The 72,089-nt window shown below is 45.1% G+C and overlaps 1 protein-coding gene across 2 annotated transcripts; it reads right to left on the reverse strand.

The window, feature by feature from the left end:
* Positions 1-9,056: 9,056 nt before the first annotated feature.
* LOC127574867 (glutamate-rich protein 1) lies at positions 9,057-39,479 on the reverse strand. 2 transcript variants are annotated; one of them, XM_052024324.1, is made up of 5 exons: positions 39,325-39,440; positions 37,952-38,051; positions 26,291-26,428; positions 12,198-12,329; positions 9,057-9,940 (listed from the first exon to the last, which is right to left on the reverse strand). In XM_052024324.1, exons 2-5 carry the CDS (start codon positions 38,007-38,009, stop codon positions 9,585-9,587), a joined length of 684 nt encoding a protein of 227 aa, XP_051880284.1. In that variant the 5' UTR covers positions 38,010-38,051; positions 39,325-39,440; the 3' UTR covers positions 9,057-9,584. The 2 variants fall into 2 exon arrangements, with proteins under 2 accessions (XP_051880284.1, XP_051880285.1); XM_052024325.1 differs by lacking the exon at positions 37,952-38,051 and having other exon boundaries at positions 39,325-39,479.
* Between the last annotated feature and the right edge of the window lie 32,610 nt (positions 39,480-72,089).

The raw sequence follows: 72,089 nt of genomic DNA on the forward strand, positions 1-72,089 counted from the left end.
CCTTGGAGGACAGGTACATGGTTCACTGAAAGTGGAGTCACAGGTAGACAGGGTGATGAAGAAGTCTTTTGGCATGCTGGCCTTCATAAGTCGGGGCATTGAGTATCAAAGTTGGGAGGTCACGGTGTGGTTGTACAGAACACAGGTGAGGCCGCATTTGGAGTATTGTGTTCAGTTTTGGTCGCCATGTTATAGGAAGGATGTTATTAAACTGGAAAGAGTGCAGAAAAGATTTATGCGGATGTTTTAAACTTTAAACTTTATTTATACAGCACGGTAACAGGCCCTTCTGGCCCAATGAGCCCGCGCTGCCCAATTACACCCATGTTAACCCGTACGTCTTTGGAGTGTGGGAGGAAACCGGAGCACCCAGAGGAAACCCACATGGACACGGGGAGATAAAGTCCTTACAGACAGCGGCGGGAATTGAACCCTAATCGTTGGCACTGTAATGGTGTTACGCTAACTGCTACGCTACTGTTGCCAAGACTCAAGGGACTGAGTTATGAGGAGAGGTTGGACAGGTTAAGACTTTATTCCTTGGAGCATAGGAGACTGAGAGGTGATCTTATAGAGGTGTATAAAATCATGAGCGGCATAGACAGGGTGAATGCACTTTGACCTTTTCCCAGGATTGGGGAAATCAAAAACTAGAGGGCATAGGTTTAAGGTGAGAGGGGAAAGATTTAATAGGAGCTTGAGGGGCAACCTTTTATACAAAGGCTTGTATGAATGTGGAATAAACTACCAGAGGAAGTAGTTGAGAAAAGTACAATAACAACTTTTAAAAGGCATTTGGACAGGTACATGGATAGGAAAGGTTTAGAAGGTTATAGACCAAATGCTGGCAAATGAGACTAACTTGGTCAGTGTGGACCAGTTCAGCTGAAGGGCCTGTTTCAGTGCTGTATAACTCTATGACTGTGACTCCTATTAGTGCACTGATACACTTCTTATTCACTTGTTTTCAGATGTTACACACTAGTACAATAAATTGTCCAGTGAACCCAGTGTGTTTAAAGAGAGCATGGGAGACAGGACTGTAGTGGGTTTAAAGAGAGCCCAGGACATAGGGCCCCTCTGAGACAGACGTTGAACCACTGGGATTTCTGAACAATTGAATAGTAGATTATTGGAATTTCACTCGGGATCAAGGGTCAAGGGTCATAGGGTAGGTCATCAGATGTCCTGGATATTATTATTGGTAGAGAAATTAGGGGCATGAAGGAAAAAATATGTAAACCTTAAAACCATTATATTCAACACAGTAATAACTAATGAAACAGATATCAATAAATTGCTGTTTACTAATGTCTCAATGTCTTGACTCTTTTGCAGGCCCTTGCACAGGAGGCCACTGCAGTCTTACTATTTCACCAATTGATCCTTAACAGCCACTTATAGAATAAAATGAACAAAGGATTATATTTGATTTTCTTACTAATGTTTTGAGAACTATGTTTCCTTTTAAATAATTCAAGAAAGACTAATTAATTCTCCAAGACACTGATTGCAAGAAGTGCTGTTAATATTGAGCTATTGCAAAAAAATTAACTTTTGGATTGTATGAATTTTTTTTTTTTGATTTTAACTTACAGCATGTCTGAACTTTACCAGATGCGCATATTTGTGAATTCTGGGTCCTGAAATCTTTATTTTCTCATTTGCAATTTATTTTAAATATATTAATTGTAATTTCTTTCAAATGCTAAGCGCATACAGCAAATATAATCTTTCTTACTGGGTGCATCTTCTGAGAAACTTTACGAAGCAGGCAGACACCTTCCAAACCCATGATCTCTACCAGCTGGAAGGACAAGGGTAGTAAAAGCATGGGAACACCACCATCGAGAAGTTGCCCTCCTATTCACACGCCATCCTGAGTGGGAAATATGTCACCCTTCCTTCACCATTGCTGGGTCAAAATCCAGGAGCTTTCTCCCTAATAGCATTGTGGGTACACATAGAACATAGAATTGTGTTCGTGCTCAACACAATGCCAAATTAAACTAAATCTCTTCTGGCTGTCATATCCCTCCATTCCCTGCCTATCATGTGCCTATCTAAAAGCCTCTTAAATGCCAAAATCATATCTGCTTCCACCACTACCCCTGGCAGCCCGTTCCAGGCACCTACTACACTCAGTGTAAATAAAAACTTGCCCAGACATCTCCTTTAAACTTTCACCCCCTCACCTTAAATGCATGTCCTCCACTATTTGACATTTCGACCCTGGGAGAAAGATTCTGACTGTCCACCATATTTATGCCTCTTATAATCTTATAAACTTCTCTTAGGTCTCCCCTCAGCCTCCACTGCTCCAGAGTTTGTCCAACCTCTCCTTACAGCACATGACTTCTAATTCAGGCAGCATCCTGGCAAACCGCTTCTGCACCGTATCCAAAGCCCCACATCCTTCATGTAATGGGGCAACCACAGTTGCACACAATACCCCAAGTGCAGCCTAACCAAAGTTTTATATAGCTGCAACATGACTTCCTGACTCTTATACTCACTGGACCAATGATGGCAAGCTTGCCAATATGCTTTCTTTACCACTGTATTTACTTGTGTGGACACTTTCAGAGAGCTATGGACTTGGACCATTGATCCCTCTGTACATCAATGCTGATAAAGGTCCTGCCATTAACTGCATACTTTCCCCTGACATTTGACCTCCCAAAGTGCAAAACTTCTCACTTGTCTGGATTAAACTCTATCTGCCATTTTTCTGTCCATATCTGTAACTGACCTATATCCTGCTGTAGCCTTTGACAACTTACTTCACTGTCCACAACTCCACCAATCTTTGTGTTGTCTGCAAACTTACTAACCCACCAGTCTACATTTTCATCCAAGTTATTTATATACATCATAAACAATAGAGGCCCCTGCACTGATCTCTGTAGAACACAATCACAGACCTCCAGCCAGAGTAACATCCTTCCACCATTACCCCCTATCTTCTTTGGGCAAGCCAATTCTGAATCCAAACTGTCAAGTCACTGTGGATCCCATGCATCTTAATCTTCTGGATCAGCCTACCATGAGGGACCTTGTCAAATGCCTCACTTGAGTCCATGTAGACAACATCCACTGTTCTATCTTCATCAATCACTTTTGTCACCTACTCAAAAAATTTAATCAAGTTTGTAAGACATGACCATCCCTGCACAAAGCCATGCTGACTGTCCCTAATCAGGCCATATTTTTCCACATGTGCACATATCCTATCCTCAATCCTCTCCAATAGTTTCCATACCACTGACGAGGGGCTCACTGGCCTATAATTTCCTGGATTATCCCTATTTCCCTTCTTGAACAATGGAACAATATTGGCTACTTGCTAGTGAGGATATAAAGATCTTTGTCAAGGCCCCAACAATCTCCTCTCTTGCCCTTTTCAATAGCCTGGGATGTATCCCATCAGGCCCTGAGGATTTATCCACCTTAATGCTCTTCAAGAGACCCAGTACTACTTCTTGATCTTAAAATGCCCTAGAAACTTAGCATACCCCACACTGATCTCACTATCCTCCATATCGTTCGCCTTGGTAAATACCTCGCCCACATTCTCTGACTCCAGGCATAAATTCTCTCCTTTATCCTTAAGTGGTCCTGCCCTCTCCCTAGTTATCCTCTTGTTTTCAATGTAAGTGTAAAATGCTTTGGGATTCTCTTTAATCCCATTTTCTAAGGACACTTCATGGCCGCCTTTGGCCCTCCTAATCTCCTGCTTGAGTTCTTTCCTGCTTTCTTTATATTCGTCAAGGACCCTGTCTGATTTTAGCTTCTTAACCCTTACATATGCTTCCTGTTTCTTTTTGACTAAATTCACCACCTCTCTCATCATCCAAGGTTGCCATCCAAGTCCTTTCTCCTTGCCAGAATATAATGACTTGAACTCTGCTGTGCTGGTCTCTAACCAACTCCCACACGTCAGGTGTGGACTTGCCCAATAACAGCTGCTGCCATATGACTCCTACTAACTCCCATCTAATAATGTCATAATCTGCCCTCCCTCAATTTCGTACTTACCCGCAAGGTCCCGATTTATCCTTATTCATACCCATTTTAAAACTTAAGAAGTTGTGATTACTTTTCCAACATGGTCTCCCACTGAAAGGCCAGTCACCTGAGATCTCAAGGACTACAGTGGTTCATGAAGGCAGTACCCCAACACCTTCTGAAGGACAATTAGGGATGGGCAATTAAACGCTGGCTCAGTCTGCGAAGCTCACGCCTCTTAAATGAATAAAAAGAAAATTCCAATTAGGCCTAAGGCAAGCTTGAGCAACAGTACCTTACCTTCCATTTGGGCACGTCACAGCCTTCTGGATTCAATAATCTATCTGAAGTCAGCCTGAAGTTGTACTTGATTTCTTTTTGCATGTGTCATCCATCTGTAACATTGGTTGAGCTGGTTTGTTTTTTTCCCCTTTTTTCTTTCTTGTCTGGAAGTGGAAGTACATTCCAAAGGCTATTCAGCTTCAGGCAAAACAAGAATCTAACTATATTCAGCAATAGCACATACACAGCAGTTCTATCGAGGAACTTCTTTTTCCTATTACAGCTTCAACAATGCACCCAGATTTACAGTTCTGTATAAATAAATCAAAGTGAGCATGAAATTGCAAAGAATCAAAACATTCTTGGATGATGAGGGATATTGAGGCTCCAGTCAGGGAAAAGGAGGCATGGGTCAAGAACAGTCAGCTGGCATCAAGTGAATCCCTGGAGGAGTATGGGGATGCAGGGGTATAAGAAAGAAATCAGAAGGGCCAGAAGCATAGCTGAGATAGCATTGGCAAAGAAGATTAAGGAGAAGCCAAAGAGATTTTATAAATACATTAAGGGAAAAGAGTAACTACAAGAAAGTGCACATCTTTGTGTGGAGCCACAGGAGATGGGTAAGGTCTTCAACGAAATTTCTCCTCTGTTTTTACCATGGAGAAGGACATTAAGACTTCAGGACTTGAGGATAGACTGCATTATAGCAGAGGATATACTGGATGTCTTAAAACCTATAAATATACAGGGCCTGATCAGGTATATCATGAACATGATGGGAAGCTAGAGAAGAAATTGCAGGAGCCCTGGCTGAGAGATATGCTTCATTGTCAGAGACAGGTGACCAGAAGACTAGAGGGTGGCTAATGTTGTGCCTTTATTTAAGCAGGGCTTATAAAGAAAAACCTGGGAACTATAGACAAGTAAGCCTAACACCTGCGGTAGGTAAGTATCTAGAGGGGATTCTGAGGGATGATATACAAGCATTTGGAAAGACAGGGGTTGATTAGGAATAGTCAGCATTGCTTTGTGCGTGGGAGATCATGTCTCACAAATTTGATCGAGTCTTTTTAAGAATAGTCTATATGGACAGCAGTAAGGCCTTTGATAAGATTCCACATGGTAGGTTGCTATGGAAAGTTAGATCGGGGAGAGGTAGCTAATTGGATACAGAATTGGCTTGATGGTAGGAAGCAGAGGGTGATAGTGGAAGGTTGTTTTTGGGCCCGGAGGCCTGTGACTCAGGTGTCAGTGCTGGGCCCATTGCTATTTGCCATCTACATTAGTGGTTTGGATGAGAATATACAAAGGCATGGTTAGTAAGTTTGCAAATGACACTATAAAGGTGGCATCATTGACAGTGAAAATGATTATCAGAATTTACAGAAGAATCTTGATCAGCTTAGTAAGTGGGCCAAGGAATGACAAATGGAGTTTAATTCGGATAAGTGCAAGGAGTTGCATTTTGGGAAGACAAATCAGAGTAGGGCATTCACAGTCAGCAGCAGGGCCCTGGGGAGTGTTGTAGAACAAAGGGACCTAGGAGTACCAGTACGTGGTTTTCTGAAAGTGGCTTCACAGGTAGACAGGGTGGTGAAAGAGGTTTTTAGCACACTGGCCTTCATTAATTAGGCCATCGAGTAGAGAAGTCTGGATGTTATGCTGCTGTTGTACAAAACATTGGCAAGGCCGCATTTGGAATATTGTGTTCAGTTTCAGTCACCCTGCTACAGGAAAAATGCCATTAAGCTGGAAAGAGTGCAGAGGAGATTTATGAGAATGTTGCTGGGGAGTGACTGAGTTATGGAGAGAGGTCAAGCAGGTTGGGACTTTTTCCATTGAAGCGTGGGACAAGAACAAAAAATAGGAGCAGGAGTAGGCTATCTGGCCCGTTGAGCCTGCTCTGCCATTCAGTAATATCATGGCTGATCTGGCCATGGACTCAGAGCCACCTACCTGCCTTTTCCCCCATAATCGTTAATTCCCCTACTATGCAAAAATCTGTCTAACTCTGTCTTAAATATATTTAATGAGGTAGCCTCTACTTCTTCCCTGGGCAGAGAATTCCAGAGATTCACAACACTCTGGGAAAAGCAGTTTCTCCTCATTGATATTGGTATTGGTTTTTTATTGTCACTTGTACCGAGGTACAGTGAAAAGGTTGTCTTACAAACCGATTGTACAGGTCAATTCATTACACAGTGCAGTTACATTGAGTTAGTACAGAGTGCATTGATGTAGTACAGGTAAAAACAATAACAGTACAGAGTAAAGTGTCACAGCTGCAGAGAAAGTGCAGTGCAATAAGGTGCAAGGTCACAACAAGGTAGATCGTGAGGTCATAGTCCATCTCATTGTATAAGGGAACCGTTCAATAGTCTTATCACAGTGGGGTAGAAGCTGTCCTTAAGTCTGGTGGTACGTGCCTTCAGGCTCCTGTATCTTCTACCCTATGGAAGAGAAGAGAGAATGTCCCGGGTGGGTGGGGTCTTTGATTATGCTGGCTGCTTCACCAAGGCAACGAGAGGTAAAGACAAGAGTCCAAGGAGGGGAGGCTGGTGTCCGTGATGCACTGGGCTGTGTCCACAACTCTCTGCAGTTTCTTGTGGTCCTGGGCAGAGCAGTTGCCGTACCAAGCTGTGATACATCCAGATAGATGCACCATAGAAAGCATCCTGTGTCCTAAATCTATTCCCTGGAATCTTGAGGCTATGTCCCCTAGTTCTAGTCTCACTTACCAGTGGAAACAACTTTCCTGCCTCTATCTTGTCTATTCCTTTCATAATTTTATATGTTTCTGTAAGATCCCCTCTCATTCTTCTGAATTCCAGCAAGTATAGTCCCAGGTGACTCAATCTCTCCTCATAGGCTAATCCCCTCATCTCTGGAATCAACCGGTTGAACCTCCTCTGCACTGCCTCCAAAGCTAGTACATCTTTTCTTAAGTATGGAGAAGAACTGCACGCAGTACTCCAGCTACGGCCTCACTAGTACCCTGTACAGTTGCAGCATAACCTCCCTCTCTTAAATTCAATCCCTCTAGCTATGAAGGCCAACATTCCATTTGGATAATGAGGGGTGATCTTATGGAGGTGTATAAAATCATGAGAGGCATTGATAGCGTGAATGCACTCAGTCTTTTTCCCAGGGTTGGGGAATCAAGAACTAGATAGGTTTAAGGTGAGAGATTTAATAGGAACCTGAGGGGCAACTTTTTAAACTCAGAGGGTGTTCAGGATATGGAATGAGTTGCCAGAGGAAGTGGTTGAGGCAGGTACATTAACAGCATTTAAAAAGGTACTTGGGCACATACATGGATTGGAAAAGTTTAGATGGCTGGCCTGGACCAGTTGGATCAAAGGGTCCATTTCCATGCTGTACAACTCCATAAAACAGCTCAACTGATGGTAAAGACACACATGTTTAAGTTAACAAGACTATTATATTTCAACATCGATTTAAGATTACTTTAAAATTTGGTGCACAATGTGACTTTTTGATCCCTCAACGTCAGCTGCGATCCAGTGAAAGTCATGCCTCAAGCCAGACACCACCTCACAGCGCCAAGGACCCAGGTTCAATGCTGCCCTCTGTTGTCTGTGTAGAGTTTACCATACTCTCTGCAACTATGTGAGTGGCCCCAGATTGCTCTGGTTTCCACCGCCATCCTGGGTTGGTTGGTTAATTGACCATTTTAAGTTGCCTCCAACTGCTGGGGGGCAGTTGAGTAGAATGTGCGAAGAAGCAAAGAATAAAAAAAATGGGATTGATGCAGGAGTAGTGTAAATAGATGGTCAATGCAGATTTGATGGACCATTTCCGGGCTACATCTTTTGATGACCCTGTAACTCAATCAAAGTGGCTCTAGCTGTTCTCTGATTTTGAATACTATTTCAGAAAAGTCCTGCTACTGGACAAGTGCTTCTTCCTACAGAGGCAAGGTAACAGATTTCCAAAAAAATTGTGCATTTTTGTTTGTAAGGATTGCATTGCTAGGAACAAAATTTGATATAAATCACAGAATAAAGCACAAATGTATTGGAATTAGTAGCACATGCTGAGAGCCAGAGCTTATGCTACTGATGCTATAACCCACTCCATAGGGAACAAATTATACTGTCAATTTTATACAAACCAATGTTCATTATATATTCTACAAGCATCATGCATGAACTATCAAAATTATATACACATCAGGAATAAGAGTATTTTCATTCAATTCCTTCAAAGTAAAGGATAATTTACTACATCCTGTAAAATACCTACAACCACTGAAGAATCATGAAATTTGAGGATGGCATTGTCTCCCTGTCAGGATCTATTGTGTAATTTCCAAGATGAAAGATATACCTGTATGATTTACAGTTTAAAAGATTTGGATTTTTGTTTTTAAATAGTATTATTTTGTTTATGAAATGTTCTTTTATTTTCCATTCAGCAAAGTAACATCATAAACAAATGTCCATAACTTTCTGGCTACTTAAAATCATTGCAGTAATTTTGGGTTTCAAAGCTTCAAAATAATGGCCATGAACCAATCTGAACTGATGTCACAGTTTCCTCACTGTGCATCCTTGAAAATTTGGAATCAACCAAGTTGCTCCAGCAGAGACAGCAGATGATTATCCAATGGCACTGGTAAAAGATGGGAAGAAAATCTGCCTTGCGTTATTCTATCACAAATTACCATTTAGCCAAATATCATTTCTGCAAGAAGTTCAAATCTAATTTTTTTTACATTGACAAAATAACTAATAGTCAGGTGAGACAGGAAAACAGTTTAATGTCATATTCAGCTTGCATCATAGAAATATTTTAACTGTAACATTAATTGTAAATCAATTCTCTACATATATATGTAGAAACAAGTTATATCTCAAAATAACTTAATTTTACACTAAGACAATTGCACAATGATGCAAAATAATGAAAAGTTTGATAAAAACGATCCTTTGTTTCAGCCTTTTGGTACAAATGTTCAAGAATGAAATAGACTTAATGGCAGTTGCATGGCAGGCAAATATTGAAAAATTGGCATCATCTTAAGCAAAAGGGTAGAAAGGCAAAATCATTTAAACTGTTCTCTACAAAATACTATAAATGTGCACATGGAAAAAACTGCATTCTCCCATAAAAATGCTGACAACAGTGATAACTGATTAAACCTTCCAATTCTAGGAACATTACATGCTCTGGGTTCTGAATATTGGAGTTTAGGGACTGGAAATCAATGCTGGGGAAGAAATTATCCAAGAATGTTAAAGATAGCAATGTAAAACAGCAAGGTACAATTCCTAGGTTGCATTTAAGTCAATGACCTCAACTGCTTTTTCAGCTTCAGCAACATCATCATTGCTGCCCTCCCCTGGTTGATAAATTAATTCCACAGCTGTGGCTTTCGATACCAGTCCAGCCGCCTTTAGCTTTTCTTTATGTCGTTTCTTTTTCAGTTTTCTTCTCCTGTTTTTAGTTAACATTTCTGTTTCAGACTTTGCAGAATATAATGTCAATGTTTGCAAGATGTCAGTCTGTAACATTGTTGGCTGTTGAAATTCTGTTCGTGTCTTTTCACTAAAGCTTTCAAGCACTGAGCTCTTGAACTTCCTTTTCCGCTTATGCTTTCTTTGGAATTCTTTTGCAGAATGTCTTTCTATAATTGAGCAAATACTTATGTAATAGATATTGCAACTCATTGGGTTTTCTATTATCATGGACTAATACAGCACGGATACAGGCCCTTCGGCCCAACCAGTCCACAGAGACCATGGTGCCCACCCAGCTTGTCCCAATTTTCTGTGTTTGGCCCATATCCTTCCAAGTCCTGCCCATGCATTAACCTATCCAAGTGCTTCTCAAATTATATTATTGTATCTGCCTCAACCATTTCATCCGGCAGCTCGTTCCATATACTCACCACGCTCTGCGTGAAAAAATTGCCCCTCAGGTCCCTTTTAAATCTTTCCCCTCTCACTCTAAACCTATGCCCCCTAGTTTTGGACTCCCCTACCCTGGGGAAAAGACTGTTACTATCCACCTTATTTATGCCTCTCATAATCTTAAACATATCTAAAAGGTCATCCCTCACTCTCCTACGTTCCATGGAATAAAGATCTAGCCTTGCTAACCTCTCCCTTTAACTCAGCCCTTCTGGTCCTGGCAACATCCTATCATTCTATCAAAAAATTACCAAGGATTGTAGCATGATATAAAAAGCTGTGTGCACTTAATCCACCCATTTGTGAACTACATTCTATGAACACTATAAGTAAATACTTTACAAATAATATTTTGGAAAATAAACTGGATTTACTGTTATACCAAAATACAGGAAAAACTACAGAAAATGGGCATTTTAAGAGCTCAATTTTATCCATTTGAAAACTGATCTCATTCTCAGAATATCAATGTCATTCCATTTCCATTACAACTTTATTACACGATGAGAGGGAAGTAGAGATTTTGAGTCCCAAAAGTGACAAGTCTGACAAGGAATCCTCAAATAAAGTTTGACTTTTACTTCTAGTAATGCAGGGTGAATATCATTTAGGTTGATGAAAATATCTCAAAATCAAATCAACATTTACAAAATGAGAGGGGAAAGATTTAATAGGAACTTGAGGGGCAACTTTTTGTTTTACACAAATAAGTGGTATGTGGAATGAGCTGCCAGAGGAAGTGATTGAAGCGGGGACAATAATAAGTTTTAAAAGACAGTTGGACAGGTACATGGATAGGAAAGGTTTAGAAGGTTATGGGCCAAATGCTGGCAAATGGGACTAGCTTGGATGGGGCAGCTTGGTCAGCATGGACCAGTTGGGCCGAAGGCCCCGTTTGTGCTGCTTAACTCTACGACTCTGGAAAGATGAACTTGGAATTTGCAGTTCCAACAACTGCAAAACTGCCATCAGTCACTTTCATTATTCTAAAAATATCAGTAAGCACATAGCTAGTCGAGTGCAGAAACTCCAAATTGCTGTCAGTGAGATTCTGATTCTTTACTCTTGCAGCCTTTACAGGTGCATTCAAATACTGACATGTCCATTAAAACGATTGAGATTTGCATCTAATCTTGTGGTTAAAAAAGACCAAAAATATCTGGCTTTATTAAATGACATACCAGACTTTTATCAAATTCAAGACATAATTACTATTCAACAAATTCTCAAATCCTAAAAGAATGAATTTTGGGGGTCCTACATTCACTCAAATCACATAAATGTTTTTAATTTTTAAACTAAATTTTAACTTTAAGTCAGTTCATCATTTTCATCTTCCCATAATATCCTGTAAATGTGCCAATCTCTTCTTTCTGTAAATCTTAAAATGAAGTAAAATTAATTTTACTTCAAGCATAACAACTTTTGGCCTTATACAACTTGTTTTCTCATACTGCCTGGGCTCCTGCCTTCAACTACTTTGCCTGACATTCTGTTCCAGCTATTGAATATTTTGTGTAAAGAAATTTTCCATGAGTGAGAATTACTTTCCAATGCAATTACTGAGCTTGCTTAATGATATTCAGTACAGCTCTTGCACAATTTGCACTGTTGTATGATACCACCAGTCGGCATCCTATCTAAAATGGTATCGGTAAAAGGAAAAGCTGTGTCATAAAACTCCGGTTCATCCTTGTGCACAGGTTTCTTTGAAGTTAGGCACCAATTGCCATCCCTTGATCTCAGACCAGAAAATCCAGGCTTACCTTGTAGTTGGATCCAAGAGCCAAACTAATCGAAGAAACAATAATATGCTGCAAAAGACTGGAAGTTATTGTGTTTGAAGCATGTAATCAATTATTGCAACCACTGTTCATTTCAACTCATCTAGAAATATAAATATGCCCAATATTGAATAGCTAATGTTTGACAAATCTTTTAAAATGCCCTAGGGGGAAAAAAGCTTTCTACCTTCTGATTCTTCTTCACTTGATTTTTGAGGTTCATGCCGCTCATTTGGTCTAGTTGCACACACTTCATATCCAGAAGGGGGTAGGCTCACTGTATAGACTTTCCTGCATTCAGGAACAATTTGTGAAGTACCTGTGGAAGATTTAAAAAAATTTTTGTACTTTCTCTACTTTTGTTACTCTAAGGCAGTGGTTTTCAACCTTTTTCCATGCTGCAGCCCCCCAGAACATGTCCTTGTTAGATGGTGAACTCCCACAGCCCGCAAAATCAAACAATTGATAATTCATGCATACAACATTTAAATTACTGCACATAGGCCCTATTGAAATAGTGACTATTTCAATCACTGATTATTACCAGAGGTGTCTTTCAGTGTTCAGTTCAAAGTGAAGGTTGTGCCTCTTTTGCATTGCAGAGTTTGTCCAAACGTGGTGGTATGTGCGACAAACATATGCATATGTCATCCTCAATATTCAGTGTTGATCTGTATTTGGGTTTCATGGCAGTGACTGCAGAAAATGCTATTTCGCACAAGTGAGTGGTTGCAAATGGTAACAGAACATTGACAGCTTTGCTGGACAGCAGTGGATACTCCTGGGAACATGCTATCCAGAACGACCATTATATTATAGAACGAATTATAGACCTGTGAGTCTTACCTCAGTGGTTGGTAAGCTGATGGAGAAGATCCTGAGAGGCAGGATTTATGAACATTTGGAGAGGTATAATATGATTAGGAATAGTCAGCATGGCTTTGTCAAGGGCAGATCCTGTCTTACGAGTCTGATTGAATTTCTTTGAGAATGTGACTAAGCAAATCGATGAAGGGAGAGCAGTAGATGTAGTGTATATGGATTTCAGCAAGGCATTTGATAAGGTACCCCATGCGAAGCTTATGGAGAAGGTGAGGAGACATGGGATCCAAGGGGACATTGCAGTGTGGATCCAGAACTGGCTGGCCCACAGAAGGCAAAGAGTGGTCGTTGAAGGGTCGTATTCTGAGTGGAGGTCGGTGACCAGTGGTGTACCTCAGGGATCTGTACTGGGACCCTTACTCTGTGATTTTTATAAGCGACCTGGATGAGGAAGTGGAGGGGTGGGTTAGTAAGTTTGTGGATGACATGAAGGTTGGGGGTGTTGTGGACAGTTTGGAGGGTTGTCAGAGGTTACAGAGGGACATAGATAGGATGCAGAGTTGGGCTGAGAAGTGGCAGGTGCGGTTCAACCCAGATAAGTGTGAAGTGGTTCATTTTGGTAGGTCAAATATGTTGGTGGAATATAGTATTAATGGTAGGACTCTAGGCAGTGTGGAGGATCAGAGGGATCTTGGGGTCTGAGTCCATAGGACGCTCAAAGTGGCTGCACAGGTTGCCTCACTTGGAGTATTGTGCTCAGTTCTGGTGGCCTCACTACAGGAAAGATGTGGAAGCCATAGAAAGGGTGCAGAGGAGATTTACAAGGATGCTGCCTGGAATGCGGACCATGCCTTATGAAAGCAGGTTGAGGGAACTCGGCGTTTTCTCCTTGGAGACGGAGGATGAGGGGGGGGGACCTGACAGAGGTGTATAAGATGATGAGAGGTATTGATAGGGGAGATAGTCAGAGGCTTTTCCCCAGGGCTGAATTGGTGGCCACAAGAGGACATAGGTTTAAGGTGCTGGGGAGTAGATATAGAGGAGATGTCAGGGGTAAGTATTTTTTTTTACTCAGAGTGGTGAGTGCATGGAATGGGCTGCCGGAAACAGTAGTGGAGGTGGATACGATAGCGTCTTTCAAGAGACTGTTAGATAGGTACATGGAGCTGAGTAAAATAGATGGCTATGGATAAGCCTAGTAATTTCTAGGGTAGGGACAGGTTCGGCACAGCTTTGTGGGCCGAAAGGCCTGAACTATGCTGTAGTTTTTCTATGTTTCTCTATGTTTCCATGACGAAAGTGACATCCGGTTGAACTGCAAGCGCAAAGTCCTGTCAGATGACAGTTCAGCCAATTCTTCTTGTTCACGTCCAGTTAAATCAGTAAGCATGCATTCAAATGGATTTCGAATCCAATCAAACATGCTCGTGTCATTGTCACCGAAATACTCATGGAAATAATGTGACAGCTGTTGAATATGGTTCAAAACGGTGCTTGCAATGGCCTCAGTCTCGTTCACTGTCAGAAGGTCAGACAGCAATGGAAACATATCATAAACGCCTTGCTCGCATCTTCCCTTCCAGATATGGAGTTTTTTCTGGAAGGCATTGATTTTGTCATGCGTCTTCAGAACATTTGAGCCAGGTCCTTGCAATGATAGATTTAAGCTGTTCAAAATGCTGAAAATATCTGCAAGATAAGCTAATCTGGCAACCCACGTCTCATCTGTCAAGAACTGTGCCAATGATCCATTATGCTCATTTAGAAAAATGAGCAGTTCATCTCGCAATTCATATACACGCTGCACAACGCAGCCTCGTGACAGCCATCTGACTTCTGTATGTAGCAACAATTGCTTATGCTCGGCTTCCATTTCATGGTATATGTTTTCAAACAAACGATGATTGAGCAGCCTGGCTTTGATAAAGTTAACGATTTTAATGCATATGGAAAACACATCTGCAAGATTTTCATCCATATCCTTTGCAGCCAAAGCCTCACGGTGAATCATGCAGTGGGTTGCTGCTACATGTGCAGCTACTTCTTTCACTTGTGCGACTAGACCCGACTTTCGTCCCATCATTGCGGCAGCACCATCCGTACATACTCCAATACACTGTGTCCACGCCAATGCCGATTGTACAAAAAAAAGTGTCAAGCACACGGAAAAGTTCTTCACCGGTGGTACGCCCTGGGAGCACCTTGCAAAACTAGAAGTCTTCCAAAGCCTCTCCTTCCCAGCAATATCGAACATAAACCAACAACCGCGCAGCACTGGCAACATCAGTACTTTCATTGAGCTGAATCGCAAATCTGACTCACTGAAGACATGCTATCAGCTGGCCCTGTATATCTTCCGCCATATCGCCAATTCTTCTGCTTACTGTGTTATCAGACAGTGGAATGGCTTTCAGTTTTTGACTGGATTCTTTTCCCAGTACAACTTTGCACATATCTACTTCTGCAGGCAGTATAAGCTCTTCTCCAATTGTGTGAGGCTTTCTGGAACGTGCTATTCATAATGCTACCAAATATGATGCACGAAGAGCCTTCTCATTTACAGTGGTGCAGGCTGTCATTTTGCCTTTCTGCTTGAGATACAGCTCCTTTTGCCACTCAAAATATTCCTTCGGCTTACTGGCAATATCTGGATGCACTGTTATTAAATGGCACTTTAATATCGCTGGTTTCATTACATCGTTGGAGTGTGTTTGCAAACACGCAACACAGAGAGGTTGGTCCGCAATTGTCCCCACTGCGATGAAGCCAAATGAAATGTATTCTGGGTCGTACTTGCATTGTTTTCTCTTTCCCTTATCCCCTTCGTCATCAGAATCTTCCGGTTTCTGGTCAGCTTTTCTCTTCAGAAATTTCTCCATACTCAGCAATACATGCTGGACAGTTTAATTACTACTACTGATAAACAAAATTATCAAAACTAATCTAAAATTTACACACTTGCACATTTTTTGTTTAACAGTGACATCACTGTGGCGTAAATGCACAGTAAGTAAGCAATATTATTAAGGCACACCAACGTCACTCAGTCTCACTAACACTACAGTGCACAACAGAATAGTAGTGAGTATTGAACACTACTGACTACTCAAATCGAATATTAAACGGCTGCTTACCAGAAGGGAACACCGTCAAAGTCTCTAAGATTGTTGCCTATAACAGATAGATCTGGCCGATTTTCTGAATAGTGGAAAACTGGAGCAAGCAAGTAAGCTACGTCTTTGTAACAGGTCGCTTTTCCATTTTTTTCTTGGCTTGATCGCGAACCCCCGGCAACCCGCTGCGGACTCCCAGGGGTCTGCGGACCACAGGTTAAAAACCTCTGCTCTAAGGAACTTAAAGTCATTGTGCAAGTTTACAACTACTATGAGTTGTCAATGTTTAAATGTAAAAGAAATGCATGGCTTTTTAAGGCTATAAGAAGGATTGTAGATTATCCAGCTTCTAAGGCATACCCCACCATTCAGTAGAATCAGTGTTGATGGAGCATTCCTCAAGTCCACATTTCTGTCCTTTCACCATAACCCTGAATTCCATTACCAACTAGAAATCTATCCACTTCAGAGGTAAATACACTGAAATACTCTGCCCATACAGCTCTCTGGCAGAGTTTCAAAGACACTCAATCATCAGAGAGAAGAAGAATGCTGGATATAGTTTGCCAACTTGCCCTGGATCACATGGGCCCTAACCCTTTGAACCATGTGGGCCCTTCTCAAAGGCTTTACTAAAATCCATGTAAATCATGTCTACTGCCCTGCTCTGATCCATACACTCTGTTACCTCTTCAAAGAATTCAAATTGGTCAGACAGGATCTTCCCTTGACAAAGCCATATTGGCCATCTCTCATTGCTCCCTGCCTTTTCAAGTAATCTTTAAGCCTTTACCTCACAATTTTTTCCAGCATCTTCCCTGCCATTGATGTTCAGCTCACAGGCTAAAAGACTTAACTATTAGGCTCTATAGTTAACAGGCTTTTACCTGATACCCTTCTTGAAAAGGGGGAAGCACATTTGCCATCCTCCAGTCACCTGGTACCTCAGTTGTGTCCAGAAAAGATTTAAAAATCTCATCCACAGTTCCAGCAATCTCTCCCCTTGCCAACTACAGCAACCTGGGATAAATCCCATCTGGTCCTGGGGACTTATCCACCTTTAAGTCTGCTGAGGCATAATGTACCTCCTCTCTATTTATGGAAACCTGCACTTGGCTTTCACCTACCCTTTTGCTGAATTTTCCAACTACAATGTCAGTTTTGTTTGCAAATACCGTTGGAAAGTATTCATTTAGGACCTCACCAATGCCTCCTTGCACAGATGGCCCCCCATTGTCCCTATTGGGCCCTACTTTTACCCTGGTTATTCTTTTGTCCTTAATATACATAGAATAATAAGCATCTACAGGAGGCGCTGCCTCAACAAGGCAACATCCATCAAAGATCCCCACCATTTGAGTCACGCCATCTTCTTGCAGCTACCATCGGGCAGGAGGTACAGAGGCCTGAAGTCCCACACCACCATGATCAAGAACAGCTATTTCCCTCAACCATTCAGTTCTTGAACCAACTGGCAAAACCCTAATCACTACAGTTTAGCAACACTATGACCACTTTGATCACACTGCACTAAAATGGAATTTGTTTTCTTTGTTCTAATTGAGCTCTTTCTTGTAAAATGTGTGTATAATTTATGTTTTTCTTATGAAGGCTGCTTATATGATGCTATGTGCCTGTGATGCTGCTGATAGTACAGTGGCATGCAAAAAGTTTGGGCACCCCTGGTCAAAATTACTGTTACTGTGAAAAGCTAAGCTAACCTGATTTACAAAAGGCATAAAGTTAAAGATGACACATTTCTTTAAGTTTTTTAAGCAAGATTACTTTTTGATTTCCATCTTTTACAGTTTCAAAATAACAAAAAAGGAAAAGGGCCCGAAGCAAAAGTTTGGGCACCCTGCATGGTCAGTACCTAGTAACACCCCCTTTGGCAAGTATCACAATTTGTAAATGCTTTCTGTAGCCAGCAAAGAGTCTTTCAATTCTTGTTTGGGGGATTTTTGCCAATTCTTCCTTGCAAAAGTCTTCTAGTTCTGTGAGATTCTTGGGCCGTCTCGCATGTACTGCTCTTTTGAGGTCTATCCACAGATTTTTGATGATGTTTAGGTCGGGGGATTGTGAGGGTCATGGCAAAACCTTCAGCTTGTGCCTCTTAAGGTAGTCCATTGTGGATTTTGAGGTGTGTTTAGGATAGTTATCCTGTTGTAGAAGCCATCCTCTTTTCACCTTCAGCTTTTTTTTTTAAAGACAGTGTGATGTTTGCTTCCAGAATTTGCTGGCATTTAATTGAATTCATTCTTCCCTCTACCAGTGAAATGTTCTCCGTGCCACTGGCTACGACACAAGCCCAAAGCATGATTGATCCACCCCAGTGCTTAACAGTTGGAGAGGTGTTCTTTTCATGAAATTCTGCACCCTTTTTTCTCCAAACTTTCCTGCGTCCTCACCACAAAATTCAGTGTCATAAGTTTGTAAAGGAACACCTAAACAAGCCTGATGCATTTTGGAAACAAGTCCTGTGGACTGATGAAGTTAAAATAGAACTTGTTAGCCACAATGAGCTAACAAGTTCTATTTTAACAATATTTGGAGAAAAAACGGTGCAGAATTTCATGAAAAGAACACCTCTCCAACTGTTAAGCACTGGGGTGGATCGATCATACTTTGGGCTTGTGTCGCAGCCAGTGGCACGGGGAACATTTCACTGGTAGAGGGAAGAATGAATTCAATTAAATACCAGCAAATTCTGGAAGCAAACATCACACCGTCTGTAAAAAAGCTGAAGATGAAAAGAGGATGGCTTCTACAACAGGATAACTATCCTAAACACACCTCAAAATCACAATGGACTACCTCAAGAGGCACAAGCTGAAGGTTTTGCCATGGCCCTCACAGTCCCCTGACCTAAACATCATCAAAAATCTGTGGATAGACCTCAAAAGTGCAGTGCATGCAAGACGGCCCAAGAATCTCACAGAACTAGAAGCCTTTTGCAAGGAAGAATGGGCAAAAATCCCCCAAACGAGAATTGAAAGACTCTGCTGGCTACAGAAAGCATTTACAAGCTGTGATACTTGCCAAAGGGGGTGCTACTACGTAGTGACCATGCAGGGTGCCCAAACTTTTGCTTCGGGCCCTTCTCCTTTTTTGTTATTTTGAAACTGTAAAAGATGGAAATCAAAAAGTAATCTTGCTTAAAAAATTAAAGAAATGTGTCATCCTTAACTTTATGCCTTTTGTAAATCAGGTTGTCCTTTACTCGCTTAGCTATTCAGAGTAACAGAAGTTTTGACCAGGGGTGCCCAAACTTTTGCATGCCACTCTAAGTTTTTCATTGCACACGCTCTTGTGCATATGACAATAAGCTTGACTTTGACCATCTTCAGTGACTTCTCAGAATACTTTTCAGGATCTGTGTTTTAGTCTTCTCTGTACTGCTGTTTTGGAAGAAACTGTCTGGAGTAATTTCTCTCCCTCTGAAAATTTCTGCACCCTCACAGTAGTACCTAAACTCATACTTAGGAGGTAACAGACTGTTCATTCTCACTCTTACAGTTTTTCTTAAATTAAAATGACAGGACAAAAGTAATCAGTATTTATATTAAGTTAGGTGCAATCTATAGCAAGGGGAGATGACCACTCAGGAGAAAGCAGCAGCAGCAGCCAGGACTGTGGCATCTGGACTGGCTCGGAAGCTCAGCAGGGAAGAGCGAGGGCAGAGAGGACTATATGTGATACAAGACTCGATAGTTAGGGGGGCACACAGGAGATTCTGTGGCCGCAAAATGGATTCCAGGATGATGTGTTGCCTCCCTGGTGCTAGGGTCGAGGATGTTTCAGAGCAGTTGCAGAACATTCTCAAGGGGGAGGGTGAGCATCCAGAATGGTGTACATTGGCACAAATGACATGGGTAGAAAAAGGGATGAGGTCCTGTGGAGTAATACGGGGGATTAGGAAAGAGGTGAAAAGGAAGACATTAAGGGTGGTAATCTCTGGATTGCTCCCACTGCCACGTGCTAGTGAGGGTAAGAATGGAGGATATGGCAGATGAATACATGGCTGAACAGTTAGTGCAGGGGGCAGGGATTCAAGACTTTTGGACCATTGGGATCTCTTCTGGGAGAAATGTGACCTGTACAAGGGGGATGGGTGGCACCCGAACTGCAGGGGTGCCAATATTCGAAGCTGCCAATATCCTGGCAGGCAGATTTGCTAGTGCTACTAGGGAGGGTTTAAACTAGATCAGCAGCTGGGTAGGATCCAAAGCAGAAGCAAGGCAGATGGGAGGCTGGAAGTTGAGAGAGAATTCAATGTGATCAAGTTCAGTAAACAAGACAGGCAGCAGCATGGCAGAGATCAAGGAAAGACTGTGACTAAAGTGTATTTATTTCAACGTGAGAGGCCTGACAAGTAAGATGGATAAACGCAGGGTATGGGTAGCTATGTTGGACTGAGATATTATAACTAATACAGAAACATGGCTAAGGGAGGGACAGGATTGGCAGCTAAAATGTTCCAGGGTACAGGTGCTATAGGCGGGATGAAAGAGAAGAGGGGAACTGCATTTCTGATTAAGGAGAACAGCACGGCAGTAGTCTTAGGTGAAATTACTCTGGGATCTCCCAATGATGCTTCACGGGTGGAGCTCAGAAATAAGAAGGGAATTGTTGGGATTGTACTAAAGGCTCCCTAATAAGTCAAAGGAAATTAGAACAAATATGCAGGGAGATTGCAGAAAGTTGCAAGAATTATAATTTTGCCATAGTAGGTGATTTTAACTAGGATTGCCATAGTGCTAAAGGCTTAGGTGGGGTGGAATTTGTTAAGTGTGTTCAGACAATATACAGAAGGTCATACTGGGGAGAGGGCAAAGCTTGACCTTCTCTTGGAAATCAGGTGGGACAAGTGACAGAGGTGTCAATGGGGAAGCACTTTGGGACCAGTGACCACAGCTCTACTATTTTTTAATTAGTTATGGAAAGGGACATAGTTGGTCCACAATTTAAAAGTTCTAAATTGGGGTAAGGCAAATTTTGACTGTATTAGACAGGAACGTGCAAAAGGTGATTGGACTAGGTTGTTTGCAGGTTAAGGCACATCTAGCAAGTGCGAGGCTTTTAAAAGTGAGATAGAGAATTCATGGTCTGCATGTTCCTATTAGAGAGTGAAGGACAAGGCTGGCAGGAGTAGGAAACCCTGGATGATGAGAGATATTGAGGCTCTGGTCAGGAAAAAGGAGGCATTGGTCAGGTACAGGCAGCTGGGACCAAGAGAATCCCTCGAGTATAGGGGTTGTTGGAGTATACTTAGGAAGGAAATCAGAAGGGCAAAAAGGGTCATGAGATAGCTTTGGCATACAAGTTTAAGGGGAATCCAAAGAGATTTCAAGTATATTAAGGGAAAAAGAGCAACCAGAGAGAGAATAGGGCACCTCAAAGACCAAAGTGGACATCTTTGGTGATGGGCGAGGTCCTCAATGAATAGTTCTCCTCCATGTCTTTCTGCATGATAAAAATGAAGATTTCAGAACTTGAGGTAGTTGATGGGGAAGTCTTGGGGATAGTTCGTTACAGTAGAAGAGGTGCTGGATGTCTTTAAACATACGAATATAGAACATATAGTACGGCACAGGAACAGGCCCTTCGGCCCACGATGTTGTGCTGAACTAATTAAATTAGAAATCAAATCCCCAACTAAACTAATCCCTACACAATATCCATATCCCTGCATTTCCTGCACATTTATGTGCCTCTCTAAGAACCTCTTGAACACCTCTTATATTTGCCTCCACCACCACCACCCCTGGCAGCACACCACTCTGTAAAAAAAAAACTTGCCTTGCACATCTCCTTTAAACTTGCCCCCTCTCACATTAAATGCATGCCCTTTGGTATTAGACATTTCAACCCTGGGAAAAAGATACCGGCTGTCTACTCTATCTATGCATCTCATAATCTTATAAACCTCTATCAGATCTCCCCTCAGCCTCTGCTGCTCCAGAGAAAACAACCCAAGTTTATCCAACCTCTCCTTATTGTACGTGCCCTCTAATCGAGGCAGCATCCTGATAAGCCTCTTCTGCACCCCCTCCAAAGCCTCCACATTCTTCCTGTAATGGGGTGACCACAATTAAGTGCAATACTCCAGATGCCACCTTCCTAGTTTTATAAAGCTGCAACATAACTTCCCAACTCTTGGAACTCAATTCCTCAACTAATAAAGGCAAGCATGCCATACAGCTTCTTTATCAAACTGTGTAGCCACTTTCAGGGAGCTATGGACTTGGACTCCAAGATCCCTCTGCCATTAACAATGTACCGTTCCCTTAACACTTCACATGTGGCCGGATTAAACTCCATCTGACATTTCTCCACCCATATCTGCAACTGATCTATATCCCCCTGTATCCTTTGGCAGTCTTCTATGCTATCTACAACACCAATCTTCGTATCATCTGCAAACCTACTAACCCACCTTCGTTTTCATCCAGTCATTTATATACATCAAAAACAACAGAGATCCCAGGACGGATCCCTGCAGGACACCACTAGGCACAGATCTCCAGCCAGAATAAGTCCCATCAACCACTACCCTCTGTCTTCTATGGGCAAGCCTATTCTGAATCCCAATGGCCAATTCACAGTGGATCCCAAGCATCTTAATCTTCTGGATGAGCCCTCCCATGAGGGATCTAGTCAAATGCCTTACTAAAATCTACGTAGGCAACAGATACAGCTCTACCTTCATCAATCACCTTCGTCACCTCCTTGAAAAACTCAATCAAGTTAGTAAGACGTGACTTGCCCCGTACAAAGCCATGCTGACTGTCCCTAATTAGGCCATAGTTTTCCAAATGCTAATAAATCCTATCCCTAAGAATCCTCTCCATTAACTTCCCTATCACTGCTGTGAGACTTACCAGTCTACAGCTTCCAGGATTATCTCTATTTCCCTTCTTGAATAATAGAACAACGTTAGCTACTCACCATTCCTCTGGGACCTCTCTGTGTCCTCTCTAGCCACAAGTGATATTGGTCAAGGCCCCATCAATCTCTCTTGCCTCTCTCAATAACCTGGGGTATATCCCATTATGCCCTGATGATTTATTCACCTTAATGTTCTTTAAGAGACCCAACACTACCTCCTTCTTTACTTTGAAATGCCCTTGGATATTAGCATGTTCTACACTGATCTCCTTATCCTCCTTGGTAAATACTGATGCAAAGTACTCATTTAGGACCTCTCCCAAATCCTTCACCTCCAAGTACATGTTCCCTCCTTTATCCTGGAGTAGCCATACCCACTCCCTAGTTATGCCCTTGATGTATGTATAGAATGCTTTGGGATTCTCTTTAATCCAAATTGCCAAGGACTTTTCATGGCCACTTCTGGCTATTGTAATTCCCTTCTTGATTTCTTTTGTAGCTTTATAGTCCTCAAGGGGTCTGTTTGATTTTAGCTTCCTAAACCTTGCAAACACTTCCTTTTCTTCTTGATGAAATTCACCACCTCTCTCATCATCCAAGGTGTCCTTACCTTGCCATCCTTGTCCTTCCTTCTTGCTGGAACATACTTGTCCTGTATTCTGTGCAGCTGGTCTTTAAACACTCTCCACATGTCAGATGTGGACTTGCCCAAAAAAGCTGTTCCTGCCTACGACTCTCATAATCTGCCCTGCTCCAATTTAATACTCTCCTTCTATGTCCATACTTATCCTCATCTACAATCTTAAAACTTAAGGAGTTGTGATCACTGTTCCCTAATGTTCTCCCGCTGAAAAGGTCAGTCACTTGACCAAGCTCATTACCGAACACCCAGGTCCAGTCCAACAAGAGGAAGGGATTGTACTATCTACATACTGATTTAAGAAACCTTCCTGCACTGAGAAGATCCCAGTGTATATAGGGGAAGTTGAAGCTACCCACAACAACAACACTGTTGTTTTTACACATTTCCCTAATCTGCCTGCATATCTGCTCCTCAATGTCCCGTTGGCTACTTGGGGGTCTGTAGTATAATCCCATCAGAGTGATTGCAGCTTTTTTATTTTTGAGTTCTGTCCAAATAGACTCAGTGGATTAGCCCTCCATTATGTCCCCGAGTGCAGTTGTGATATTGTCTGTCATTAATAGTGCAACTCCACCCCCTCCTCTTTACCTCCCTCTCTATCTTTTCTAAAACATTGAAACCCTGGAACATTAAGCATCCAGTCCTTACCTCTCTCAGCCAAGTCTCTGTAATGCCACAACATCATAGTTCCATGTACTGATCTATGCTCTAAGTTCATCACCCTTATCCATAATACTCCCAGCATTAACATACACACACTTCAACCCATCTGTCCCATTGTATCTATTACCTTGCTGCTGCCTGTTCTTACTGGTCACATGACATCCACCTTCCTCTTGATCCCTCCACTTTCTGATCCCCTGCCAGACTAGTTTAAACCCTCCCAAGTAGCACTAGTGAACCTCCCGGCCAGGATATTGGTTCCCCTCCAGTTAAGGTGCAACCCATCCCTCTTGTACAAGTTGCCCCTGCCACAGAAGAGATTCCAACGATCCAAGAACCTGAAACCCTGCCCCCTGCACCAGTTCCTTGGCCACACATTCATCTGAGCTATCTTTCTATTCCTGCCCTGACTAGCATATGCCACCAGGAATAATCCAGAGATTTAATCGGAACCAGGAGAGGTTTAATATGCACCCGAAGGGCAACCTTTTCACCCAGAAGCTGGTCAGTGTATAAAAGAAAATAAATTTCCAGGATTTGATCAGATATATCCAAGAATACTGTGGGAAGCTAGAAAAGAAATTCCAGTAGCCCTTGCTGAGATATATGTATCATCATTAGCGACGGATGGAGTGCGGAAGACTGGAGGGTGGCTAATATGCTGCCTTTATTTAAGAAGGCTGCAAAGAAAAACCTGGGATCTATAGACCAGCAAGTCTAACACTTGTGGTAGGTAAGTTATTAGAGGGTATTCTGAGGGATGATATACAAGGGTTGATTAGGGATAGTGCGTGGGAGATCAAAAAGCTGAATCAAATTCAAGAGATGTGAAGAACTAACTAATAAGGTTGATGAGTGCAGGGCAGTAGATGTAGTCTATATGGACTTCAGTAAGTCCTTTTATAGGGTTCCACATGAATAGGATGCCATGGAAAGTTAGATTGCATGGAATCTAGGCCACGCTAGCTAATTAGATACACGATTTGCTTGATGGTAGGAAGCAGAGGGTGATGGTGGAAGGTTGTTTCTCAGACTGGAGGCCTAAAACTAGTGGGGTCAGTGCGAGACCCATTGCTATTTGTCATCTATATCAATGATTTGGATAAGATTGTACAAGGCATGGTTAGTAACTTTGCAGGTGACACTAAAATAGGTGGTGTTATACACAGTGAAGATGGTTATCAGGAGTTAGAGGGATCTTGATCAGCTGTGCAAGTGGGCTGAGGAATATCATATGGAGTTTAATTCGGATAAGTGTGAGGTGTTGCATTTCGGGAAGACAATTGAGGGTAGGACTTTCACAGTAAACGGTAGGGCCCTGGGGAGTTTTGTAGAGTAGAGGGACCTAAGAATACAAGTATATGTTTCCCTGAAAGTGGTGTCACAGGTGGACTGATGACGATGGCTTTTGGCATGCTGGCCTTCATCCATCAGCACATCGAGTATAGAAATTGAGATGTTATGTTGCTGTTGTACAACACGCTCGCAAGGCTGCATTTGGAATAGTGTGTTCAGTTTCAGTCACCCTGCTATAAGAAAGATGCCACTAAAGTGGAAAGAGTGCAGAAGAGATTTATGAGAATGTTGCCAGGACTCGAGGGACTAAGTTATGGAGAGAGGTTGAGCAGGTTGGCATTTTATCCATTGGAGCATAGGAGAATGAGGGATAATCTTATGGAGGTGTAGAAAATCATGAAGGACATAGATAGGGTGAATGCACACAGTCTTTTTCCCCCGGGTTGGAGAATCAAGAACTTGACATAGGGTTAGGGAGAAAGGGGAGAGGTTTAATATACACCCGAGGGGCAACTTTTCCACCCAGAGGGTGGTCAGTATACGGAATGAGCTGCCAGAGGAAGTTACTGAGGCAGCAACATTTAAAAGGAACTTGGACAGGTACATGGAGAGGAAAGGTTTCAAGGGATATGGGGCAAACACAGGGGAATGGGACTAGCTTAGATAGAAATCTTGGTCAGCATGGAACAGTTATGCTGAAGGGCCTGTTTCCATGCTATCTAACTAGCATGCAAGATGTTGCAATATTATTGGAGCACTGTATATTTGTACAATGACAAGATGCATTCACAATGTTGTTAGAATAGAGGTCTAGCATGACTCAGTTATACTGTGGATGCATTGTCAAATTGTTACCTATTGCATCACTGGATTTGTTTCTTTCCACTTCCCTCTTTTCTTGCTTTGCCCTTGATTTTTTGGCTGGAGCTTCATTTGTCTTTTCTTCAAGAGGTGATGAACAATATAACTTCTTTAATACCTTTTGCTTGAATGCTGCAGATTCAAGAAAAAAATTAATAAATATCCAACAGGATGGGCGAATTCAAATAGATTCAGAAGGTAATCCCTTTGAAAAAAAACACAAACAAGAATCTAGGTACCATTATCAGACATTAGGTACTTGGATCATTGGGATCACTTCTGGAACTGGTGGGGCTTGTACTAAGAGGTAATATTAATTCAATACTATAATTCCAAGCAAACTCATCTCCAAACTCCTACCCATGGGACCAGTGCCTCTACTTCCTCAGGAGGCTAAAGAAATTTGGCATGTCCCCCTTTGGCCCTCACCAATTTTTATTGATACACTGTAGCGGCCAGCTACACACTACAAAATGAAGACACAGAGTCGCAGGTTTTGAAATCAGAGGTCGAAAGCCGACCGGGGCGCGGTGCGCCTTTAATAGCCGAAAACTTCCCGCGCTACAGTTCCCGCGCTGACGTCATATGCGGGTCACCTGACCTTCCCACATGCAGGCTTTCCCAGCCCAATGCTGAGGAAGAAGGAGGGCCCCGTGCCGTCTTGGATCAGGGCCTCCGATGACGTCCCGATGTCGGGAGCCGGTTCGATGAGTCGCTACAGAACCCCCCCCCCAGAACTGGCAATACCGTCGCGAAAACCAGAATTAAATAAACTATGAGTTGGGTTGGTCCGAGTCTAAATGAGTTGGCTTCAGCCGATCAACCTTAAACACCTCCTCGCGCCCCCCAATGTCCAGCACGAACGTAGATCCATTGTTCCTGATGACCCGAATGGCCCTTTATACGAATGTTGCAGCGGTGATCAGTGCGCGCCCCTCCTGACGAAGACAAACTTAGTCTTGGAGGGAAGTCGGCATACGGGTCGGGACCCGTCCGTGTCACGAGGTGGGAATTGGGGCTAGGCTTCCAAGCCACTCGCGCAGCTGGTTGAGTGCCGCGGCAGGTCCTTCCTCTGGCCCCCGAGGGGCTGGTAGGAACTCGCCCGGGATGACTAAGGGCATTCCATAGACCATCTCCGCAGACGAGGCATGCAAGTCCTCTTTTGGCATGGTGCGTATCCCCAGCAGGACCCAGGGGAGTTTGTTTACCCAGTTGGGCCCCTTAAGGCGGGCCACGAGTGCCGACTTCAGGTGGCGATGGAACCTCTCCACCAGCTCATTGGATGGTGGGTGATAGGCGGTGGTGAGGTGGATATGGGAACCCCACAAGTCGGCGACGGCAGACCACAGGCAGGTAAGCTCCCCTGTCTGAAGTGATATGTGCCGGGACACCAAAACAGGCCACCCAAGTTGACAAAAGGGCCCGTGTGCAGGACTGGGCAGAGGTATCTGAGAGGGGAATGGCTTCAGGCCAGCGGGTAAAACGGTCGACAAGCGTGAGGAGGTACTACGTTCCTCGGGAGACTGGGAGGGGGCCGACCAGGTCAACATGGATATGGTCGAACCTCCGGTGGGTAGGCTGAAAATCCTGCAAGGGGGCCTTGACGTGCTGCTGTACTTTCGAGGTCTGGCAGTGAGTGCAGGACCGGGCCCATTCGGAAACCTGTTTACACAGGCCATGCCAGACGAACTTGTCTGACACCATCTGGACAGTAGTCCGGATGGATGGGTATGCAACGCTGTGGATGGCATCAAACACCCCTCTGTGCCAGACAGCTGGCACAATGGGGCGGGGTCTACCTGTAGAGATATCGCAGAGCAAGGCCTACCAGAAGGTCCTGCAGTTTGCGGGCCCGGGACTGCGGTGCGATAGCTGGGCATCTCCAAGTCCATTCGCTGTGCCTCTGCTAAGAAGCCGGAATCCACCCCCCTGGGACAAAACCTGGATGGTGGGCCGTGACAGTGCATCTGCGACCACGTTCTCTTTCCCCGACAGATGGCGGACGTCAGTGGTGAACACTGAGATATACGACAAGTGCTGCTGTTGCCGTGCTGACCAGGGATCTGAGACCTTGTTGAAGGCGAAGGTCAACGGCTTGTGGTCGGTGAAAGCTGTAAACGGCCTGCCCTCCAAGAAGTAACGGAAGTGTCTGATGGCCAGGTACAACGCCAACGGCTCGCGGTCGAAGGCGCTATATTTGAGCTCTGGTGGTCGAAGGTGCCTGCTGAAGAACGCCAGCGGTTGCCAACGCCCTTCCATAAGCTGCTCTAGCACACCTCCGACCGCTGTGCTGGAGGCGTCGACTGTGAGGGCAGTCGGGACGTCCGTGCGAGGATGCACCAACATGACTGTGTCCGCCAAGGCCTGCTTGGTTTCAACGAACATGGTGTGAGCCTCTTCCGACCAAACAATGTCCTTGCTTCTGCCTGACAGGAGAGCAAACACCGGGCGCATGATGCGGGCCGCAGATGGCATGAACCGGTGATAAAAGTTTACCAAACCGAGGAATTCCTGCAGGCCCTTGATGGAGGTGGGTCTGGCAAAATGGCAGATGGCATCGACCTTCGCAGACAGGGGCGTGGCGCCGTGTTTGTCGATCCATTGACCCAGGAAGTCGATTGTCTCCAGCCCCAATTGGCATTTGGCTGGGTTGACGGTCAGGCCGAAATCCCTCAGGCGAGAAAAGAGTTGGCGGAGGTGCATGAAATGTTCCTGGCGGCTGTTGCTGGCGATCAAGATGTCGTCGAGGTATATGAAGGCGAAGTCAAGGTTGCGCCCGACCGCATCCATGAGTCGTTGGAAGGACTGAGCAGCGTTCTTGAGGCCAAAGTGCATCCGGACGAATTCAAAGAGGCCAAAAGGTGTGATCAGCGCCATCTTCGGAATGTCGTCTGGATGCACTGGGATCTGGTGATACCCGTGGACGAGGTCGACCTTGGAAACAATGGACCGCCCATGTAGGTTGGCAGCAAAGTCCTGAATGTGCAGCATGGGGTACCGGTCCGGGGTAATAATGTCGTTGAGGCGTCGGTAATCACCACAGGGCCACCAACCTTCGGCTGCCTTGGGGACCATGTGTAGCGGAGAGGCCCATGGGCTGTCCGACCTGCGGATGATCCCCAGCTCCTCCACTTTTTTGAATTCCTCCTTCGCGAGGCAGAGCTTGTCTGGGGGTAGCCGTCAGGCGCGGGCGTGGAGGGGAGGGCCCTGGGTGGGGATGTGATGCTGGACGTCGTGCTTGGGCAAGGTGGTAGAGAACTGGGGCGGACGGGAACTCATTGGTCAACGTGGTGACGGAGTCGAGGTGTGGGGCCGGCAGCTTGGCCTCACCCAACAAGAACGTTTGGAAGGTCCTGGCATGTACCAAACGCTTACCCCACAGGTCAACCAGCAGACTGTTGGCACGAAGGAAGTCTGCCCCAAGGAGTGGTTGCGCGACGGCGGCCAGGATGAACCTCCAAGTAAAGTTGCAGGTGCCGAACTGGAGGTGTACCAACCAGGTGCCAAAGGTCCGAATGGCGCTGCCATTGGCGGCTCTGAGGGCGGGTCCTGGTGTGCAGTTGCGAGTCTCGCGGCCGTTGGGAGAGACGATACTGACTTCGGCTCCGGTGTCCACAAGGAACCGACGTCCGGAAAACCTGTCCCACACATGCAAGAGGCTATCCGGGTGGCCAGCCACCGTAGCCATCAGCGGCGGCTGGCTCTGGCGTTTCCTGGAAACCTGCATGGTGGCCGGCATCTGCTGGCGTCAGTGCCCCACCGCTGGTCGTAGAAACACCATTGGTCGGTCGGTGTCTCAGACCTGGTGGCGGGTGGGAAGCGTTCGATTGCTGGGTCTGGCCTGCTGGGTATGTGGCGTGGCAACGCGCTCGATGGATGCTCCGCTCTCCTTTTTCGCCCACCAAAGGACATCCGCTCGGGCGGCCACCTTCCGGGGTTCACTGAAATCGGCATCCGCCAGGAGCAGGTGGATGTCGTCAGGTAACTGCTCCAGGAAGATCTGCTCAAACAGCAGGCAGGGTTTATGCCCGTCTGCCAGGGCCAACATCTCATTCATGAGCGCGGAGGGGGGTCTGTCACCCAACCCATCGAGGTGGAGTAGGCGGGAAGCTCGTTCGCGTCGGGGAAGGCCGAAAGTCTCGAGAAGAAGGGTCCTGAACTTATCGTACTTCTCCTCCTCCGAGGGCGCCTGGATGAAATCCTTGACCTGGGAGGCGGTGTCTTGGTCGAGGGCGCCCACCACATAACAGTACTTGGTGTCGTCCCTGGTGATCTGGCGAACCTGGAACTGGGCCTCGGCCTGGTCGAACCAGACACTGGGCCGGAGGGTCCAGAAGGTGGGCAGTTTAAGGGCTACTGCCTGTACCTCTTGCTGTGCAGACATCGTGGGTCCAAAAACGTTTGGGCCCGTCGGGGTCACCAATGTAGCGGCTAACTACACACTATGAAATGGAGACACAGAGTCGCTGGTTTCGAAATCAGAGGTCGAAAGCCGACCGGGGTACGGTGCGCCTTTAATAGCCGAAAACTTCCCACGCTGACGTCACGCACTGGTCACTTGACCTTCCCGCACGTGGGCTTTCCCAGCCCAACGCTGGGGAAGAAGGAAGGCCCTGCGCCATCTTGGATCGAGGCCTCCAACGACGTCACAATGTCGGGAGCCGGTTCGATGCCGGTGCGGTGAGTCGCTACAACACCATATTAAACATCACGGCTTGGTATGGCAACTGCTCTGCCCATGACCGCAAGAAACAGCAGAGAGTTGTGGACACAGTTTAGCACATCACAAAACCAGCCTCCCCTCCATGGACTGTGTCTACACTTCTCGCTGCCTCGGTAAAGCAGCCAGCATAATCATAGATCCCACCCACCCCAGACATTCTCTTTTCTCCTCCCTCCCTTCAGACAGAAGATACAAAAGCCTGAATGCACATACCAGCAGGCTCAAGGACAGCTTCTATCCCACTATTATAAGATTATTGAACTGTCCCTTCCTGACCTCACAACCTACCTCGTTTGATGTTGTACCTTATTGTTTGCCTGCACTTTCTCTGTAATATGTAACACTTTATTCTGCATTCTGTTATTGTTTTTCCTTGTACTACCTCAATGCACTTTTGTAATGAAATGATCTATATGGATGGTATGCAAAACTAAGTTTTTCACTGTACCTCAGTACATGTGACAATGATAAACCAATTTACAAACCACCTGAAATCCAATAATATGTTAACTTGTGGTAAAACAAGGTTGCAGAAGGGCTAATGATTAACTGCACATCCTTGCTACAGTACCAAATCTATCAAGAACTTATAACCACTTGAATGAATTGAGCCTTGTGCCATTAGGGTTGAGTCCGTTTTTTGTCTTTGTCCTTCTCTGCCTGCATCTGACCTCTACGTGACCTAGCACAGGTCATGGAAATTTACTGAAAAAGGAACTGTACAAGAAGGAATTGTGAGAAAGTGGTTTGAGTCAGGTTGGAGGAGAGAATAGTGCTTTCCCTTAATGGCTTCCTTGCTAGCAAGATATGTAAGGAAGATTTTGCTGTTAACAGTCAGTGTGCTCGAGTTATTTACAACAGTTTATTTGGAGGTCCCTCTGAGATGACAAGCCTTGCCATCCAAGCAAGAACATGTCATTGTGCCCTGATGGCAGAGGGCTCAGCCGGCATATAAATAAAAGGTAGAGTCTTTCTGCCCTCGGTACGCAAACAGGTCCTTGCTGTGAGGAGCAGGTCTCTGCCGTTGCCCGACTGTTAAGACCAAATGGACCTACTAGCCTTGGACACCTGAGAATCCGCCCATGATATATGTAAAGTGCGAGGGCTCAAGTCTCTGTTAAGAAACCACATGTAGGGTTAGAATCCCAAGCATACTGGGGTTTGAGGCCCCAGGCTCAAAGAATAATGAGAGAATCAGAGTCTAAGGATAGTGGACCCACTAAGGGAACTTTCCAAGTCATAATGTATGTCAGAAAATGGGTTAAGTGGATAAAAGATAATGGAAAGCCCTTTCCTTCAGAGGGAATCTTTAATTAGGATAAGATGGCAAGAAACAGAGTAAAACTGCAGGGTGGTCAGCATATTGGAGATGGCAGCAGGAAGCAGAGAAATGAAAAGAGGAATCACAGAGAAAGAGGAAGGAGAATGAGGAATGTAGAAGTAGGGAGCGAGAAGAGAGAAACAAAGGATAAAGAAAGTAAAGAGCTAGAATTACAGTCCAGAAAGAGGCCGGCTGGGAGGGTAATGTTGTCCACACGTTAACCCAACAATGACGAGGGAAAGGGAGATGAATGGGATAGATGGTACCCTCCTTATCCATCTTTCCCTGGAGGAAATAACAATCCTAAGGGTGGTGCAGGCCCTCAGGTATTACCTCCTTCACCCTCGGTGCTGTCCCCGCCCCAATATACTCCTCCAGCCCACGCAGAACTGGACTCCTCCACTGGCTCCCACCCTCCCCACTGAGGGCTCTAAAAGCTCCCCATCAGGGGACCTTAGGAGTTCATTGAAGTCGTGGTCAAGCCCTCCAGACCATCCCAATGCAAATGAGAGCCTTTCCAGGGCCTGATGGAAACCCATCCAGGTTTACTATGGCTCTTAATTCAGAGGGTCTATAGAGTCCCCTATGTCAAATCCCAAGGAAGACATGACAAAATTCATGCATAAGATGAAGATTTTACAGAAGTGCCACAAAAGCACCAAGAAGGACATTTAAGTGGTAATGGACCCCTGCCTAGGGAATATGAAATGGAGTCAGATAAGCAATAAGCATAACTGGCCACAGGGCACTGTGTCGGAGGCCGGTCTGAATGCCTTATGGACCGATTCCTCACCACAGTAGAGAGCAGTTTCTCATCTATTTTTGATTGGCATTAAAACAATAGCACATTACAAAAATCAGATGAAGACATTGGCGATTATACTGAGCGCATACGAAAAGTATTTGACCATCATTCGGGCCTTGGTCCCAGGTGAGCCTGCATTAATTAATGCTATTGCAAATGGGTTGCGACTGCATATTAAGCGAACGTTCCGTACTACTTGTATTGGATGGGAGTCCAAGCTGTTGACCGAGGTTGTGCGTGTTTTACAGCATTGCCAGCACCAAATCCACCATCAGCAACAGAAGTAGTGGGGCCAGTTCAGAAGCAGAGGGGCCAGTTTAGTAAAATTTTATTGATGAAGTGGCAAGTTTGCAAAATGCTGCTGATGATGGGGAAAAAAAATCAAATTGGCAGAAGGCTGGGTTTTATCAAACAGCCAACAGTCTTTGGGTCACCCACGATGGCCGCGTGGTTACCCCTTCTCCCTTAACTTGCCCATGCATGTCATTCTTTTATGCATGCGATAAAAGGGCAGATGAATCATATTACTCAACAAACCTGGTATATATCAAGTTTTGCTGCTTACACCGATAAAGTTGGTATGAAATGTATGATTGGTCAAAAATATAACGCGAGAACAACACCTAGTCTTAAGTCTGCTTCGCAGCATGAACCATGGGGACCCCTTGTGCATATGCAAATAGAGTTTATACAGATGCCTAAATGCATGGGGATGCAGTATGTACTGGTGATAATAGACATGTTTTCTGTACAGGTAGAAGCATACCCTATAAGGAGAAAGATGTAATAACTGTGGCTAAGGTGTTGCTAAAAGAAAATGTTCCCAGATTTGGAATACCAGAGATGATGTTGAGAGATAACTGTCTACAACAGGCAAGTGGTAAAAGAAATGATGGAAGATTTACAGTGTACACGACACTAGTCACGCCCTTACCATCCACAGTCTCCAGGGGCAGTAGGGAGGCAGAATGGAATTCTGAAGACAAATCTTGCTAAGCTGTGTAGGAAACAGGTTTAAAATGGCCAGAGGCCCTGCCCATCATGCTTACGTTAATGAGATCCAGCCCCAATAGAGTGACTGGACTGTCTCCTCATGAGGTTGTAATGGGCAGCCACATGAAGATGCCCATCAGTGCTCCTCTGACTGTTAAGGAAATGGATATACATAGCATGAGCATGTAGACCTACTGCATAGCATTGAACAAGTCCTTGAGAAGTTTTCATTCACAGGTATCGGAAGCATAGAAGAGGCAATTAGTGAGACCTGCCATGTCTACGAGACAGGAGACTAGTAGAGATAGTCCCCCGGTGCATAGACGTGGGATAGTCAACATGGCTTTGTGTGTGGTAGGTCACGTCTAACCAACCTTATAGATTTTTTCGAGGAGGTTACCAAGAAGGTCAATGAGGGAAAGGCAGTGTATGTTGTCTATATGGACTTTAGCAAGGCCTCGACAAAGTCCCGCAAGGGAGACCAGTCCAGTAGGTTAAGTCACTTGGCATTCAGGATGAAGTAGCAATTGGATTCAACATTGGCTTAGCGGGATAAGCCAGAGAGTGGTAGTAGATCGGTGTCTCTCTGACTGGAGGCCTGTGACTAGTGGTATGCCACTGGGATTGGTGCTGGGTCTTTTGTTGTTTATCGTCTATATTAATGATTTAGATGATAATGTGGTAAACTGGATCAGCAAATTTGCAGATGACATCAAGATTGGGGATACAGCATGATCTTGACCAGCTAGGAAAATGGGCTGAAAAATGGTTAGTGGTACTTAATGCAGACAAGTGTGAAGTGTTGCACTTTGGGAGGACTTGCACAGTGAATGGTAGGGGTCAGAGGTGTACGGTAGAACAGAGGGATCTGGGAATACAGGTCCATAGTTTCTTGAAAGTGGCGTCACAGGTAGATATGGTCATAAAGAGATCTTTTGGCACTTTGGCCTTCATAAATCAGGGCCTGAGTACAGGAGTTGGGACGTTATGTGAAGTTGTACAAGACATTGGTGAAGCTGAATTTAGAGTATTGTGTGCAGTTCTGGTCACCTACCTATAGGAAAGATATCAATAAGCTTGAAAGAGTGCAGAGAAAATTTACACTTTCAGGGCCTGAGTACAGGAGTTGGGACGTTATGTGAAGTTGTACAAGACATCGGTGAAGCTGAATTTAGAGTATTGTGTGCAGTTCTGGTCACCTACCTATAGGAAAGATATCAATAAGCTTGAAAGAGTGCAGAGAAAATTTACAAGGATGTTGCTGGGACTTGATGACCTGAGTTAGAGGGAAAGGCTGAATAGATTAGGACTTTATTCCCTGAAGTGCAGGAGAATGAGGGGAGATCTTATAGAAGTAAACAAAATTATGAAGGGTATAATAGGGTGAATGCATGCAGGCTTTTTCCCCTTAGGTAGGGTGAGACTAGAACTGGAGGTCCAGGGTGAAAGGTGAAATATACAAGAGGAATCTGAGGGAAACCTTCTTCACTCAGAGGGTGGTGTGAGTGTGGAAAGTGCTGCCAGAAGTGGTAGATGTGGGTTCAATTGTAACATTTAAGAGAAGTTTGGATAGGTACATGGCTGGGAGGGATTTGGAGGGATATGGCTTGAGTGCAGATAGATGGGACTAGGCAGAAGATCAGGTCGGCAAGGACTAGATGGGCTGAAAGGCCTGTTTCTACCCTGTAGTATTCTTTGACTATGTTTTCATTAGAGCATACCAAAGAACTAATTGCATGGTGGGACGGGCCGTACCAAGTGTGACTGACTACCTATACTGCAGTGAAGCTCGAAGGACAGCCAACATGGATACATGCATTACATTGCAAGCACACACAGCACTAATATTTAAACTATGCTCACTCAGCCTTATTGTAACTCTATGTGTAATTGTTAATGCATGGAAGAATAACTCAGCTGTCTCGCTAACACAGCTGTAGCCTCCCAAACCAATAACACAGAATGTTGGATATGTACCCATTTTCCCACCACTGCTGCCTCAGGGATGCGCTCACTTGCATTCCCCTTGAATGAGACCTGGTGTAAAGGGCAGTGGGCACCTTTGATAAGGAATGTTCCACTGTGGAGGTGCGAACCCTCCGAAATGGAAATGAAGGGGGAAGCACACTTGTGTGTTCAAAGAAACTTTACTCAAGGAAGCATTAGGGTAGGGGATTTAAGAACAGACCAGTGTCAATACCTCGCTGACTACAATACCAGTGAGGCCCACTTGAGGTTCCTTAGCTTAAAACCTACAAGCCTTTCAGAATGTAAAAAAGGGAACCACATCTGTCAAAGGTTGGCTCCTAAGAGTGAGTCTGTTCTCCGCTACGAAAATAAAGGTAGAGGCTATAACTGTGAGTGGGTCTACAATCTCAGTTACGAGGGAGGTTGGGGGCTATGGTCATTAAACGACTATTTCAGTGAGAACAAATCCACCTTTTCCTGAGGGGATCAAAACTCCACTGAGCCGTGCTGGAACTTCATAGCCCTCAGAGCCCTGAGACTGGCATGCACCCGTAGGATCAGGTGGTACCAACTACAGGACTCTTCTACCTATGCCCCTAACTGGATGAGGTTCCGCCAGAACTACACTGACTGGTACTCCATGGATTATTCTGGATTTGTGGTAACAATGCCTATAAAACCCTACCGCTGGACTGGGAAGGGACGTGTACTATAGGAATAATTGCCCCTTACACTTACGGGGCAAAGCAGGTTTATGCACATGCTCCTCACAACCATTTCACTGGGAAGGGTCGCCATAACCAGGAGGTCGAGAATCCCCTTGCCACATGGAACACTGGGTTTCACCAGTTTATTTGAGCCCTGTTACCTGGTTTGGGGATGGCATTGTTGGAGAAGGCTGTGATTAATATTTCAGGCACCATAGAAAAGATAGAAAACAACAGCATGGACACTATTCAGGCCCTGCAAAATGAAATAAAATCCTATCTAAAATGGTGTTTCAGAACCATATGGCCCTAGACCTCCTTCTGACTGCTGGCAGAAGGGTCTCCGCTGCTATCAATGAGTCCTGCTACTACTTTGTTGATCAGAGGGGTCCTATAAAAACAGATGTAGATGCAGTACAAAAGCAGTTTAAAATTTTGCATAAAGTGGCAGATGAAAAGCCCTTTCACTGGTGGGAATGGATACCAGATGTTGGGGGGTGGTTGGGAGGCATTATTAAGTGTCTGAGAAAATATGTTCTCATCGCATTGGCTATTGTCCTCAGCCCTCTACTCTACTCCCTACACACTCACGACTGTGTGGCCAGATTCTGCTCTAACTCCATCTACAAGCTTGCAGATGATACCACCATTGTAGGCTGCATCTCAAACAGCGATGAGTTGGAGTACAGGAAGGAGATAGAGAGCTTAGTGGAATGGTGTCATGACAACAACCTTTCCCTGAATGTCAACAAAACAAAAGAGCTGGTCATTGACTTCAGGAAAGGAGGCGGTGTACATGCACCTGTCTACATCAACAGTGCTGAGGTCGAGAGGGCTGAGAGCTTCAACTTCCTGGGAGTGAACATCACCAACTGCCTGTCCTGGTCAAATCACATAGATGCCGCGGCCAAGAAAGCTCACCAGCGCTTCTACTTCCTCAGGAGCCTAAAGAAATTCGGTTTGTCCCTTTGACACTCACCAACTTTTATCGATGCACCATAGAAAGCATCCTATCTGGATGCATTACAGCTTGGTACGGCAATTGCTCTGCCCAGGACCACAAGAAACTGCAGAGAGTTGTGGACACAGCCCAGCGCATCACGGACTCCAGCCTCCCCTCCTTGGACTCTGTCCTTACCTCTCGCTGTCTTGGTGAAGCAGCCAGCATAATCAAAGACCCCACCTACCCGGGACATTCTCTCTTCTCTCCTCTTCCATCAGGTAGAGGATACAGGAACCTGAGGGCACATACCACCAGACTTAATGACAGCTTCTACCCCACTGTGATAAGACTATTGAACGGTTCCCTTATACGATGAGATGGACTATGACCTTTCAATCTACCTTGTTGTGACCTTGCACCTTATTGCACTGCACTTTTTCTGTAGCTGTGACACTTTATCCTGTAGTATTATTGTTTTTACCTGTACTACATGAATGCACTCTGTACTAGCCCAATGTAACTGCACTGTGTAATGAATTGACCTGTACGATTGGTATGCAAGACAAGTTTTTCACTGTACCTCAGTACAAGTGACGATAATAAACCAATACCAATAGTGGTGACCTACGTGTCTATCCAGAGACCACTATACCTAGGCCGCGCCTTATGTGGGACTATGAGTCAGCAAAGACCCCCTGAACTGATAGTGATCTCCATGATCCCCATAACTAAACTTTTCAATAGAAACTGAACAAAAAGCCCTCTATGCCTTGATGAACATACAGTATGATGATAATTAAGAGCTATCTTGGTTGTCCTCCGAGGACGAAAGGGGTAGTGTGGAAAAATATGAACAACCTGTTTGCAAAAGGGTTAATGATTAACTGCACATCCTTACTACAGCACCAGCAAGTCTATCAAGAACCTATAACCGCTTGAATGAATTGAGCCTTGTGCCATTAGGGTTGACTCTGCTTTTTGTCTTTGTCTTCCTGCATCTGTCCTCTATGTGACCGAGCACAGGGCATGGAAAGTTACAGTTTCTTCTTTCTCAGTATAAGAAGTAATTGTAATAAAGGAGTTTGAATCAGTTTGGTTCATGGTGCTTTCCCTTAACTGCTTCCTGGCTAGTAAGATGATAAAGTAAGGATTTTGCTGTTAACAGTCGATGTGTCCAAGTTCTTTACGATAAATACAATAGCAGCAGTTTGCAAAATTTTCAGGATGCACTGCAGCAACTCATCAAGACTCCTTAGACAGCAGCTCCAAACCCACTACTTCTCCCTGCTGGAAAGCAAAATCATGGGAACACCACCATTTGGAAGTCGCTCTCCAAGTCACACACCACCCTGGCTTGGAAATATATCCCTTATCCTTCACCGTCCCTGGATCAAAATCCCCTACAGCATAGTGGGTGGGCAATTAAATGCTAGCTCAGCCTGCGAAATCCGCATCCCTTGAATGAATAAATCTAAGCGAGCAGAGCAGGCCTCTCCCCCCTCCTCCATGCCAGAGCCAATAGATGTTCACCAGGCGGCAAGACTCCGCTGTTCCGTCTCACATCTTACCTTGCTTCCTGTCGACCATCATCGATCTCACCGTCTTCCCACCACTGGATTCAGTTCACTACAAACCACCAACGCGTGCTTTTTTCTATTTAACCGCCATCCAGCGAACATCCGAATGAGGATGAACCAGGAAGAAGTGACACGACCGTGACCGAACTTCACCATTCTGATTTGCTACTCCTGCACCAGCAATTCCGCCTTCTCCACGGCAGGCGGGAGGAGCGTAAAGATGCACTCTTGTGGCCGGCACATGCGCGGTTGTGTATGTCTGGCCGACGTGATCATTGCCTGGGAGTACGCGCGTCTGGGCGAGGCTTCTGTACACCGTGTGAAAACCGGTAAGCCCAGGTAAGGGGAAGAAAATACAAGAGTGAGCGCAGACTTGTGATTTCAGTGTTGCATAGAACATAGAAGACAAAACAAGCCCTTTGGCCCACGGTGTTGGGTCGACCTAATTAAGCTAATGATACCTAATCCCTTCTGCTTGCACATGGTCCATATCCCTCCATTCTCTGCAATTCATGTGCCTAACTAGGAGCCTCTGAATCACCTCTATCCTATCTACCTCCATCACCACCCTTGCCAGCACATGCCAGGCACCCACCACTCTGTAAAAAAAAACTTGCCCTGCACATCTCCTTTGAACTTTCCCCCCCTCACCTTAAATGCATGCCCTTTAGTATTGACATTTTGATCCTGGCAAAAAGATATTGGCAGTCTATTTGTGCCTCTCATAATTTTATAAACTTCTCTCAGACCTCCCCTCAGCCACCACTGCTCCAGAGAAAACAACCCTAGTTTGTCCAACCTTGCCTTATAGCACATGCCCTCTGATCAAGGCAGCATCCTGGTAAACCTCTTTTGCATCCTCTCCAAAGTCTCTACATCCTTCCTCCAATGGAGCAACCAGAATGGAATGCAATTCTCCAGATGTGGCCTAACCAAAGTTTTATAAAGCTGCAACATAACTTCCTAACTCATGAAGTCAATGCCTTGACTAATAAAGGCAAGCATGCCAACTGCCTTCTCTACCACCCTATCAACTTGTGCAGTCACAAGCTAGTTGTTGAAAGGGACAAAGTACCATGAGAGTGCTGAAGAAGGTAAATGTTATTTTGATTGTTTCCTCCATTAGGCAGTTTAGAAGAGCCCATAGCCACCAGGCACAAGAGGACGAGTTGCTTCTTTGACCATACTGGACTATTACCTTGTCCCATGTTGACAGTCTTTTGGGCTTGTTGGTGAGTGGTCCGGGCACAGGGTTGCTTGGGGGCAGATCACCACAACAGGGTCAGTCCCTGAGGTGGAGCCGCTGGAGAAGGGCAGAACCGGGGTTGTGGATGCTCACTGGGGAGAAGGCAGGGGCTGACCTAAAAATGTACATGTTTAATGTATTTGGATACTTATCCCTCTTCCTAATATCCTTGCAGAGGAGGTTGCTTGTACTATTGGAGAGGATTTTATTTAGTCTGGCAGGAGAATAGGAACCTCAAAAGGAATTTTAGAAGCAGGGAAACAAAGCAGAAGTGGAAACTAGTGAAATAGATGGCCAAAACAAAAACAGAGAGCAAAGTACATAATAAATGTTAAAATTATAAAAGACATTGTTGCAATTGCAACAAGGCATAAACAGAAGTGAACACAAATGATCTAATCAATGTGGCTGCAGGACTACCAAAGCTGGGAACTAAATTGCCGGCAACAAGGAAAGGGGGTGGTGTAACACAAGCACAGTAAGGGCACACAGTCCATCCATAGACTAGCCCCCCCGCCAAAATGTGGTTCCGGTTCCATCTGTCATCCACCTTTCCCCTAATAGTTCCCATTATCACCTCCCTTACCAGATTCCATCACTAGTGGTCTTAGTTCCTCTTATCGTCCGTCAGCAGCTGCTTCACCTTCACCCTCCCCTCCCTTCCCCCATTACAGTCCATCTGCCTCTCCTTTTTCTCTCTGCCTCCATCCATCATCTACCTGCTTCTGTCTCCTAACACCTCCCCTTCCCTCCACAACCTGTCCATCATCCTTCACCCCTCCTGAGTCCTCCACTCACCTTGAGCTTCTGTTTCACCACTCCCCCCTCTCCTGTTTATACTGGCTACCTCCCCTCTCCACTCAGTCCTGCTGCAGGGTTTCAACCCCAAATGTGGACAATTCCTTTCCACCCACAGAAATGCTGAGTTCTTCCAGCAGATTGTTTGCTGGTTTTAATATTCTATGTCTCTGTTGGGAATTCTGCCTTACTTTTTCGAACTGCCCAGTCACTTTCTATGATTTGTGCATACTTACCCCAATCTTTCAATCCTTTTCAAACACTATCCATTATTGTTTTTTTATTCTTTCTACCAAAATTCATCACCTCATATTTCTCCCATCAAACTTCATCTACCGTGGACCTAACCATTCCATGAGCCTGCCTGTATTCCACTGTAATCACTATCCTCTGCACAGTGCACAATAATGTCAAATTTAGAAATTGTGACTTGCGCTCCCAAGTCTAGGTCAAAAATAGCAATAACCACAAGAATGAAACATGGTAAATGCCATCATTTACCTTCCAGTCTGAAAACAACCATTCACTGCAACCCTCAGTCATCTGCTACTTAGCTAACTTCATTATCAATGCTATCAATATCCCTCTTACATTAATGCGCCCCAGATTTATTGATAAGCCTGTTATGTGGCACCTTGTCTGCAAGTCCATGCATTACCCTCAATGTTAACTGATAAAAATCTCATTACAAATCAGTTAAATGTGATTTGACCTGAACAAATCTATTTGTAACTTGCTGTCAGAAGTGCACACATTCACTGATGATTGTGCAGTTTTCAATTTCATTCCCAACTTTTGAACAAAGGAAACAGCAGTTTTTGCATGCCTAGTTCCGTTGAATTTCTGGTCAGTGATGACTTCAGAGTATTAATGGTAGGGAATATGGTGCTACATGCATCAAAACTGATCAACATTCAGCCATTGCCTGATATGTGGAATATCACAATTACACCAACTCAACCAGCCATGCAAAAACTGCTGTTTCCTGTGTTCAAAAGAGCAGGTCAGATTTTGGGTATCTTGTGATAAGGGACACTCCAACTCTTTCCTTTTTTTTGGTGCATTGGTAAATTGTTTTACTATTGTCACATGTACCGACATACAGTGAAAAACTGTTTTGCATGCTATCCATACAGATCATTTCATCACATCAGTGCATTGAGATAGTACAAGGGGAAACAATATCAGAATGCAGAATAAAAAGTGTCACCGTTACAGTGAAAGTGCAGTGCAGTTAGACAGTATGGTGCAAGGCTATATTGAGGTAGATTGTGACATCAAGAGTCCATCTTAGCATACTGGGGAATTCTTCAATAGTCTTACAACAATGGGATAGAAGCTGTCCTTCAGCCTGCTGGTAAGTACTTTCAGGTTTTTGAATCTTCTGCCCAATAGGAGCGAGCAAAAGAGAGAATGTCTTTGTGGATGGGTCTTTGATTATTTTGGCTGCTTTACCGAGACCACGAGAAGTATAGACAGAGTCCACGGAGGGGAGGCTGGTTTCCGTGATGATCTGGACTGTGTCCACAACTCTCTGCAGTTTCTTGCAGTCTCGGGCAGAGCAGTTGTTATTCCAAGCCGTGATGCATCCAGATAGGATGCTTTCTATGGGGTATGGGGCATCAATAAAAATTGTTGAATATCAATAGACAGTAGGAGCAGAAGTAGACCATTCGGCCCTTCGAGTCTGCACCGCCATTTTGAGATCATGGCTGATCCTCAACAATCAATATGCTGTTCCTGCCTTGTCCCCATATCCCTTGATTACCCTATCTATAAGAAACCTATCTAGCTCCTTCTTGAAAGTACCCAGAGAATTGGCCTCCACTGCCCTCTGAGGCAGTGCATTCCACAAACTCACAACCCTCTGGGAGAAGAAGTTTTTCCTCCCCTCTGTCCTAAATGGCCTAGCCCTTATTCTTAAATCATGCCCCCTGGTCCTGGACTTCCCCAACATCTGGAACATATTTCCTGTCTCTATCTTGTCCAATCCCTTAATAATCCTGTATGTTTCAATCAGATCCCCTCTCAATCTTCTCAATTCCAGCGTGAACAATCCCAGTCTCTCCAACCTCTCAGCATAAGACAGTCCCGACATCCCCAGAATTAACCTTGTAAACCTACGCTGCACGCCCTCTATAGCCAGGATATCCCTCCCTAACCCTGGAGACCAAAACTGTACACAGTACTCCAGCAGTGGTCTCACCAGGGCCCTGTACAAATGCAAAAGAATCTCTTTGCTTTTGTACTCAATTCCCCTTGTAATACAGGCCAACATTCCATTAGCCTTCATCACTGCCTGCTGCACTTGCTCATTCACTTTCAGTGACTGATGAACAAGGACTCCTAGATCCTTTGTATTTCCCCCTTACCTAACTCCACACCATTCAGATAATAATCCGCCTTCCTGTTCCTGCTCCCAAAGTGGATAACCTCACACTTATCCACATTAAACTTCATCTGCCAAGTATCTGCCCACTTACCCAACCTATCCAAATCACCTTGAATTCCCCTAACTTCCTCTTCACATGTCGCACTGCCACCCAACTTTGTATCATCAGCAAACTTGCTAATGTTATTCACAATGCCTTCATCTAAATCATCAACATAGATCGTAAACAGCTGCGGTCCCAGCACCGAGCCCTGTAGCACCCCACTAGTCATGGCCTGCCATTCTGAGAAACATCCATTCACCCCTACCCTTTGTTTCTTATCCGCCAACCAGTTTTCTATCCATGTTAATACCCGCCCCCCAGTCCCATGAGCCCTAATTTTACCCACCAATCTCCTGTGTGGCACTTTATCAGATGCCTTCTGAAAGTCGAGGTATACAACATCCACTGAATCTCCCTCGTCTATTTTCCTGGTTACATCCTCAAAAAACTCCAGTAGATTAGTCAAGCATGATTTGCCCTTGGTAAATCCATGTTGACTTGACCCAATCCTATCATTGCTATCCAAATATGCCGCTATTTCATCCTTAATAATGGACTCTAGCATCTTCCCCACCACAGATGTTAGGCTAACTGGATGATAGTTCCCCGTTTTCTCCCTCCCTCCTTTCTTAAAAAGTGGGATAACATTAGCCATTCTCCAATCCTCAGGAACTGACCCCGAATCTAAGGAACATCGGAAAATGATCACCAATGCATCCACAATTTCTAGAGCCACCTCCTTTAGTACCCTGGGATGCAGACCATCTGGACCTGGGGATTTGTCAGTCTTCAGCCCCATTAGTCCACCCATCACCATTTCTTTCCTAATGTCAATCCACTTCAGTTCCTCTGTCACCCTCTGCCTTTTGTCCATCCTTACCTCTGGGAGATTTCTTACGTCTTCCCTCATGAAGACAGATCCAAAGTACTTATTAAATTCGACTGCCATCTCCCTGTTTCCCGTAATAATTTCACCCGATTCGGTCTTCAAGGGCCCAACATTGTTCCTAACTAACTTCTTTCCCTTCACATACCTAAAAAAGCTTTTGCTATCCTCCTTAATATTCCTGGCTAGCTTGCCTTCGTACCTCATTTTTTCTTCCCGAATTACCTTTTTAGTTAAATTCTGCTGCACCTTAAAAATTTCCCAATCTTCTATCTTCCCACTCAGCTTGGCTCTGCCATACTTCTTCCTTTTTAACACAATGCTATCTCTGACTTCCTTTGTCAGCCACGGTGGCCCCTTTCCCCTCTTTGAGTCTTTCCTTCTCTGGGGAATAAACTGATCCTGCACCTTGTGCATTATTCCCAAGAATACCTGCCATTACTGTTCCACTGACAATTCTGCTAGGATGCCCGCCCAGTCAACTTTAGCCAGCTCCTCCCTCATGGCTCCATAGTCTCCTTTGTTCAACTGCAAAATTGACCCTTCTGATTTGCCCTTTTCCCTCTCCAATTGCAGATAAAAACTTATCATGTTATGGTCACTACCTCCCAATGGCTCCTTTACTTCGAGTTCTCTTATCAAATCCTGCTCATTACACAGCACTAAATCCAGAATAGCCCTCTCCCTGGTCGGCTCTCGTACCAGCTGCTCCAAGAATGCATCCCGGAGGCACTCTATAAACTCCCTTTCCTGGGGTCCAGTACCAGCCTGATTTTCCCAGTCCACTTGCATATTGAAATCCCCCATAACTACTGTGACATTACCCTTGCCACATACCAACATTAACTCACTATTCAGCTTGCACCCAATATCCATGCCACCGTTCAGAGGCCTGTAGATAACACCCATTAGGGTCTTTTTGCCCTTACAGTTCCTTAGTTCTATCCACACTGACTCTGCTTCTCCTGATTCAATGTCCCCCCTTGCAAGGGACTGAATCTCATTCCTCACCAGCAGGGCCACCCCACCCCCTCTGCCCACCTTCCTGTCCTTACGATAGCATGTATACCCTTGAAAATTCATTTCCCAGGTCTGACCTCCCTGCAGCCATGTCTCCGTTATCCCAACAACATCATACTTACCCATTCGTATCTGAGCTTCAAGCTCGCCTACCTTATTCCTGACACTCCGTGCATTCAGATATAGGATTTTTAACCCATTTCTCCTCTCTCCATTCGTATTAATGTTCCGAAATTGTGTAGTTCCTATCTGTCCTCTACCCTCCATCTCGCTATCCTCTCTCTCATTCTGGATCCCCTCCCCCTGCAAATTTAGTTTAAGCCCCCCCCGAGCAGCATTAGCAAACCTTCCTGCAAGAATGTCAGTACCCCTCCAGTTCAGGTGTAATATCAAAGGGGACGTGCCAAATTTTGTTAGCTTCCTGAGGAAGTAGAGGCGCTGGTGCGCTCGCTTGGCCATGGCGTGTATGTGGTTGGACCAGGACAGGTTATTGGTCATGTTCCCTCCTAGGAATTTGCAGCTCTCAACCCTGTTGGCTTCAGCACTGTTGATGAAAGCAGGAGTGTATGCATCGACTCCTTTCCTGAAGCCAATGACCAGCTCTTTTGCTGTCTTTGAGGGAAAAGTTGTTGTCATGACACCGTGTCACTTAGCTCTCTATCTCCTTCCTGTACTCTGACTCATCATTATTTGAGATACGGCCCACTACATTGGTATCATAGGCAAACTTGTAGATGGAGTTCGAGCAGAATCTGGCCGTGCAATCAAGAGTAGAAAGGGAATAAATTTGGGGGCCGAGAATGCAGCTTTGTGGGGCACTAGTGTTGGGGATAATTGTGGCAGAGGTGTTGCTGCCTATTCTTACTGATTGTGGTCTGTTGGGCAGGAAGTCAAGGATTCAGATGCAAAGGGAGGTGTTGAGTCCCATGTCTAGGAGTTTGGAGATGAGTTTGCTTGGAATTATAGTATGGAAGGCGGAGCTGTACTCAATAGATAATAGTCTAATGTAGGTGTCTTTACTGTCCAGATGCTCCAGAGATGAGTGTAGGGCCAGGGAGATGGCATCCACCTTGGACCTGTTTCAGCGGTAGGCGAATTGCAGTGGGTTGAGGTTGTTTGGGAGGCTGGAGTTGATGTGTGCCATGACCAGCCTCTCGAAGCACTTCATGATGGTGGATGTTGAACTGTAGGGGGACCAATATTATGACAGGGAGATTTGCTAGTGCTACTCGGGAGGGTTTAAGTTAGATTGGCAGCTAAGTGGAACCCTGACCAGTAGAGAGGCCAATGAGAAGTGGAGGGAAAATAGTATAGCCAATGAGAACAAGCTTGGTAGTCAGGATAGCCAGGAGCACTGTAAAGGGAGAGTAAAGACTGCTGGTTTGAACTGCATTCATTTCAATGCACTCAGATTAATAGGCAAAGCAGATGAACTCGGGGCTTGATTAGCTCTGGAGACTGGAATGTTATTGCCTTAACAGACACATGGCCGAGAGAAGGGCTGGACTAGCAGGATACAGATGCTACAGGTGTTACAGAGGTACAAGTAAGAGGGGAGGGGGAGTTGCCTTTTTGATTTAGGGAGGACATAACAATGCTTAGAGAGGATATTCCTAGGGTATCATCCAGTGAGGCCATACAGGTAGGACTAAGAAACAAGAAGGGGATGATCACTTTGATCAGATTGAATTATAGACCACCCCCCCGCACCACCCCAATAATCAACGGGAATTAGAGGAGCAGATGTTTCAAGATTACAGATAGCTGTAAGAATAATAGGGTAGTATTACTGGGAAATTTTAACTTCCCCAATATTGACTCGGCCAACCATAGTGTAAGAGGCTTGGACAGGGTGGAATTTGTTCAATGTGCCCAAGAAAGTTTCCTTAATATCTACAGAGCCCTACTAGAGAGGGTGCAACACTGAACCTCCTCTTAGGCAACGAGGTAGGGAAAGTGACTGAAGTGTCAGTCGCAGAGCACTTTGGGTCCAGTAACCATAATTTATATTAGTTTTAAAACAGTTATGGAGAAAGGTAGGATGGGTTCACATGTTAAGGTCCTAAACTGGGGCAAGGTCAATTTTGGAGGCATTAGGCAGGACCTTGCAGAGGTCAATAGGGTGAACATGTTTGCTGGTAAAGGGACAATTGGCAAGTGGGAGGCATTTAAAAGTGTGATATCAAAAGTCCAGGGGAAGCATGTTCCTGCTAGGATGAAGGGAAAGGCTGGCAAGTTTAGGGAAACCTGGTTGGCGAGAGGTATTGAGGCTCTGGCCAGGAAAAAGGAGGCAAACATTGGGTTTAGAGGTAGGATTTATGAACATTTGGAGAGGTATAATATGATTAGGAATAGTCATCATGGCTTTGTCAAGGGCAGGTCCTGCCTTACGAGCCTGATTGAATTTTTTGAGAATGTGACTAAACACATCGATGAAGGGAGAGCAGTAGATGTAGTGTATATGGATTTCAGCAAGGCATTTGATAAGGTACCACATGCAAGGCTTATTGAGGAAGTGAGGCGGCATGGGATCCAAGGGGACATTGCATTGTGGATCCAGAACTGGCTGGCCCACAGAAGGCAAAGGGTGGTTGTTGAATGGTTGTATTCTCCATGGAGGTCGGTGACCAGTGATGTACCTCAAGGATCTGTTCTGGGACTTTATAAACTCTCTGTGATTTTTATAAAGTGGAGGGATGGGTTAGTAAGTTTGCGGATGACACAAAGGTTGGAGGTGGTGTGGACAGTGTGAAGGGCTGTCAGAATTACAGCGGGACATAGATAGGATGCAAAGCTGGGCTGAGAAGTGGCAGATGGAGTTCAACCCAGATAAGTGTGAAGTAGTTCATTTTGGTAGGTCAAATATGATAGCAGAATATAGTATTAATGGTAGGACTCTTGGCATTGTGGAGGATCAGAGGGATCTTGGGGTCCGAGTCCATAGGACGCTCAAAGCGGCTGCGCAGGTTGACTCTGGTTAAGAAGGCATATGGTGTATTGTCCTTCATTAATTGGGGAATTGAATTTAGGGGCCGAGAGGTATTGTTGTAGCTATATAGGTCCCTGGTCCGACCCCACTTGGAATACTGTGCTCAGTTCTGGTCACCTCACTACAGGAAGGATGTGGAAGCCATAGAAAGGGTGCAGAGGAGATTTACAAGGATGCTGCCTGGATTGCGGAGCATGCCTTATGAAAGCAGGTTGAGGGAACTCGGCCTTTTCTCCCTGGAGTGACGGAGGATGAGGGGGGATCTGATAGAGGTATATAAGATGATGAGAGGCATTAATCAGGTAGATAGTCAGAGGCTTTTTCCTAGGGCTGAAATGGTTGCCACAAGAGGACATAGGTTTAAGGTGCTGGGGAGGAGGTATAGGGGAGATGTCAGGGGTAAGTTTTTTACTCAGAGAGTGGTGAATGCGTGGAATGGGCTACCGGCAATGGTGGTGGAGGCAGATACGATAGGGTATTTTAAGAGACTTTTGGATAGGTACATGGAGCTTAGAAAAATAGAGGGCTATGGGTCTCTGAGGTAGGAACATGTTCGGCACAGCTTTGTGGGTCAAAGGGCCTGAATTGTGCTGTAGGTTTTCTATGTTTCTATGTTTAGGCAATCAGGAACAAGTGAATCCTTCGATGACTATAAGAAGTGTAGGAGCATACTTAAGAGGGAAATCAGGAGGGCAAAAAGAGTATGAAACAGGCAAAGTTAAGGAAAATCCCAAAAGATTCTATGGGTATATTAAGAGCGAATAGGCGGCAACGGAGCAAATAGGTCCCCTTAAAGGTCAGCAAGGCTATCTAGGTGTGGAACCATAGGAGATAGGTGAGGTTTTTAAATTAATATTTCTCATGAGTTTTTACCATGGAAAAATGATGGTTGCTGAAGAAATGAGCGAAATGAGTGATGATGCCTTGGACCACATAACAAAGAGGAGGTATTGGTGGCCTTAAGCCACATTAAGGTGGACAAATTCCCAGGACCTGATGAAGTGCATCCTCAGATGGGAAGCTGAGGAAGAAATTGCAGAGGCCCGAGCAGAGATATTTGCTTCATTTATAGCTACAGGCGAACTTCCAGGAGATTGGAGGGTGGCTTGTGTTGCACTATTATTTAAGAAGGGCAGCAAAGGTAAGCAAGGGAAGTACAAGCTGACGAGTCTGGCATCACTGGTGGGTAAGTTACTGGAGGGGATTCTGAGGGAAAGGCTCTGTCAGCATTTTGATAGGCAAGGTCTAATTAGAGGTAGTTAGCACAGCTTTGTGAGTGGTAAATTGTGTCTGGCAAATTGTGTCTGATAAATCTCTTAGAGTTTTCCAAATAAGTAACCAAGGGTATAGGTGAGGGTAGGGCTCTGAATGTTGTCAATATAGATGTTAGCAAGGGAAGGTCCTGCAAGGCAGGCTAGTCTGAAGGTTAGGTTGCATGGGATTGGTTATTGGTTTATCGTTATCACGTACCAAGATTCAGGGAAAAACCGTTGTTTTGCATGCCACCCATACCAATCATTTCAGAACATAAGTACATCAAGTTAGAACAAAGAGAAAGTGCAGTGCAGGCAGACAATAAGGTACAAGGGCCATGACGAGGTAGAGTGTGAGGTCAAGAGTTCATCTTTATCCACTCATAACACCAGGATAGAAGCTGTCCTTGAGCCTAATGGTGCAATCTTTTTAAGGTTTTGAATCTTCTGTCTGATAGAAGGGGGGAGAAGAGGTAATGTCTAGGGTGGGAGGGTTCATTGATTACATTAATGGAGGGGAGGCTGGTTTTTTTGATGGACTGAGCTATGTCCACAACTCTACAATTTCTTGCAGTCTTGGGCAGAGCAGTTGCCATGCCAAGCTGGGATGCATCCAGATAGGATGCTTTCTGTGATGCATCTATAAAAATTGGTGAGGGTCATTGGGGACATGCAAATTTCCTTAGCCTTCTGTGGAAATAGAGGCATTGTTGTGCTTTCTTGGGCTTGGCTTCTACATAGTTGGAACAGGGCAAGCTATTGGTGACGTTTATACCTAATCCACGGAGAGTCATAGAGCAATACAACACGGATGCAAGCCCTTCGGCCCAACAAGTCCATGCTGCCATGGTGCCAACCCAGCTAGTCCCAATTTCTTGGGTTCGGCCCATATCCCTCTAAGCCCCTTTCTTGCATGTACCTATCCAAGTGCTTCTTAAATGATACTATTGTACCTGCCTCAACCACTTCCTCTGGCAGCTCGTTCCATATACTTACCACCTTCTGCATGAAAATGTTGCCCCTCAGGTCCCTTTTAAATCTTTCCCTTCTCACCCCAAATCTATGCCCCCAAGTTTTGGACTCCCCTATCCTGGGGAAAAGACTGTTATCATCCATCATATCTCATCATTTTAAACGTTTCTGTAAGGTCACCCCTCATTGTCCTACGTTCCAAGGAATAAAGATGTAGCCTGGCTAACCTCACCCTGTAGCTCAGTCCCTCTAGTTCTGGCAACATCCTCATAAATCTTATCTGCACTCTTTCCAGTTTAACCACATCCTTCCTATAACAGGGTAACCAAAAGTGCACATAATATTCCAAGTGCGGCCTCGCCAATGACCTATACAACTGCAACATAATGTCCCAACTCCTATACTCAGTGCCCTGACTGATGAAGGCCAGCGTACTAAACGCATTTTTCACCACCCTGTCTACCTGTGACGCCGCTTTCAACGAGTTATGCACTTGTACTCCTGGTCTCTCTGTTCTATTACACTCCCCAGTGCCCTACCATTCATAGTACAAGTCCTACACTGGTTTGACTTTCTAAAATGCATCACCCCACACTTATCTGTATTGAAATCTATTTGCCACTCCTTGGCGCACTTCCCTATCTAATCATGATCCCCTATAATCTACAATAGTCTTCTTCACTATCAACAACACCTAATTTTGTGTCATCCGCAAACTTACTGATCAAGTCTTGTGCATTCGCATCCGAATCATTTATGTAAGTAAAGAATAACAAGGGTCCCAACACTGACCCCTGTGGCATACCACTAGTCAGTGGCCTCCATTCCAAAAAAGAACCTTTCATCACAACCCTCTGCTTCCTACCTCCAAGCCAATTTTAAATCCACCTAACTGGTTCTCCTTGGATCCCATGGGACCTAACCTTCCAGACCAACCTATCATGCGAGACATTGAAGGCCTTGCTAAAGTTCAAATAGACAACATCCACTGCCCTACCCTCATCTACCTTTTTGGTTACCTCTAAAAGGTTCATCAAGCATGAGTTTCCACTCACAAAGCCATTCTGACTCACCCTGATCAGACTCTGCTGGGAGATCCTGTCCCTCAGGATTCTCTGCAGTAACTTCCCCACTACTGACATCAGGCTGACCGGCCCGTAGTGCCCTGGCTTGTTCTTGCTACCCTTCTTAAACAATGGAACAACATTAGCCACCTTCCAGTCTTCAGGAACTTCACAGATGGCTAACAATGAAGTAAATATCTACATAAGGGCCTCCACCTCTAGCCTCCAACAAAGTCCGGGGATGCACTCGGTCAGGCCCTGGGGATTTATCCACCTTACTGAGCTGTAAGACTGCATATACCTCCTCCTTGGTAATGCAAATTTCCTCCAAAACATATCCACTAGTTTCCCTTATCTCTTGAGCAACCATGATTTTCACCTCATTAAACACTGAGGAGAAATATTCGTTCAAAATCCCACCCATCACCTGTGGCCTGAGACATAGGAGACCCTGCTGATCTCTAAGGGGACCTATTTTCTCCCTAGCCACCCTTTTACTCTTAATATCGCTATAGAACCTCTTGGGATTTTCCTTAACCTGACCTGCCAGATCCATCTCATATCCTCTCTTTGCCTCCTGATTTCCCTCTTAAGAGTATTCTTAATGTTTTTATGGTTATCAAGGGATTCACTCGTTCCTGACCTCCTAAACCCAATAATGCTTCCTTCTTTTTCTTGACCAGAGCTTTAATATCCCTTGTTAGTCAAGTTCCCTGAACTTGCCAGGTTTACCCTTCACCTTCACAGGAACATGCTGCTCCTGGACTCTTGATATCACACTCTTAAATGGCTCACACTTGCTATCCATTCCTTTCCCTCCAAACAGGCTCACCCAATTGACCTCTGCTAGATCCTGCCTAATTCTCCCAAAATTAGCCCTGCTCCTGTTTAGGACCCTAACCTGTGGACTTATCCTTTTCCATCACCATCTTAAAACTACTAGAAATATGGCCTCTAGAGCCAAAGTGCTTCCTGACTTTCAATTCTGTTACTCGCTCTACCTCATTTCCCCAAGAGGAGGTCCAGTCTTGCACCCTCCCGAGTAGGGTCCTGTGTATTGACTCCGGATATTTTCCTGGACACATTTCACAAATTCCACCTTGTCCAGACCCTTAACACACTGGGTAGTCCAGTAAATTCTGGGGAAATTAAAACCTCCCACTCATATAACCCTATTATTCTTACAATTATGTGCAATATCTTTAGACACCTGCTCCTCAAGTTCCCGCTGACTATTGAAGGGAGGATGGGGGTCAAAAGTACAGCTCCACTCCCCTTCTTGTTTCAAAGTTCTACCCATATGGCCTCATTGGATGATGCCCCAAGAATGTCATCATGATGTTATGTCCTCCCTTATCAAAAATGCAACACCCCCCCCCCCACCTCCTCTCTCTGTACCCTCCTGTACCTTTGTCAGCTAATAGGATTCATAATTGGCTTGATGGTAGGAAGCAGAGAATGATGGTTGGCAGTTGTTTCTCAGACTGGAGGCCTGTAGACTAGTGGTGTACCACATGAGCTGATGCTGGGACTTTTGTTGTTCGTTATTTATATAAAAGATATGGATGTGAATGACAAGGCATGGTTAGTAAGTTTGCAATGATGGTGCAAATTATTGCAAAATAAGTGGTATTTTAGACCGTGAAGAAGGTTGTCAAAAATTACAGGGGGATCTTGATCAGCTGGGTATGTGGCTGAGAATTGGCAGGTAGCTTTCAGTTCAGGTAAGTGCAAAGTGTTGCATTTTGGAAAGTCAAACCAGGGTAGGACTTGTACGATGAATGGTTGGGCCCTGGGGAGTGTTATAGAACAGAGGGACCTAGGAGTACAAATATATAGTTCACTGAAAGAAGCGTAACAGGCAGACAGGGTGATGAAGAAGGCATTTGGCACACTGGCCTTCATCATTTAGACCAGTGGTTTTCAACCTTTTTCATGCTGCGGCCCCCCAGAACATGTCCTTGTTAGCTGGCGGACCCCTAAAGCCCTCAAAATCAAACAATTGTAGCGACTCACCGCACCGGCATCAAACCAGCTCCCGACATCGCGACGTCGTCGGAGGCCCCGATCCAAGATGGCGCGGGGCCCTCCTTCTTCCCCAGCATTGGGCTGGGAAAGCCCGCGCGCGGGAAGGTCGGGTGACATGCGCGTGACGTCAGCGCGGGAACTGTAGCGTAGGAATTGCTCAGCTATTAAAGGCGCACCGCGCCCCGGTCGGCATTAGACCTTCGATTTTGAAACCAGTGACTCTTTGTCTTCATTTGGTAGTGTGTAGCTAGCCGCTACATTGGTGACCCTGACAGGCCCAAACGTTTTTGGACCCCCGATGTCTGCACAGCAAAAGGTACAGGCAGTAGCCCTTAAACTGCCCACCTTCTGGACCCTCCAGCCCAGTGTCTGGTTTGACCAGGCCAAGGCCCAGTTCCAGGTTCGCCAGATCACCAGGGACGACACCAAATACTATTACGTGGTGGGCGCCCTCGACCAAGACACCACCGCCCAGGTCAAGGATTTCATCCAGGCGCCCCCGGAGGAGGAAGTACGATAAAAGTTCATGACTCTTCTCCTCGAGACCTTCAGCCTTTCCTAACATGAGCGAGCCTCCCGCCTCCTCCACCTCAATGGGTTGGGCGACAGGCCCCCCTCCGCGCTCGTGAATGAGATGTTGGCCATGGCAGACGGGCATAAGCCCAGCCTACTGTTTGAGCAGATCTTCCTGGAGCAGTTACCCGACGACATCCACCTGCTCCTGGCGGATGCCGACTTCAGCAAACCCCGGAAGGTGGCCGCCCGAGCGGATGTCCTTCGGCGGGTGAAGAAGGAGAGCGGGGCGTCTGTCGAGCGCGTTGCCACGCCACGTACCCAGCGGCCCAGCAGGCCAGACCCGGCGATCGAACGCTCCCCGCCCGCCACCAGGTCTGAGGCACCGACTGACCAATGGTGTTTCTACCACCGGCGGTGGGGTGCTGATGCCCGCAGATGCCGGCCACCATGCCAGTTTCCAGAAAACGCCAGGACCAGCTGCCGCTAATGGCTACGGCGGCTGACCACCTGGATAGCCTCTTGCATGTGTGGGACAGGCGTTCCGGACGTCGGTTCCTAGTGGACACCGGAGCTGAAGTCAGCGTCGTGCCTCCCAACGGCCGTGAGACTCGCAACTGTACGCCAGGACCCACCCTCAGAGCCGCCAACAGCAGCGCCATTCGGACATTTGGCACCCGGTTGGTACACCTCTGGTTCGGCACCTGCGACTTTACTTGGAGGTTCATCCTGGCCGCCGTCACGCAACCACTCCTTGGGGCTGACTTCCTTCGAGCCAACAGTCTGCTGGTTGACCTGCGGGGTAAGTGTTTGGTACATGCCAGGACCTTCCAAACGTTCTTGTTGGGTGAGGCCAAGCTGCCGGCCCCACACCTCGACTCCATCACCACATTGACCAACGAGTTTGCCAGGGTCCTGACAGAGTTCCCGTCCATATTAACGCCCAAGTTCTCCACCACCTTGCCCAAGCATGGCGTCCAGCACCACATCCCCACTCAGGGCCCTCCCCTCCATGCCCGCGCCCGGCGGCTACCCCCAGACAAGCTCCGCCTCGCGAAGGAGGAATTCAGAAAAATGGAGGATCATCCACACGTCGGACAGCCCACGGGCCTCTCCTCTACACATGGTCCCCAAGGCAGCCGGAGGCTGGCGGCCCTGTGGCGATTACCGACGCCTCAACGACATCACTACCCCGGACTGGTACCCCGTGCCGCACATTCAGGACTTTGCTGCCAACCTACATGGGCGGTCCATTTTTTCCAAGGTCGACCTCGTCCGCGGCTATCACCAGATCCCGGTGCATTCCACCGACATTCCGAAGACGGTGCTGATCACACCTTTCGGCCTCTTTGAATTCGTCCAGATGCCCTTTGGTCTCAAGAACGCTGCTCAGTCCTTCCAACGACTGATGGACGCGGTCGGGCGCGATCTTGACTTCGCCTTCATATACCTCGACGACATCTTGATCGCCAGCAACAGCCGCCAGGAACATTTCACGCACCTCCGCCAACTCTTTTCTCGCCTGAGGGATTTCGGCCTGACCATCAACCCAGCCAAATGCCAATTGGAGCTGGAGACAATCGATATCCTGGGTCATCGGATCAACAAACACGGTGCCTCGCCCCTGCCTGCGAAGGTCGACGCCATCCGTCATTTCGCCATCAAGGGCCTGCAAGAATTCCTCGGTATGGTAAACTTTTATCACCGGTTCATACCATCTGCGGCCCGCATCATGCGCCCGCTGTTTGCTCTCCTGTCAGGCAGAAGCAAGGACATTGTTTGGTCGGAAGAGGCTCACACCGCGTTCGTCGAAACCAAGCAGGCCTTGGCGGACACGGTCATGTTGGTGCATCCTCGCACGGACGTCCTGACTGCCCTCACGGTCGACGCCTCCAGCACAGCGGTCGGAGGTGTGCTAGAACAGCTTATGGAAGGGCGTTGGCAACCGCTGGCGTTCTTCAGCAGGCACCTTCGACCACCAGAGCTCAAATATAGCGCCTTCAACCACGAGCTGTTGGCGTTGTACCTGGCCATCAGACACTTCCGTTACTTCTTGGAGGGCAGGCCATTTACAGCTTTCACCGACCACAAGCCATTGACCTTCACCTTCCACAAGGTCTCAGATCCCTGGTCAGCACGGCAACAGCGGCACTTGTCGTACATCTCGGAGTTCACCACTGACGTTCGCCATCTATTGGGGAAAGAGAACGTGGTCACGGATGCACTGTCATGGCCCACCATCCAAGTTTTATCCCAGGGGGTGGATTTCGGTGCCTTAGCGGAGGCACAGCGAACGGACGTGGAGATGCCCAGCTATCGCACCGCAGTCTCGGGCCTGCAACTGCAAGACCTACTGGTAGGCCCCGGTGAGCGCACCATACTCTGCGATATCTCCACAGGTAGACCCCGCCCCATCGTGCCAGCTGCCTGGCGCAGACGGGTGTTTGATGCCATCCATGGCCTTGCACACCCATCCATCTGGACTACTGTCCGGATGGTGTCAGACAAGTTCATCTGGCATGGCCTGCGTAAACAGGTTTCTGAATGGGCCCGGTCCTGCACTCACTGCCAGACCTCAAAAGTACAGCAGCACGTCAAGGCCCCCTTGCAGGATATTCAGCCTACCCGCCGGAGGTTCAACCATATCCATGTCGACCTGGTCGGCCCCCTCCCAGTCTCCCGAGGAGCGCGGTACCTCCTCACGATTGTCGACCGTTTTACCCGCTGGCCTGAAGCCATTCCCCTCGCAGATACCTCTGCCCAGTCCTGCGCACGGGCCCTTTTGTCAACTTGGGTGGCCCGTTTCGGTGTCCTGGCACATATCACTTCCGACAGGGGAGCTCAATTCAGCCTGTGGTCTGTGGTCTGCCATCGCCGACTTGTGGGATTCCCAGATCCACCTTACCACCGCCTATCACCTGCAATCCAATGGGCTGGTGGAGAGGTTCCATCGCCACCTGAAGTCGGCTCTCATGGCCCGCCTTTAGGGGCCCAACTGGGTAGACGAACTCCCCTGGGTCCGGCTGGGGATATCCATCGCGCCAAAAGAGGACCTGCATGCCTCGTCTGCGGAGATGGTCTACAGAACGCCCTTAGTCGTCCCGGGCGAGTTCCTACCAGCCCCTTGCGGGCCAAAGGAAGGACCTACCACAGCGCTCAACCGGCTGCGCGAGCAGCTTGGAAGCCTGGTCCCGATTCCCACCTCGCGGCATGTACAGGTCCCTGCCCATATGCCAACTTCCCTCCAAGACTGTAAGTTTGTCTTCGTCAGGAGGGGTGCGCCCCGATCACCGCTGCAACGGCCGTACGAAGGACCGTTCCGGGTCATCAGGAACAATGGATCTACGTTCGTGCTGGACATTGGGGTGCATGAGGAGGTGTTTACGGTTGACTGGCTGAAGCCGGCTCATTTAGACTCAGACCAGCCCATGGTGGTACAGCAAGCGCGGCACAGGGGCAGGCCACCCAAGTCACCGTTTCTTTAAATCTGGTTTTCGTGATGGTATTGCTGGTTCTGGGGGGGGTTATGTAGCGACTCACCGCACCAGCATCGAACCGGCTCCTGACATCGCGACGTCGTCGGAGGCCCCGATCCAAGATGGCGCGGGGCCCCCCTCCTTCCCCAGCATTGGGCTGGGAAAGCCCGCGCGCGGGAAGGTCAGGTGACATGCGCGTGAAGTCAGCGCGGGAACTGTAGCGCAGGAATTGCTCAGCTATTAAAGGCGCACCGCGCCCCGGTCGGCATTAGACCTTCAATTTTGAAACCAGCGACTCTGTGTCTTGATTTGGTAGTGTGCAGCTAGCCGCTACACAATCGATAATTCATGCATACAACACTTAAATTACTGCACATAGATCCTATTGAAATAGTGACTATTTCAATCACCGATAATTACCAGTAGTGTCTTTCAGTTCAATATGAAGGTTGTGCCTGTTTCGCACTGCAGAGTTTGTCCAAACGTTGTGGTATGTGCGACAAACATACGTGTATGTCATCCTCAATATTCAGTCTTGATCTGTATTTGGTTTTCATGGCAGTGACTGCAGAAAATGCTATTTCACACAAGTAACTAGTTGCAAGTGGTAACAGAACATTGACGGCTTTGCCGGACAGCGGTGGATACTCCTGGGAACATGCTATCCAGAACAACAACAGTGACATTCAGTTGAACTGCAAGCGCAAAGTCCTGTCAGATGACAGTTCAGCCAATTCTTCTTGTTCACGTCCAGTTAAATCAGTAAGCATGCATTCAAATGGATTTTGAATCCAATCAAACATGCTCGTGTCATTGTCACCGAAATACTCATGGAAATAATGTGACAGCTGTTGAATATGGTTCAAAACAGTGCTCGCAATGGCCTCTGTCTTAGTCTCATTCACGGTCAGAAAGTCAGCCAGCAACGGAAACATATCATAAACGCCTTGCTCGCATCTTCCCTTCCAGATACGGAGTTTTTTCTGGAAGGCATTGATCTTGTCATGCATTTTCAGAACATTTGAGCCAGGTCCTTGCAATGATAGATTTAAGCTGCTCAAAACATTGAAAATATCTTCAAGATAAGCTAATCTGGCAACCCACGTCTCATCTGTCAAGAACTGTGCCAATGATCCATTACGCTCATGTAGGAAAATGGGCAGTTCATCTCGCAATTCATATCCACGCTGCACAACGCAGCCTCGTGACAGCCATCTGACTTCTGTATGTAGCAACAAATGCTTATGCTCGGCTTCCATTTCATGGTATATGTTTTCAAACAAACGATGATTGAGCGGCCTGGCTTTGATAAAGTTAACGATTTTAATGCATATGGAAAACACATCTGCAAGATTTTCATCCATATCCTTTGCAGCCAAAGCCTCACGGTGAATCGTGCAGTGGGTTGCTGCTACATGTGGAGCTACTTCTTTCACTTGTGCGACTAGACCTGACTTTCGTCCCATCATTGCGGCAGCACCATCCGTACATACTCCAATACACTGTGTCCACGCCAATGCCGATTGTACAAAAAAAGTGTCAAGTACGCAGAAAAGTTCTTCACCGGTTGTATGCCCTGGGAGCACCTTGCAAAACAAAAAGTCTTCCAAAGCGTCTCCTTCCCAGCAATATCGAACATAAACCAACAACTGCGCAGCACTGGCAACATCAGTACTTTCATCGAGCTGAATCGCAAATCTGACTTGCTGAAGATGTACTATCACCTGGCTCTGTATATCTTTCACCATATCGCCAATTCTTCTGCTTACTGTGTTATCAGACAGTGGAATGGCTTTCAGTTTTTGACTGGATTCTTTTCCCAGTACAACCTTGCACATATCTACTTCTGCAAGCTGTATAAGCTCTTCTCCAGTTGTGTGAGGCTTTCTGGAACGTGCTATTCATAATGCTACCAAATACGATGCACGAAGAGCCTTCTCATTTACAGTGGCGCAGGCTGTCATTTTGCCTTTCTGCTTGAGATACAGCTGCTTTTGCCGCTCAAAATATTCCTTCAGCTTACTGGCAATATCTGGATGCACTGTTGTTAAATGGCACTTTAATATCGCTGGTTTCATTGCATCATTGGACAGTGTTTCCAAACACGCAACACAGAGAGGTTGGTCCGCAATTGTTCCCACTGCGATGAAGCCAAATGAAATATATTCTGGGTCGTACTTGCATTGTTTTCTCTTTCCCTTATCCCCTTCGTCATCAGAATCTTCCGGTTTCTGGTCAGTTTTTCTCTTCAGAAATGTCTCCATACTCAGCAATACACGCTGGACAGTTTAATTACTACTACTGATATGGAAAGTTATCAAAACTAATCTAAAACTTACACGCTTGCGCACTTTTCGTTTAACAGTGACGTCACTGTGGCATAAATGCACAGTAAGTAAGCAATATTATTAAGGCACACCAACGTCACTCAGTCTCACTAACACTACAGTGCACAACAGAATAGTAGTGAGTAGTGAACACTACTGATTGCTCTGACTACACAAATCGAATATTAAGCGGCAGTTTACCAGAAGGGAACACCGTCTAAGTCTCTAAGATTGTCGCCTATAACAGATAGAATAGATATGGCCAATTTTCTGAATAGTGGAAAACTGGAGCAAGCAAGTAAGCTACGTCTTTGTAACAGGTCGCTTTTCCATTTTTTTCTTGGCTTACTCACAAACCTCCTGGCAACCTGCCATGGACCCCCAGGGGTCCGTGGACCACAGGTTGAAAACCTTTAATTTAGAGTATAGGAGTTGGCACGTTATGTCGCAGTTGAACAAAACGTTGATGAGATCGCACTTGGAGTATCGTGTACATTTTTGATCACCCTGCTATAGCAGAAACATCATTAAACTGTAAAGTATGCAGAGAAGATTTATGAGGATCTGCCAGGACTCGAGGGCCTGAGTTATAGGCAGAGGTTGGGCAGGCTAGGACTTCTTCCTTGGAACATAGGAGATTGATGGGTGACCTTATAGAGATGTATAAAATCATGAGGGATATAGATAGGGTGAACACATGTTCTTTTTCCCCCCAGGGAAGGGGGACTAGGTGAGAGGGGAAAGATTTGAAAGGGACTTGAGGGGCAACTTCTTCACGCAGAGGTTTAAAGTGAGAGGAGAAAGGTGCAATAACAGCATTTAAAAGATATTTGGATAAGTACATGGATGGAAGGGGTTTAGAAAGATATGGGCCAAATACAGGCAAATGGGACTAGCTTGATGGGCACCATGGTCAGCATGGATGAGTTGAGCCAAAGGGTCTGGTTTCATACTGAATTTCTCTATGATTCTGTGACTCTATGGAGTGTGGTCATATACTCAGTTTTCCTGGATAATTGTAGCTCCAAAACACTCAAGAAGCTTGTAACCATCCAGGAAAAAGCACCCCACTTAGTTGATACCCTATCCACCACCTCAAACATTCTCTCCTTGCACCACAAGACTGTGCACTAACAGCAAAAATTACTGTAATTACCCACGTAGGCTACTTTGACAGCATCTCCTAAAATGGTATCCTCAACTACCAAGGACAAAGCTAGTGCATGGGATTATCACCACCTGCAATGTGCTCACCACCCTGACTTGGAACTGTAGTCCCTTCAGCACCTCCAGGTCTAAGTCCTGGAGCATCCTTCTTAACAGCATTGTGCGAGTACTTTCCCCAGAAGGATTGCAATAGTTTAAAAAAAGATGGCATGTCACCTCTTAAATGACAGTTAGAGATGGGCAATAGATATGGCTTTGCCATTAATATCCATATCCTCAGAAAAAAAACGAAGTTTTTGAACAGTTCCTCACATAGAGGACATTCTCCACCTTGTCTTGATTACCAATATACTGAATAGATCCAGCACTCAAAGCACTGTTTTCCTGAAGCACTGCATCAAGCCAGGGGGCCAACCCTGATTCTGAGATGTGTAGAAGAACATACTGGGAGTAACACAAATATATGTGGGTGAAAAAAATTGGTGCCAACCTGGTAAAGCAACAAAGTAGGACCATGTGCACCCTTAACATCAGAAGCAGCATGCTACAGACAGAGCTGAGTGATCCTCCAACTTTCGCTTTCAGTGACTTATTCTGGAAGACCACTGATGTTTTTTGAACATTTCCCAAACTCCCCACCACCCCCTGCACACCCCACCCTTTCATTGAGAAATAGAGTTTCTGTTTAATAACCTCCGATTTTTCCACATTGTATTCCACCTGTCCTGTTGTTGCCCACTCATGTAGCAGTTTGACATCTATTTGAAGTCTCTTTGCATTCTCAATACTATTTGCATTCCAGCTTTAGTTCTGTGTTATCAGCAAACTTGGGAATGTTACATTTGGTCCCGAGCTAAAACCTGTTAGAAAATTGTGAATCAGTCGCTTACATGCTCAGATCTCCTTTAAATGTCTCACCTCTAACCTAAACCTGTGACCTCTAGTTCTAGATTCCACTGCCCTGAGAAAAAGACTATCTTTGCTATTTGTGCCCCTCATAATGTTATAAATCTCTATAAAGTCACTCCCAGACTCCTATGTTCCAGTGAGAATAAACTCGGTCTATCCAATCTCTGTTTATAACTACAGCCTTCCATTCCAGACAATATCCTGGCAAATCTTTTCTGCACTCCCTATTGTTATTACATCTTTCTGGAAGTGAAGTGTACACAATATATGCCCAAGTGCATTCTAACTAAAATTTTGTAGAACTGCACGTAATGTCCTAACTTTTAAACTCAGTGCCTCGACCTATGAAGGCAAGCATGCCAAATACCTTCTTCACTACCTTATCTACCTGTGTCACCACTTTCACGAGTTATGGATTTGCATGCCAAGGTCCCTTTGTATATCTACAGCCCTAATGTCCCTGCCATTTACTCTGCATGCCCTATAAGAATTTGACTTCCCGAAGTGCATTACCTCACACTCGTCTGGATTACATTCTATTTGCCATCACTATGCCCAACTTTCTAGCTCATTGACATCCTGCTGTAGCCTTAGACAACGTTCTTTGGTATCTACAACTCCACTAATTTTCATGTTGACTGCAACCTTGCCAATCAGACCCCCTGTATTCTCGTCCAAGTCATTTCTATATATTACAAATAACAAAAGGTCCCAGCACTGATCCCTGTGGTACACCACTGTTTACAGACTTCCAGTCAGACAAACACCCATCCACATATACCCTCTGCCTCCTATCACCAGAACAATTTTGGATTCAGTTTCTAAATTGCATTGGATTCGTTATGACTTAACCTTCTGAACCAGCCTACCATGCAGGACCTTGTCAGAAGTCTTCATCAATTTTCTTAGTTGCCTCTTCAGAAGAACTTAAACAGATTTGTGAGACATGATTTTTCCTGTACAAAATCCTACTAATCGGTCCCTAATTTTCCAAATACTGTAAACATAAATTTTATCCCTCAGAATCTTCAACCGCTTCCCTTCCACTGAAATAAAGCTCTCTGGTCTGCAGTTTCCTGGCTTATCCATACTGCCCTTTTTGAATAAGGGGACAATCTTATGGTCTGGTCTTCTGATACCTCATCTGTGGCTAACAAAGGTGCAAAAATCTCCATCGGAGCCCATTACTTCTCTTAGCATCCTGGGATAGATCCCATCAGACCTGGAGGATTTATCCGCCCTAATGTGCATCAATACTTCTAACACTTCCTCCTTCCTGATACAGACATGCTCCAGGATATCAGTATAACGCTCCCTTAACAATGCAGCCTCCACATCCTACTCCCTGGTGAATGCCAATGAGAAGTAATTATTTTGGATCCCACTCAATTCCACTGGTTCCACACATAGATTACCCCTTTGGTCCCTGAAGGGACCTACTCTTTCTTTAGCTACACTCTTGCTTCATGTACAATCAAATAAACATTACAAAATGATTCTGAACCATGCTTTACATAAAGTACTTCACAACAATTGTTTTGTTTTAGTTAATGTCAATGGAATGAAACATATCCAGTCTACATTGCAAACACCCATTTAGCCATTTGGAAGTATTTAGAACTCTGTGATCAGGGTTAAGCTGTACAATCAAATAAATGTTACCAAATGATTCAGAACAATGATCAACCTAAAATAAAGTACTTTACAACCAGTTACATCATTGTTTTATTTTAGTTAATGTCAATGGAATGAAACGTAGCTAGGCTTCATTGCAAAAATCGCATTTAGCCCTTTTGAAGCATTTCAGATTATTTGTGATATAGTGGACTCCAACTAATCAGGTTTAAGTTGTACAATCAAATAAACATTAGCAAGTTTTTTTTTGAGATCCAGCAGCCTAAGCAGCAGAAGGGAGGAACCTACAGAGTTTTTTTTCATAGGTATAAAAGGAAATCAGGATCTAGCAGAACAGCCATTTTGGAGCAGCCAATTTGACAGTGGCCATATTTGAGTTGAAAGTGCAATGTTTGAGGTCAGAGTGCTGAGTCTTTGGCTGTGAAGCTGAGCAGAGGTGAGTATCAAGGTAAGCACAGGCAAGGTCTTTCAACTTTAGTCTTCACACTTAGTGCATTAGGATGGTGGTTAGGGCAGTGGTATGCTCCTCTTGCAGGATGTAGGAGATCAGGGAACCTTCCAGTTTCCCTGAGGACTACAACTGTGGGAGGTGTGTCCAGCTGCACCTCCAAGCTGACCAAGCAAGGTCCATTGGGGGATGGGTCAAAGGTAAGGAGAGATGGGAAAAAAGGGGATAGAAAAAAGAGAAATAAGCTCGGAAAGAAGAGAAGAAGCATGGTGGGGGGAGGGTGTTGTGAGGAAAGGGGGTGGGAATTACTTAAAGTGGGAGAACTCAATGTTCATGCCATTAGGCTTCAAGATCCCAAGATGGAAAATGAGGTGCTATTTGCGCTTGGAATTCTCCTGGCAGTGGAGGAGGCCGAGAACTGTCATATCAGTGATAGTGTGGGGGGGGGGGGAGTTGAAATGACTGGCAATGGGGAGATGCAGATCATGGTTACGGATAGAGGGCAGGTGTTCTGTGAAACGGTCACCTAGTCTGTGTTTGGTGTCACCAATATAGAGGAGGCCACACTTGGAGCACTGAATGCAGTAGATGATATTAAGGGAGGTGCAGGTGAATCTGTCTCATCTGAAAGGACTGTTTGGGTCTCTGGATGGAGGAGGTATAGGGACAGGTGTTGCACCAGTGGCAGGGGCAGTGGAAAGTTCGAGGGCTGAGAGTGGGATGGGTGGGGGAGAGGAGTGAACGAGGGAGTCGTGGAGAGAGCAGTCCCTGCGGAAGGCAGAAAGGGGTGGGGAGGGGAAGATATGCTTGGTAGTGGGGTCTTGTTGGAGATGGCAGAAGTGGCGGAGAATGATGTGTTGGACACATGGACTGATGGGATGAACTGTGAGGAGAAGGGGGACCCTATCCCTGTTGGGTCTGGAAGTGGTGGGGGTGAGAGTAGAGGTGCCGGAAATGGCAGAGACACGGGTGCGAGCTCTCTCGACCACAGTCAGGGAGAAGCCCCGGTTCGAAAAGAAGTTGGACATAGAAACATAGAAAAACTACAGCACAATTCAGGCCCTTCGGCCCACAAAGCTGTGCCAAACATGTCCCTACCCTAGAAATTACTAGGCTTACCCATAGCCCTCTATTTTACTCAGCTCCATGTACCTATCTAACAGTCTCTTGAAAGACCCTATCGTATCAGCCTCCACCACCGTTTCCAGCAGCCCATTCCACACACTCACCACTCTCTGAGTAAAAAACTTACCCCGACATCTCCTCTATATCTACTCCCCAGCACCTTAAACCTATGTCCTCTTGTGGCCACCATTTCAGCCCTGGGGAAAAGCCTCTGGCTATCTACCCGATCAATACCTCTCATCATCTTATACACCTCTATCAGGTCCCCCCTCATCCTCCGTCTCTCCAAGGAGATAAGGCCGTGCATTTCTGATTAAGGAGAACACTATGGCAGTAGTCTGAGATGAAATTACTGAGGGATTGTCCAGTGAGGCTTTATGGGTGGAGCTGAGAAATAACAATCTCCAAGGAGAAAAGGCCTCAGCCTGCTTTCATAAGGCATGCTCCACATTCCAGGCAACATCCTTGTAAATCTCCTCTGTACCCTTGGACATCTTGGATATCCTGGAGTGGAAAGCCTCAGCATGGGAGCGGAGGCAGAGAAATTGAGAAAAAGGAATAGCATCTTTGCAAGAGGGAGGAGTTGTAATCGAGGTAGCTGTGGGCATCAGTGGGTTTGTAGAAGATGTCAGTGGATAAGGAATTCCCTGAGATGGAGACGGAAAGATCGAGGAAGGAGAGAGAGGTGTCAGAGATAGTCCAAGAGAATTGGGATATCTTCTGGGTACAGGACCTGTACAGGAGAGCCGGGTTGCACTTGAACTAGAGGGGGACCAATATCTGAGCAGGCAGATTCACTAGTGCTACTCGGAAGGGTTTAAATTAGATTGATAAGGAGGTGGGATCAATGGCAGAAGTGAGGCAGATGGGAGGCTGGAAGTTGAGATAGCATTCAGTGACAATAAGGTCAGTAGACAAGACAGACTGCAGCATAGCAGGGAGTGAGGACAGACTGTTTAATTAAATTGCATTTATTTCAATGCAGGAAACCTGACAGGTAAGGCAGATGAATGCAGGGCATGGAGAGCTATGTTGGACTGGGATATTATAGCCGTTACAGAAACCTGGCTAAGGGAGGAACAGAACTGACAGTTAAGTGCCCCAGGATACAGGTGCTATAGGCGAAATAGTGATGGAGGAAAGGGAATTGCATTTCTGATTAAGGAGAACACTATAGCAGTAGACTGAGATGAAATTACTGAGGGATTGTCCAGTGAGGCTTTATGGGTGGAGCTGAGAAATAACAAGGGGATGGCCACCTTGTTGGGATTGTACTATAGGCCCCCTAGTAGTCAACAGGAATTAGAGGAACAAGTATGCAGGGAGAATTGTAGAAAGTTGCAATAACAATAGGGTTGTCATAGTAGGGGATTTTAACTTTCCTAATATAGAATGGGACTGTCATAGTACGAAATGCTTTGATGGGATGGAATTTGTTAAGTGTGTTCAGGAAAGTTTCCTCACACAATATATTGAAGGGCCTAGCAGAGAGAGGGCAAAGCTTGACCTACTCTCGGAAAATAGGGCAGGATAAGTGACTGAGGGGTCAGTAGGGGAGCATTTTGGGACCAGAGACCATAATTCTATTAACTTTAAATAAGTTATGGAAAGGGACAGATCTGGTCCACGAATGAAAGTTGTAAATTGTGGCAAGGTAAATTTTGATGGTATTAATCAGGAACTTCAAAAGTTGATTGGGGTAGATTGTTTGCAGGCAAAGGGATGTCTGGCAAGTGGGAGGCATTTAAAAGTGAGATATCAAGAGTTTAACATCTGCATGTTTCTGTTAGAGTGAAGGGTAAGGCTGACAGGAGTAGGGAACCCTGGATGACGAGGGATATTGAGGCTCTGGTCAGGAAAAAGGAGACGGCATGGGTCAGGTACAGGCAGCTGGGATCAAGTGAATTCCGGGAGGAGTATAAGTGTTGCAGGAGAATACTCAAGAAGGAAATCAGAAGGGCAAAAAGAAGGCATGAGATAACTTTGTCAGAGAAGATTAAAGAAAATCCAAATTATATTGAGAGAAAAAGATTAACCAGAGAGAGAATAGAACCCCTCAGAGAGCAAAGTGGACATCTTTGTGTGGAACCGCAGGTGATGGGCAAGGTCGTAAATGAGCATTTCTCCTCTTTTTAACAATGGAGAAAGACGTGAAGACTTCAGACCTTGAGACAGTTAACGGGGAGGTCTTGAGGATAGTCTGCATTGCAGCAGAGGACGTATGGGATGTCTGGAAATGTATGAAGGTAGATAAATCTCCAGGGTTTAATAAGGTATATCCAAGAACACTGTGGGAAGGTAGAAAAGAAATTGCGAGAGCCCTGGCTGAGATATTTGCAACATCATTAGCGACAGGTGAAGTGCCAGAAGGCTGGAGGGTGGCTAAACCGTGCCTTTATTTAAGAAGGGCTGCAAAGAAAAACCTGGGAACTGTAGACCAGGAAGCATAACATCTGTAGTAGGTAAGTTACAAGAGGGAATTCTGAGGGATAAAATAAATAAGCATTTGGAAAGATGGGGGTTGATTACGGATAGCTAGCATGGCTTTGTCCCTGGGAGATCATGTCTAACAAATTTGATTTGAGTTTTTTTGAAGTAACCAAGAAGGTCAATGAGGGCAGGGTGGTAGAAGTTGTCCATATGGACTACAGTAAAGCTTTTGATAAAGTTCTGCATTGTAGGCTGCTAGGGAAAGTTAGATTGCATGGATTCTAGGGAGAGCTAACTATTGGCTTGATAGTAGGAAACAGAAGGTGATGGTGGAAGGTCATTTTTCGGACTGGAGGCCTGTGACTAGTGGTGTTCCCCAGGGCTTGATGCTCAGCCCATTGCTATTTGTAATCTATATCAATGCTTTGGATGAGACTATACAAGGCATTATTAGTAAGCTTGCAGATGACACTAAAATAGGCAGTGTCATTGACAGTGAAGATGGTTATCAGGATTTACAGATTTAAGAACTAGGGATTCAAGAACTAGAGGGCTTAGGTTTAGGGTGAGAGGGGAGACATTTAATAGGAACCTGAGGATCAACTTTTTTTACCCAGAGGGTGGTCAGTTTATAGAATGAGCTGCCAGAGGAAGTGGTTGAGGCAGGTGCATTAAAAACATTTAAGAGGTACTTGGACAGATGCATGAATAGAAAAGGTTTAGAGGGATATTGCTCAAGTGCAGACAAAATGGGATTAGTTTAGATGGGAATCTAGGTTGGCATGGAGCAGTTGGACTGAAGGGCTTGTTTCCATGCTGTATAACTCTATGACTCTAATTCTTAAATGATTCAAAAGCATGCCATGTGTAAAGTAGTTTCCAACCAGTTACTTCATTGTTTCATTTTAGTTAATGTCAATGGAATGAACCATATCCAATCTACATTGCAAACACTGATTTAGCCATTTGGAAGCATTGAGAATTCTTTGTATTACAATAGGCTCTAACTGATCAGGGTTAAACTGCACCAAATGCTTTAGAACCATGCTTTACATAAAGTTAAGTACTTTAAATCCAGTTGCTTAATTGTTTTATTTTAGTTAATGTCAATGGAATGAACCATATCTGATCTACGTAGCAGACACTCATTTATCCTGTTGGAAGCATTTAGGATTCTCCACTGTACAGTAGGTTCTAACTGATCAGAACTGAGTGGTACCAAATGTTTCAGAACCATGCTTGACATAGAGTAAAGTCCTCTACAACCAGTTACTTCATTGTTTTATTTTAGTTATTGCCAATGGAACAAAACATATCCAGTCCACATTGCAAACACACAATTGGCCCTTTGGAACCATTTACAATTCTTTGTGTTACAGTCGGCACTAACTAATCAGAGTTAAGTTGTACAATGACACCAAATGATTCAGAACCATGCTTTACTTAAAGCAAAATACTTTTCAAGATGTTACTTCATGGCTTTATTTTCAGTAATATCAATGGAATGAAACTTATCCAGTCTACGTTGCAAGTACCTACATTTGCACATATTTAGGATTCTTTGTGATACAGTGGACTCTAATCGTGGTTAAGTTGTACAATCAAATAAACATTACCCAGTGATTCAGATCCATTCTTCACATATGGTAAAACATTTTAGAAACAGTTACTTCATTTTTAAAAGAATTTTATTTAATATCAATGGAATGATGCATGGCCATTCTACATTGCAAACACTGATTTAGCTATTTGAAATCATTTTGGATTATATGTGGTATCGTGTGCTCTTAACTAGTCAGGGTTAAGTTGTATAATCAAATCAAAGTTACCAAGTGATCCAGAACCATAATTTACACAAAGTACTTTACAACCAGTTACATCATTGTTTTATTTTAGTTTCTGTCCTTGGATTCAAACATATCCACTTCCCTTTGCAAAAACGCACTTAGCCTGTTGCAAGCATTTGGGATTCTTTGTTAATGGTGGGCTCTAATGAATCCGGGTTACATTGTACAATAAAATAAGTGTTACCAAATGATTCAAAACCATGCTTTACGTAAGTAATTATTTTATAACCAGTTACTTCATTGTTTTATTTTAGTTGATGTCAATGGAATAGAACATACCCAGTCTACTTTGCACACCCTGATTTAGCCATTTGGAAGCATTGAGGATTATTTGTGATACAGTGAACTCTGAGTAATCAGGGTTATGTTGTACAATCAAATAAATGTTACCATATGATTCAGAATCATGCTTTACATAACGTACTTTTCATCCAGCTACATCATTGTTTATCTCAGTTAATGCCAATGGACTGAAAGAAATTCAGATTACATTGCAAACACTCATTTAGTCTATTGCAACTATTTAGGATTCTTAGTGATACAGTTGGCTCCAACTAATCAGGGCAAAATTGTACAATCAAATAACATTACCAAATGATTCAGGAACATGCTTTATATAAAGTACTTTACAACCAGTTACTTCATTGTTTTAATTTAGTTTAGTTAATGCCAATGGAATGTATCATATCCATTCTACATTGCAAATATCTATTTAGCCTTTTGGATACACTGAGGATTCTTTGTGATACACTGTGCTCTACCCAATCAGAGTTATGTTGCACAATGTTACCAAATGGTTTGAAACCATCCTAAACATAAAGTAAAGCATTTCACAATATTATTTTATTTTAGTTTCATGTCGTTGGAATGGAACATAGAGGCTACATTGCAAAACCCATTTAGCCTGTTAGAATTAGAACATAGAACAGTACAGCACACTATGGGCCCTTCAGCCCACAATGTTGTGCTGAGCTACATAAACCCACTCCACAATCAATCTAACCCTTCCATCCTACACAACCCATAGCCCTCCACATTTCTTACATCTATGTGCCTATCTAAGAGTCTTTTAAATGTCCTTAATATATCTGCCTCTACCACCACCCCCAGCAGTGCATTCCATGTACCCACCTTTGTGTAAAAAATCTACCTCTGACATCTCCCTGAAACTTTCCTCTACTCACCTTAAATGGATATCCTCTGGTATTGGCAATTGCTGTCCTGTGAAAAAGGTGCTGGCTGTCCACTTTATCTATGCCTATCATAATCTTGTACAGCTCTATTGTCGCCTCTCATCCTCCAATGCTCCAACTCACTTAACCTTTTCTCATGAGGCATGTTCTGTAATCCAGGCAGCATCCTGGTAAATCTCCTCTGCACCCTCCCTAAAGCTTTTACATCCTTCCTATAATGAGGTGACCAGAACTGAACACAATACTCTAAGTGTGGTCTAACCAGAGTTTTATAGAGTTGTAACATTTCCTCGCGGCTCTTGAACGCAATCACCTAACTAATAAAGGCCCGCATACCATACACCTTCTTAACCACCCTGTCAACTTGTGCGGCAACTTTGAGGGATCAATGGATTTGGACCCCAAAATCCCTCTGTTCCTCCACACTGCTAAGAATCCTGCCATTAACCTGGTACTCACCCTTCAAGTTCGTTCTTCCAAAGTGTATCGCTTCACAGTTTTCTGGATTGAGCTCCATCTGCCACTTCTCCGCCCAACTCTACATCCTGTCCATATCCTATTGTAACCTCCGACAACCTTCTACACTATCCACAACACCTCCAACCTTGGTGTCATCTGCAAACTTACTAACCCATCCCTCCACTTCCTCATCCAAATCATCTATAAATATCACAAAGAGCAGGGGTCCCAGAACAGATCCCTGTGAAACACCACTAGTCACCAACCTCCAGGCAGAATATGCTCCATCTACTACCACCCTCTGCCTTCTGTGGGCAAGCCAATTCCAAATCCACACAGCCAAGTCTCCATGGATCCCATGCCACATGACTTCTGATGAGCCTACCATGGGGAACCTTTCTTTCTTTTTCAATCTTTTTATTAGTTTCCAAATTAATACAGATTAATATATAACATCAATGATTGTACATGTAACACAGAGATCAAGAGAACAATCATGGCATAGATAATCATAAAGAATAATAAAATATATTTTA

This window comes from Pristis pectinata, chromosome 10, assembly GCF_009764475.1.
Source record: "Pristis pectinata isolate sPriPec2 chromosome 10, sPriPec2.1.pri, whole genome shotgun sequence".
Taxonomy (NCBI): Eukaryota; Metazoa; Chordata; class Chondrichthyes; order Rhinopristiformes; family Pristidae; genus Pristis; species Pristis pectinata.

Bases quoted from the DNA above. Each gene is read 5' to 3' on its own strand.
- LOC127574867 (XM_052024324.1), bottom strand. From the start codon at position 38,009: ATGTCCCGGGTAGGTGGGGTCTTTGATTATGCTGGCTGCTTCACCAAG. The intron at 12,330-26,290 runs GTAACAATTTGA...AATCTTCCACAG, and splicing joins CAAATCCAGTGATGCAATAG to GTACTTCACAAATTGTTCCT. The intron at 9,941-12,197 runs GTAGAAAGCTTT...GCTCAATTATAG, and splicing joins AAGTGAAGAAGAATCAGAAG to AAAGACATTCTGCAAAAGAA.